This window comes from Petaurus breviceps, unplaced genomic scaffold, assembly GCF_028583685.1.
Source record: "Petaurus breviceps papuanus isolate PSGF00001 unplaced genomic scaffold, PetGlider_PUasm1.0 91133, whole genome shotgun sequence".
NCBI lineage: Eukaryota > Metazoa > Chordata > Mammalia > Diprotodontia > Petauridae > Petaurus > Petaurus breviceps.
The window spans coordinates 2,410,077-2,482,165 of record NW_027187419.1 but is presented as its reverse complement, the minus strand read 5'-3'; the positions used below and the strand labels follow the sequence as shown (position 1 = coordinate 2,482,165).

General features: G+C 41.6%; 2 long non-coding RNA genes across 4 annotated transcripts in view; one reads left to right on the top strand and one right to left on the bottom strand.

Moving 5' to 3' along the window:
- Nucleotides 1-17,722: 17,722 nt before the first annotated feature.
- Nucleotides 17,723-48,163, bottom strand: LOC138155016 (uncharacterized). Of its 3 annotated transcripts, none has more exons than XR_011166739.1 (5): nucleotides 47,903-48,163; nucleotides 31,283-31,368; nucleotides 23,590-23,734; nucleotides 21,422-21,636; nucleotides 17,723-17,946 (listed from the first exon to the last, which is right to left on the bottom strand). It is a non-coding gene; the product is annotated as an uncharacterized lncRNA (long non-coding RNA). The 3 variants fall into 3 exon arrangements; XR_011166738.1 differs by lacking the exon at nucleotides 17,723-17,946 and adding an exon at nucleotides 17,995-20,087 and having other exon boundaries at nucleotides 47,903-48,162; XR_011166737.1 differs by lacking the exon at nucleotides 17,723-17,946 and having other exon boundaries at nucleotides 17,995-21,636; nucleotides 47,903-48,156.
- Nucleotides 48,164-63,092: 14,929 nt separating this feature from the next.
- LOC138155092 (uncharacterized) overlaps nucleotides 63,093-72,089 on the top strand; it is an 18,185-nt gene continuing 9,188 nt past the window's right edge. The window contains exon 1 of the long non-coding RNA XR_011166759.1: nucleotides 63,093-63,536. This is a non-coding gene — a long non-coding RNA (uncharacterized lncRNA). The remainder of the gene's footprint in view (nucleotides 63,537-72,089) is intronic.

Genomic DNA, 72,089 nt, shown 5'->3' with positions numbered 1-72,089 from the left:
GTACAGAGGGTAGTCTGACTGCAAATGCAGTCACACTGGGGAGGGGTGGCTCATTCCTTAGGGAGTCTGATCCTTACTGCTATGGTGAGTAGAAAAGGCAAAAAAACAGACCACAGGAAAAGGGGAACCATAGCAACAGGACCTTGGAGTGGCTGCCTGGGGCAGTTATATTGCATGGTGATGTGGGTTGGTTCAGCACCAAGACTAGCAGTCACCAGTGGAAGTAGTGTATCCTGAGACAAAGCCCCACTCACTCTGTACTAGTTAAGGCAGTGGTAGAAACAAACCACATGCAGTTAGTTGAACAGAAAGTAGTTGTTCCTTTACTCAGCCCAAGTAGGATTGGGAAGGAAGAGGTCTGAGGTTGGATAAGAGTTGGAAAAAAGGCTTCTGATCATGGTCAGCGTGGCCCTTTGGGTCACATAGGTTCCATTATCAGGCTCTGAGGAAAGTTGAACCTCTTTTCAATTTAGGGCCATTTCTGGGACATCTCTCCTAGGACAGAAGGGGAAGGGGCCCACTTTCACACTTATGGTGTTGCCCCTCCTTAGTCACAAATAACTCGCTTGACCAGAGTTTGACCCTTCAGGGTCCTGGGGTCATGGGGTAGGGGGTGATTGAGGAAGAGCATTTGTTTGCCTGGTTTTAATTAACCTCTCAGTGGGATTAAAGGAGGCTCACAGAGTCAGGGTAGAGGACCCTCAATGTGATTCAACCCTACCCCAAAGCACTTCTAGGTGTATTTGACACCCTCCCCTCCCCTCCTCTCTCCTTTGCCTCATGTCCCACTCCACTGGGTGTCTCCCTACCTGGTCCTGTAGCAGGAACCACATGTGGTTTCCATACCTCAGTTCTGGGATTCTCTAGCAGTATTAGGCCTTTCCTAGGCTACTTTTCACTTTTCCTGCATCTATCCCAGCTTCTCTAGGAGGCCAGGATACCTCTAGATGAGAGGATGCTTCATTTTTTAATGTGTTCTCCCTCCAGGAGGGTGGGAGGAGTTGTACCAGGGAGACCTGCCACTTGCAGGTCGAAGCCAAGGGCCCAGTAATTGTTGTACTATTGATCTGGAGATGGCAATTTCGCAGCAGCCACTGAAGCTCCATGGGGGATCGGTAGGGTGGTGATTATGCTGGGGAGGGACTGACTGCCAACGAGCCTCCCAAAGTCCTAAGTGGGTCTACACTCAGCAGGATCCCTTGGTGGGGAAGATAGGGTGGGGAGCTTGGCTTCAGAGACAGCTCTTGAGAAATGGGAATGATGCCTCACTCATATTTCTGACTAGTCAAGCCCTCATTTAGACTCTGTAAGGTGTGTGGGGGGTGAGGGGTGGGGGAAAGGGTAGATCGAGTTCATGGCACCTAGAAGACATGTTGGGGTACATGGATGGCCTTGGGGCAGGGAGAGAAGGCTGGGGGCCCACACCCTTTTGCTAAGCAGTGATCTTTCTTTCTCATACCTTTTCTTAGTAACTAGCAGGTCTCTTTTATGACCCAAAGGTGACACTTCAGCCTGCTGTGTCAAGCAAAGCTCATTCCCATGGGAAAATAGCTCCACATGACAAGGCTGGAAAGAATATCTGAAGTGGTGATTCATTCAGCATCTCATTTAGGGGCAGATCATTATCCATCAGCCAGTAATGATCTTTCCCATCCTCAGCCTCTCACAGCACCTTCTCTATATCTCTCTGACCCATTTATCATTTATTATTTTTTTACTACACATATTTGCTCCTGGGATCTAGAGCTGGAAGATGGTTTAGAAGTTATCTAGACCAGGGACTCTTAGTCTTCTTGCTATCATGGATCATTTTGGGAGTCTGTTGAAGCCCATAGACCTCTTCTCAGAATAATCTTTTTAAATGCATAAAATACAAAGAATAACAAAGAAAACCAATTATAGCAAAATATAGTTATCAAAACATTTTTTTAAATACATGTTCACAAACCCCAGGTCAAGAGTCCTGGATTGACCAATGTCTCCATTTTATAGAGGAAACTGAGGATCAGAAATGGCAAGGAATTGCCCAGGGTCACACAAAGCTTCTAAAGAGCAGAATAAAAAAAAAAAACTAAAAAAATTAATTACATTTTTTAATAAAAAAATAAATAGTAGAATCAGTATAGGTAGTCACATTTCAGGCATTATGCTAAACACTTTACAAATATTATTTCATTTGATTCTCACAACAACCCTTGGATTTTGTTCTTGTTGTTGACCCTTCATTCTCAAAGAGGACTAAGGAAGTCACTAGGGTGATGTCTGAACTTGTTCATCAATTGATTTCAGGGAGGCAGAGCTGCAGAAAGTCATGCGTTTCACTCTCCCCTCAAAAGTCACTAAAGTCCAGGGGCAATGCAAAAGTAAAGACAGCTGGAGATGGCCCAGTTTGCAGAGGAGGAAACTGAGTCTGAGGGAGGTCACACAGCTAGCGCGTATCTGAGGCTGCATCTGAATTCAGATTTTCCTGACTGTGGGCCCAGAGCTCCATCCCCTGCATCACCTAGGTGCCAGTGAAACAATCCCTGCCATCAAATTGCTTATGGTGGGGTTGGGGCGGGGAATACTTTATGGGGGGGGGGGTGACTAAATGCAAAATATATGCAAATAATTACAAAATAATTTTGGAGGGAATAAGCACTAACAAACAACTGAGGAGGATTAGGAAGGACCTCTTATAAGGAGGTGACACTTGAGTTGAATCCTGGAGGGCTTTAAATACTAATCAGAAGAATTTTGTAGTTTGTTCGAAAGTCAGTAGTGAGCTACTGAAGGTTTTGAGTAGGTTAGCGATGCAGTTGGATCTTCCCTTTAGGAATGTCATTTTGTGAGCTGTGTGGAGGATGGATTAAGAGGGAGGAGACTAGAGGTAGGGAGACCAGTTAGCAAGTGATTACAATAGTCCAGGTAAGATGTGGCAGGGGTCTGAACTAAGGTGGTGGCCCTAAACACATGCTTGTTGAATTCATGCAGAGAAATCAATAAAATAAATAAATAAAAAAAACATCAGTCACCATTCCTCTCAACTGACCTGGTTCCAATAACAATGATCATTCCCAAGGTGACACTTTGAACACAAAGCTAAAATGCTTCTTGCTACAGCCCCTGACTGGGACGTACAACATTAAAGCAAGGTTGGCAATAAGGAAAAAAAAAACAAACTCCACGTTATCCAGCAGGAGACCTGGGTGTCTCTTCTAACCGTTATTACTAGGTGTGTGCACTTGGATGAGTCACTGAAGGTGTGTGAACCTTCATTGCCTCTCCTGTGATAACGATGTCAGCCAACTGTCAGTCAACAAGCATTTATCAAGCGTGTCTAGGTGTCAGGCACTGCTAAATGCTGGAGATATCAAGAAAAGAAGAAAGAAAGACAGTCCCTGCCCTCAAGGAACTTACACTCCAATAGGAGAAGAAAAGCCACAAAAAGGGAGCTGAAAAGCAGGGAGAGGAGGCAGAGAGGGAGGCACTCATGTGAAGACATGGCGGTCCAGAGAATGAGGGATGGCCAGTCTGAGCTCTTCTCCAGAATGGTGGTCTAGTGTTCTAGGTGGTTCTTGAGCTCCCTCTTAGCTCTAATGGGTGACCCTGACTTGCATAGAGAACTCCTTTCACCATGGCAGATTGGTTTACTTGTGAAGTCCTAAGTAAGTTCCTGAGGCATGACCTTCAGCTTAAGTGACTCGCCTGATTCACTTAGCTGTTGTCAGAAGAGGGATTTGAACCCAGGACTTGCTGATGCCAAATTCAGCATGGGACTATGCCAGGAAGGTCACCTACTGTAAATTTTATGATTTTATGAAATAACCTAGTCCATTCTCTCCAGTCCTCTTCCATGTCTCTCTTATCCTGTTCTCCATTTCCACTCTCCCTTTCTCTGACTTCCTTCCTTCATCTCTCTGCACCTTCCCTATGCCTGCCCCCTGGGTCCCCTTCTACAGCTCTCCTTTCCTTCCTACCCTCCCTAGGACACATCTTAAGGTATCTGCATCTCCTAACAGTGGCCTTACTGAAAATTCTTTGCACAGTTTGGGGGAGGGGAAAAAAGGGGGGAAAGGGAGATTGCAAGAGAGAATCTCATGTATTTTTGGTACCAGGGATAATAAGATAATTATGCAATTAGCAGTAATTTTATCGCTCCTGTAATTTCCTTTTAACAAGAGCCTTTTTTTTTTTTTTTAGAGGGGGGGGGGGTGGGTTTGGGAGATGGTTCCTGTTGTTGTTTTGTCTGCAGTGTCTGTCATCAGGAATTTGGCCAGACACCCACGCATTCCATGGGGAACTGGAGGCAGGGAGAGAGAATGAGAGGGAGGGAGGGTTGGGGCAGCCAGCCTCAGCTCCTCTGCCTGAGCACTGATTGTCAGGAGTATAGCTTCTGTGGACTGCAGCTCTCTGGTCCCGCCTTTCCAATCGGACAGACTAGAGAATGAGGAGTGACATCCAGGAAAAATGATTTGAGAAGCTGGGAAGTTGCAGCTGGGCTCCTCCATTGGACTTCTTCATGTGGAGGGGAGAAGCTGAAGTTACAGTTGGGGGTTGGAGGTTAGGGCCCCGGAGAACCAGGGAGTGAACCTGAGTCAGTCCACCCCCAGACCCAAAACCTAGATGAGGTTTGCTCCTGCTGGCTTGTGGCACAGAACAGCCGGCCAGCCCATGGACTGATGCCAGGTAATTACTGAGCAAATTCCAGGTGACTTCCTTCTCTTCCCCACTCCCATGCCTGCTGAGCATTCCCTGATTTGGGGCCCGGCTGTGTAATCAGCACCAGGTAACCTGTGGGGACCCATAATTGCTAGAAAGTTGCCTGAGACCTTGCAAGGTAAGCATACGTGGTGATTCTCCCAGACTCTATGTGGGCACGTTGCCTTCAGCTGGGTCTTGGGGACTGGGGAAAGAGAAATCTGTAGGGAGAGTCAGGCAAACTGGGGACTGCAGGAGGGGAAGCTGAGAGAGTATCACTGTAATAACAAGACTGTACTAATGGGCCTGGAGACAGGTGGGAAAGAGATGAGGGACTAGTGGGGAATGGAAGAGAAGGAGAAACTGGATAAGAGGGGCACTACCCCACTAAATCGGGCATCTTGTCCCAGGGGGATGGGGGATATGGGATCCTCCTATCCCCTCCCTCCCATATGGAGAAGCCTCATTGATGTGCCTTGTCATCATCCTTCAAGTGTAATTTTTTTAAATTGCAAAAATCTTACAGAGCTATTAACCTCAAAAGAGCTTAACATATGGCAGACCGAGTCTCCCTCTTACCCTAATTATAAGGCTTGCAGTAATGGTGCTGTCTTTTAAGTTACAGCTGCTGTGCTTTTGGCTTTCACTAACATTACATCCTATTAAAGAGCTACATTAAATGCATGCAAATTGGCCAAGCCACTGAGCTCTCCAGACCAATGAGGAGGACGGATTGGAACCGCAGCGGCAATATCCGGGGGTCAGGCTCACCCTGCTGAGAGCACCATATGATCTATCAATCAAACTCCTCTCATTAATTAACTAATTCATTAAATATCTTTATATATGAAGGCCCGGCCAGGCGGAACATTGTGTTGACAGGAACGTCCCATCAGCACTTAGCCGAACACGCACCCCCCCCTCTGATAGATCACCAGGTGCCTTAGCGGGTCAACTTTCCAGCTTCTGCTGGGGCAACAAGAAAGTAATCAACCCTCCTTCCTTTCCCGTTCTCTATTCCCCCCAAACATGTATACTGCTCCCAGTCTTGAGAGGGTCCTTTCACTTCTGGAACAGGACATTTCTACTCTCCCTGTTTACCTCATTGGTTCCCTCCATATGGGGAAGATACACAGCTGCAAAGTTTGCAATCATGTCTTCCTCAGAAGGGATGAAGGAGAAACAGTGATGACGTTATGGGAGGTATACCAGATAAAGAACTGAAAACCTTATTTCAGATGCTTTGAAAATCCTTCATTCCATTGATCCTGATGTTCCAAGATAGATTACAATCCATCCATAACTTCTCTTTCCATAAATCCCCCATGGTGGATCTACACAGCTCATTATAGATCTTCCTTTTGTTCTTCGAATATTTCATAGGTCCCAATACTACAATGCTTTGGCAGGGGGGGGGTGTAGTTGATAGAGGGTCAGCTTCAGAGTCAGGAAGACCTGAGTTCAAGTTTTGACTCTGACACATACTGGTTGTATTACCTTGGACTAGTGCTTCAGGTTGCTCTCTATCACTCTAAGCTACTGAGCAGGTGTTGAAGCATTGGCAAGGGGAGATGCCTCCCTGGGAGTTCCCTATGCCAACAAGATTACAAGTAAGCATTGCAATCCTTTCCAAAGCAACAATTAGGTTCCAATGGTTATCCTTTGCTTTTGACACATGATGAATAACTACTTTTTCAGTTGCTCTGAAGTCCTTTGCGATTTGGCATCTAACAGCACGTATAAAAAAGAAATAGGGGAATTCCAGCAAAGATGGAGAGAATGAGCATGAAACAACATGACATTCATTTTTTGTATCATAGACTCCTTTGACAAGCTTGTCCTTTTATGTCATTTTTCATGCTAATCATTTTTAGTAATATGCTCCAGCTTACTTATATTCCACTGTAATTTTGATTCTTCTAAAATCATGGTGGTCCATAATTCACAGCCATTTTACATCACCAGAAAAAAATATTGGTGTTAAATAAATGGGTTTTTGCATCAAAGAACAATTTGGAATCATTGAGCATTGAACAATTTCAATAATACAATCCAATCTGACCCCTGACCTCTTCTTTCTCTTGTTCAATGACAGGCGCAGCTCATTATAATTCTTCAGCCCCTGTCCTGTGTATATTTGTTGATAGATAACTGAAGGGATTGTCTGTCCAACTATATGTAAGAACTGAGGCAATACCCATTTCTCATCCACTTTTAATTTCTAGTTTGGATGGACAGCTGATCTTTTAAAAAATATTCAGTGACTGTAGTTTTCATCATGAAGACCCTGTAGCTCAAAGCAATAAAAGAGGAGCAACTGGAGACCCTCATTATTATTTGAGAGTTTTTTTTTTTCTATTTGGACTTGGTGTAGGAAATCCTCCATGGAACTGAAATCAATTAATGTAGAAATATAGCTTCCATTTTATGCCTCACTTGATGGTGATGCTCGGAAAATCTTTGGAAAGATTCTCTCTGGGTTGTCTCTGCCATGGAATCTTGCATATATAATAGTTATGTTTTATATGAAGTTGGGCCTTGGATGTGTTTGAGCAAGGACTATGGGTGGGCAGGATCCATGGTATGTATTGAACCCTTCCTGACTCTAGCAGCAGTTGTGGAAAAGAAACAGAGGAATTCCGGGACAAATGGATGGAGGGAGAACAGAATAACATGATGGTGTCGGACACCCCCTGATACCATGGTCTGGTTTGAAAGCCAGAGTCATGAGACAGTGTTCAAAAGAGAAGCAAGGCCAAAACCAGAGAATCACAAATCCCTGAGGAAGTTGCTGATGAGAGGTAGCCTGTAAAAGTTCAGACCTGAGAGCTAAATAAGGGGTCAAGTTAGGAAAGGAAAATTAATATAGTGGTCATACCCCCAAATTACTTAGACCCATGAAAACTTTAAGCCTGGGTGAGCATCACATAGCCTTATTCTCCCAACTTGCCCAAATCTGTCAGCTAGAAAGCTCTCCCTGCCACTGCTGCCCTTATTAGCCTCCATGGGATTTATGGGGTGGCAGGCTTGCTCACACATCCTGTCAGCTGGAGGGTCCTATAAGCTGTCCCTGCCTCCATTAACCTCTGTGGAATTTATGAGGCAGCAGGCAGTATGCGTCTAATGCATGTGTGAGAGACATCTTTATTGAGAAGAGCCTTTAAGGCAGGGGTTTTTAATTTGGGGGTTCAAGGATTGATTTCATGGGATCCAAGAACTTGGATGGGAAAACAATTACTTTTTCTTCTTCTTGTTATTTAATTTACATTAGCATTACTTTAACTGGAATTTAACAACGCCTGCAATTATTTAAAAATATCATTCTGAGAAAGGATCCAAAGCTTCTCCAGACTGTCAAAAAGGTCCACAGCACAAAAAATATTAGTGTCCCCTGCATTTTGTTGGCCTTTTTTCTTCTCTAATCTCTCTCACTTGGTAACTTCCTCACTGGTGGTGGTAGGGGTGGTGATGTGTGTGTGTGTGTGTGTGTAGAAGAATGTTAAATTGAATAAGAAGGTTACCACCCTACTTTTATTGGGTATTATGTCCATGGGTTCAATTATCACCTCTATGCAGATATCTTCCAGATCTCTATATCTAGCCCCAGTAACTCTCCTGAGTTCCAGTCACAAGTTACCAACTACCTATTAGATATTTCAAACTGGTTTTGGGGTGTTTGAGGTATCTTGAGTATCATGTCCAAAACGTGATGGGGGAGGGAGAGGGTAGATAACAAATTTATATTATCTAATTTACCCTATACCCCACAAACCCAGCCCCATTCTGAACTTTTCTATTTCTGTCCCGGGGGCCACGATTCTTGTAGTTGTTCAGAGTCAGCATTAATCTTCAATCTTTCTCACACCACATATCCATTTAGTCACCAAAATTTATTGTTTCTACCTCCACAACATATTTCATATCAAATCCTCTATTTTTACTCACACAGCTACCACCCAAATTCAGGCTCTCATCACATCTCACAAAGTATATTCTAATAGTGTTCTAATTGGCCTCCTTGCTTCAAGTCCCTCTCTTCACCAATCCATCATCTTCACAGTCAAAATGATTTTTCTAAAGTGTAGGTTTGTCCATTATGCCATGTCACTCCCCTACTCAATAAATTCCACTGTCTCCCTATTGCCTAGAGAAACAAATGTAAGCTCCTATGGCATTTTAAACCCTTAACAACTTGGCTTCAACCTACCTTTCCAACTTTATTATACATTTTCCCCCATCTTGTGCTCTATGGTCCTGACAAACTGATGTGCTTATCACTCTTTTTTTTGGAGGCAATTGGGGTTAAGTGATTTGTCCAAGGTCACACAACTAGTACGTGCCTGAGGCTGAATTTGAACTCAGGTCCTCCTGACTCCAGGGCTGGTGTTCTATCCACTGCACCTCCTAGTTGCTGCCTCCTATTATTTTTAAATTTAGTACTCTAATTTCTGACTTTACACTGGTTATCTCCTCTGCCTGTTATGCACTTCTAGGCTTACCTCTGCTTCTCAGAATCTATTTTTTCCTTCAAGAATCAGCTCAAATACTTCCATGCCAAGTACAGTTCCAGGCATATAGAAAGTTCTTAGTAAATCCTTGGTTGATTGAACAAGAATTGATACAGAGGTATTGTGCTTGGCCCTTCAGGGGCTATTCACATTTTTATTAATGACTTGAATGAAAAGATAGGTAGCATTCTTACCAAATTTGCATGGGACATAAATCTGAGAAAGGTAGGTAGAATACTGGATGACAGAATTAGGATCCTAAAAGATCTTTCCAAACAAAAGCATTGGAGTGAATCTAATAAATTGAGATTCTATAAGGGGCAAATGTAAAGTTTTACATAAATACAAAAAATCAACTTCATACATGTAAGAAGGAGGAGATGGTTTGAAAAGATCTGGGACTTTTCACAGATCGAGAACTCAATATGAATTAGCAATATGATGTGGTCGCCAAAACAGATAATATGACTCTCAGGAAGAAGGAGGTAATTAGTGCTTTTGTGCTCTGTCCCAATCAGATACCATCTGGAATATCATGTTCAGTCCTGGGCACTACAGGTTAGAAAGAACATTAATAGGGTGGAGGGAGGAGAGTGACCAGGATGGTGAAGGGCCTTGGGTCAATGACACCTTAAGGATCTATTGAAGAAACTAAGGACAAGAAAAGACTTTGAAGGGAGAATGTGATAGTTATGTACAGGTATTTGAAGAGCTGTCATGTGGAAGAAAAATCTAGCAGGGAAATTTGACTTGTTTTGTCCTCAGAGAAAAAATACCAGGAGCATTGAGTAGAAGTTATAAAGAGGCAAATTTAGGTCTGCTTTTAGGAAAAATTCCCTAACCGTTAGAGCTGTCCAAAAGTAGGGTGGCCTACTCCAGGAAGAAGTGGATTCTTCTCCATTCAAGGTCTTCAATAATAAACTGGATGACACTTTAAAAATATTTATTGTTTGTGGAATATACACACATATATTTATTGTTTGTGGAATGTACACACATATACATACATGTGTGTATTATGTATACATGTATCACATGTGCCATAATATTTCTATTACCTGTTATAGTATAATTATATTGCATATAATTGTATATATTGCCTATATTATAATTTTTATTATGTATTGTAATATATTGTAATTTGCATTCCATATATTATAGTATAATACGTACATATGTATTACATATATTTGCTTTATATACATGTCATAATGGAATTCCTTTTGAGTGATGGTTAGTCTGCTGAGTTTACTTTGAATGCTAAAATTATGTCATTCTATACCTTTAATACAGCCTTAAACTTTGAAGACATAGTCTATTTTGGATAATCTTTTGTGATAGACTATCTGATACCTGCTCACGTTTTCACCAAACATAACAATGAGTAAATAGACCATTCTCATAAAAATTTTTCAAAGATGAAAAACCATTATTTTATTAGTTATTTATTTTTGGGTGGTAGTTGTGGTAGTGGTGGTGGTTAAAATACCATTGTTGGACTTTTCCTATTTTTTTTTAAATTTTCTTCTTTAATATTTGTTGAAAATTAGTATTCGAGGGCCTCTAAAACCATTTGCCTTGAGAATTTATTTCTTGTGTGTGTGTTTGTGTCTGTGTCTGTGTCTCTGTGTGTGTACACATATATGTAGCCAGGAAGAGTCATTCCTTCTAACTTTATCTCCTGGATTGCCACTGCTACTTCCTCATGAAGTACTTTGGGTATTGAGGATCAAGGCCCAATGTACTTGTCCAAAAAAATGTTCCCCTATACATAAATAGTCAAAGAACATGAACAGGCCGTTTTCAAAGGAAGAAATGCGAGCTATCAAAAAAATATGAAAAAAATTCTACAAATTTCTAACAATTAGAGAAATGCAAATTAAAGCAACCCTAAGATTCCATTCTACACCCATCAGACTGGCAAAGATTACAAAGAAGGAAAACAGCAATTGTTGGAGCTGCTTCAGGGAAACAGGCACACTAATGCACTGTTGATAGAGCTATAAATTGGTCTAGCCATTCTGGAAAGCAGTTTGGCACTATGCCTCCAAAGTCACTAAATTGTGATTATTCTTTGACCCAGTTAGACCATAGCAGTTGTTTTTGTAGTAGAAAGAACTGGAAACTAAGAGAATGTTCATCCATTGGACAATAGCTAAATAAAGTAAAATATAGGAATGTAATGGAATATTACTGGGCCATAAGAAATAATGAAATAGATGGTTTCAGAGAACCCTGGAAGACCTGTATGAACTGATGCAAAGTAAAGTGAGCAGAACCCGGAGAACAATTTATACACTAACAACAACATTATAATGAAAAACAATTCTAAAAAATCTTGATAACCCTGATCAATACAATGATCAATCACAACTAAAGAGTCCCAATAATAAAGTTTGCTACTCACCTCTTGTCAGAGAGCTGGTAAGATGCAGAATGAGACATAAATTTTTGGACACAATGTAGGAATTTGTTTTGCCTGACTATCTGTTTGATATAAGAAGTTTGTCTTTTTCTTTCTTCCAGTTATGGGGAGGGAGATAGAAGAACAAGGAGAGATAGGAATAGGGAAGCAAAAAAAAAAGAAAGAAAGAAAGAAAAAAAGAGGCTCTCTGAGGCATCTTAAAAAAATAGAATAAAATAAAAGCCAGACAAGTAGGATAACTTTGAAAGCTACAGAGCATCCCAAAAGTCTTAGCTTAGTCAATAGCCTGAAACTGCACTAAGACTTTTGGGATACACTGTATACCTAAAGGGGTAGCTAGGTGCCACAGTGGATAGACTGCTGGGCCTGGGGTTGGGAAAACTCATCTTCTTGAGTTAAAATCCAGTCTCAGATACTTACTAGTCATGTGACCCTAGACTAGTCATTTAACCCTGTTTGCCTCAGTTTCCTCATCTGTAAAATGAGTTGGAGAAGGAAATGGCAAACCACTCCAGTATCTTTGTCAAGAAAATCCATTATGGGGAATCAGATGCAACACAAAAATGACTGAACAACAATATACTTAGAAAGTAAGCTGTACATAATAAAAACCTGAAGTTTCATGGATGATCCTCTTTTTCTGTTCTATGCTATATATGAAAATATATATATTCCATTTAGTTTTAGTTCTTTGAAATCAACTCATCGGCCATTGGACAAAGTCTGTATCAACAATTTGTATATATTCTAAGGACGGGGTGAGTTTTGGCATCCTTTGTCCCCCTTTTTGCCACTATCACTGTAGAGGTCTAGGAGTCAGTCTGTGTTTTCTTGCCTCCACAAAATCTCACTCTGACTTCTCATCATGGTATAAAGGGGATCCTAGGTTCTTGAAAGTAATTTTAGTGGAACACTAGTTCTGACAAGTTTGACTGTGATGGAAAGACTCTGAGTATGGCATAAGCAATAGACTGTGTGTGCTTTTTGAGGACTGGTCTAGCAAACAATGGAGAGCTAGGCTAGACACTTGGTGATGAGCTCTTTGACCATGAAGCCAAGAAGAAGACAAAATAACCCTAAGATACTATTGTGCACTTCTGCTAGAGGCAACTCCACCCCCCCCGCCCCCGCAAAGGACAGGGGGTACTAAGATTCAAACAATTTTTTGACTGCCTAGAAACTTTAATTTGGACATTGCTACTCTATGTGTAAGATCTTCGTCCAATTGTACTAATGGAGCAATTGAATCTTGTCACTTTTGCCACAAAATCTTTCTTCTTTCAAAATGCATTGCAAATATCACCTATGTGAAGCCATTCCTGATATCTCCAACTGCTAGTGCCTTCTTTGAGTACTTTGCATTTAACTGTCTTTTATTTATTTTACTTTATATTTATTCTATATATAATTATACAAACACTTTGTGTCTCCCATTAGAGTGTAAGCTTTGAGAGCTTAAGTCTTTGTATTTGTATCTCCCAAACATAATACTTAGCACATAATGGACAATTAATAAATGCTAGTTGATTTATCAACATTCTCATTCTCAATGAAACCAGAAGACGAAAGGCACAACTAAACAGAAGGATGGCTCACAGATTCTCCTTGGAGAGGCAAATAAAAGGGATGGCAGAGTTGGTTTTATTATGCACCAAAGGCAACAAGAAACATAATTTCATGGGAAATTTGGCTATCTCATATTGCAGCACTCATGATAAGTATTTGCAAAAAAGACCACCATGAAAATAATTGCATCTTATAGACCAACTATCAGTTGCAACAGATGAAGTGGTAAAGAAATTCTATAAAGTGCTCAATAAGACCCCCCAAATTAAATCAACATGTACTTTTGATACTTGGTGACTTCAATGCCAAGGTGGGAATAGGTGAGGATGGTGAGAAATATATTGAAAAATACAGATCATAAATGAGGAATGAGAGAGACCAAAAGATATTTAAGCCTCCTGCCTCTGTATCATGAATATTCTCTTTGAGAAAAGAATAAGTAGGTGCTGGACATGGTGAGCTCCAAATAATATTATGAAAAATGAAGTTGATTGCATTTTAACATACAGGAAGTGCCTCATTACTGATATGGGAGTCATTCCTATATCAGCTGTCTATGTACAGTCAGACCATCTACTTGTATGAGCAAAGATGAAAATTAGAACAAAGCTAGAAAAAAGAATAAAAATGAGGAAAAGATATGATATGCAATTAAAACTCAATCCTAACTGCTTCAAACAAGTGGCTGATGATGAAAAATAAGATATGGACTACAGAAAGAACACAGATACAGACTTCACACAGAGGTTTTACTGATAAAAATAAATTGCCATAACCAGGAGATCAAAAGAAACTAAAAAAACACCTTAGTCAGAAACTATGATTTACTTGCCAAAGGGAGATATAGCTGTGGAATGCAATGTTGGTCTTTAGACTACAAATTCAATTATAAAATTTTATAGAGACATACGATGGAAGATTGTGAGAAGCATCATCTCATAAAATAAGAAAGAACCAGTGGAGGGCAGATCCAGTTTAAAGGAATTCTGTAAAGATAACCAATTAAGTGAAGCTATCCCAAGGACATTTTCAGAATAGAAACACGAGAGGGACAACAAACAGGAGAAAATGGAAAAGATCTACAAAGATTTTTGTAGCAAACATTTTCAGTTTTATATAATACATTTCAATAATGAAACATCACATTCATAGAGTAATAGAGGTTCCAGCCTTGAACTCTAACATCATCCTGGAGGTGTTTGGAGAGATTGTATAAATACACTAAAAAGAACAAAGATGGGAAAAGCAGCTGAATCAGACCAAATATATGTGGAGATGTTTTGTGCTGGAGGTAAACAGCAAAGATATGGAGAGATTGAACTACTAGGTATCTAGAAGAGGGAAGATACCAGCGGCATGGCAGAAAACCAGCCCTGGACCTTCTTCTTATTAATAATAGCTGGCATTTATATAGTGCTTTAAGTTTTGGAGTTTTATATACATAAACACACATACATGTTGTTGTTAATATACATACACATATATGTTGTATCTATATTTTTATATCTATACAAAAGAAATCATTTGATCCTCATGAGAATATTTTCAGGTAGGTGTTATTATTGTCCTCATATTAAAGATGAGGAAGCTGGGGTTGAGAAAGGTAAGTGACTTGTCCAGGATCAAATGCCCGAGGGAGGACTCAAACTTGGGTCTTCCAGCACTCTGTACACTAAACCCCCAAAACATCACCTATTATTCAATATTTCTCTTTCCCTGATTATTGGAAGATCTTTAACTACAAAGGACCTATGAAGGAAGACGCTATTCACCTCCAGAGAAAGAACTGATAAATACAAGTATACATGGTTTGGTTTTACATATATATTTATCTCTTTCTATGGGGCAGTGAATAGAGCACTGAGCTTGGAATCAGGAAGACTCTATCCCATGAGTTCAAATCAGGCGTCCAACACTTACTAGCTGTGTCATCCTGGGCAAGTCACTTCTTTCCCTTCCTTTCCATACCAACAGAACACGAGTTCCATCAGGTTTCAACAAATTGCCTCAGTCTCCTCATTGTCAAATGAGCTGGAGAAGGAAATGGCAAACCACTCTAGTATCTTTGCCAAGAAAACCCCAAATGGGGTCACAGAGAGTGGGACATGTCTGAAACAACTCAACAACAACAAATATCTGTATCAAGTAGTGGCCTTCTCTAGAGCAGGTTGGGGATGGATGGAGGGAGATAGTTTGGAATTTAAAATGTAATAAAAATAAATAAAATACAATTTTAAAAAATCATATAAGACTTTTATGAGAATCATTAATACAACCATTGAGGGCATCCTCAGTAGGGATACTAGTAGAAAATAAACAAAAAAGAATTATTACAAATTTACCATTACATGATTGACTGAATGATGCAGAGAATGTAAAACCCTGTTGTGCCTGTTTGTTGATCTTTTTTAAACGTTTGATTCAGTAGCGTTAAAAGCTCTCTTTTAACAGGGTTCCTTCCATTCATACATCAAAAATTATTCAAGATCTCTTGAAAGATGTAACAATAGATATGAGCTTGTTTGAAGGTATCTGATCATAAATATTAGGAGAGGCATAAATAGGTATGACAGGCTCTTGTCAGAGTAATGTCGCCAATGTCACAGGGTAGATCCCTCGCAGAGTTCAAGTTGAAGAGGGATTCTCTGTGGATGGCGAACTTCTTTCATATGCTCCAGTTTGCAGAAGTCCTAAAGCTGGCTACATCAGACCCCAGATACTTCAAAGGCTCCTAGAAGAAATCTGTAAGGACTGACATATTGTTGTTCAGTGGTCTTCAGCCATTTCCAGTTCTCTGGGATTCTATGTGGGATTTTCTTGGCAAAAATATTGGAGTGGTTTGCCATGTTCTTCTCCAGGTCATTTGACAGATGAGGAAACTGAGGCAAACAGGGTTAAGTGACTCGCCCAGGGTCACATAGATAGTAAGTGTCTGGGGCCATGAACTCAGGAAGATGAGTCTTCTTGACTCTAGGTCTGGCACTCTACCCACTGTGTCACCTAGCTGCCCAAAGGACTCAAATTAGTTTGGAATAATTATCCAAACAAGAAAAATCAAGTGAATGAATAATAATAATACATAGCTACACATAATAATGTACAGTTAAATGAACAACCCATTTTTATCCTTCAGTATATGTGATGGAAATTCAGATTTGTATCTATCTCTCTATCTGGGCATATAGTATAAAAGGATGAGTTGGGCCCAGAATTATACAGAAGAAAAAGTGGGCTACATTGCCGTTAGGAAATCTCAGAATCCTTTTGCTGATTCCAAAGCTCTCCCAGAAACTAAGGCCTATCTTTTTAGTGTCAGCACTCATTCTACTAGTGTTGTGTGATTGTGAGTCATGAAACACTACAGCCACCAAAATGGAAACTCAGTGTCACACAGAATTCAGTGGAAAGGTGTACTGAGTAGTTTGTAGCAGCTAGGTGACGTAGTTGATAGGGAGCTGGGCCTGAAGTTGGGAACATCTAAGTTCAAATCTGGTTTTATACACTCTGTGTCTATGTAAACAAGTGCATAGGAAGTAGTAGGTGATGGCACATAGTAGGTGCCATGTAAATACCCATTCCCTTCACCTGTGACATACTACAAAGAGGAACTAAAGTAAAAGGTGGTGTCAGAGAAATGTGTGGTTGGAAATTAAGACAGGCTTTTCCCAAGGCAAGAATGAGGAATAACATATGTACAGCCCTTGTGCTCTGCTAGTATCCAGTCACTGTCAGAAGAAGGCAAGGAAAGCTTCTAGCACATTGGCTGGAATCCCTGAGGCAAACTTATGAGGCAAAAACAGCAGGAGTTGTATAGGTTAGGCTGCAATCTCGGTCATTAAAGGGAAATTCATTACCAAGTGGCCAATGTTCTGGTGATGAACTCCTTTGTGTTCCACTATTCCTTGCAAAGAAGACACAATCTGGTATGAATACTGTTGCAAAAAGGCTTTTTAATTTAGTGGAACCTGATGGAACTTGTGTTCCATTGGTATCGAAAGGAAGGAAAGAAGGAAGGGAAAAAAGGGAAGGAAAGAAGGAAGGGAAGGAAAGGAAAGGAAAGGAAAGGAAAGGAAAGGAAAGGAAAGGAAAGGAAAGGAAAGGAAAGGAAAGGAAAGGAAAGGAAAGGAAAGGAAAGGAAAGGAAAGGAAAGGGAAAAGAAAGGGAAAGGAAAGGGAAAAGAAAAAGGAAAGAAGGAAAGGAAGGAAGGAAAGGAAAGGAAAGGAAGGAAAGGAAAGGAAAGAAAGGGAAAAGAAAGAGGAAAGAAGGAAAGGAGGGAAGGAAAAAAGAAAGGAAAAAAAGGAAGGAAACATTTATTAAGCACCTAAAATATGCCAGGAGCTGGGCTAAGATTTACAAATATTGTTTCATTTGGTCCTAACAGTAACCTTGGGAGGTAGGTGCTATTGTTGTCCCCATTTCATAAATGAGGAAACTAGGGCAGAGAGAGATTGTGACTTGTCCATAGACACATACCTAGTATCTGAGGTCAAATTTGAACTCAGGTTTTCCTGAGTCCAGGCCCAGCATTCTATCCACAGTACTGCCCTGCTGCCTCATAAAGAATAGACTTCATGAACCCCCTATATCACCACTGTGTCATGATGAAACATCAGAGGAGGTCTTTTGCAGTCCAATGTTCCTTGTAGTTCTAAAGTCCAATTATTCCTATAATAATTATGATAGAATAATAATAATAATGCTAAGACTTTTTTTTTTTTTTGCAGGGTTCCTGGTGGGTTACAAAGATGGAGGTATGAGATTCTGGACCTGGGAAAAAAGGTGGAGAAGAAGTTTCTCAGGATCGACTCATGCCAGTTATAAAGGACCCATCTCTCACCCTTCTTTGTCATGAACCCTTTAAAATGATTAAGCTGTGAAAAGGGTTGGTTTTGTCAATCTTTTTTGTTTTTACCACTGATGTCAGTCAAAATCGTTCCCCTCTTCTCTGCCATTCTAGGCTGCCACTCTCCTTTCTTCCCACAATCACTTTCTCCCTCTCACACCCCTTCCCCCCACTGCCCTCCCCCTTTTCTTTCTTAGCTGCAGCAGCTGCCCTGATCTATGCAACCAGTTCGATAGAGGAAGTTAGAGGCAGGCAGCCTGGTAACCAGGGCTACCAGACCCCTGCCTCAGGAGCTGAGGAGTAATTTTCTATATAGGGGTCCTGGAGCTGATGAAATTGGCTGCCCCTTAGCCCTAGGCCTTCAGAGAATTGAACCTTCTGCTGGCTTGGGCTATGGTGCATGAGACAGGCTTGGCAGATTGCCACACCAGCTCCTGGAGGACGCTTCTTGACCCCAGGTCTGTTCAGTATGGGTCATGAAATGGGCCACCCAGGTTAAGGGTTGCAGTCCAGAATGAGGAGAGTTTCTGCAGACCACAGCCTCTGCTGTCCATCGAATACAAAACTCCCAAGCTACACAATTTAAGCAATGTATGTGGGCAAACTTCCAAAAACTAGGAATTTCTTGGAAAACAAACCCCATGTCCTCCATGCATTTACTACCTCCCTATCCCTCTTTTTCCTTCCTCTCTCTCTTCCTTTCTCCATCTCACTCATTCTGTGCTCTTCCTGAGACATGGGGCTAATGGACTTTGACTGTTAGCACTGCTAAAGTTTAGGTACTGGTCTCACCCTGGGTCTATACAGCTTCCCCAGGCCCTCTCAGCTCCCCAGAACAGTTTTGGAAAGGGCGTGCTGTGTTAATGGGGGTTAATGGTAACCTCGGAATCAATTTTCCCTCCCAGAAGAAAATTCTCCCGGCTTAGGCTGCACAGACTGTAATACTGAAAATGGCTCTAGATTTGAAAAATTGGCACGTTGTAGTCCAACAAGGCAATCTTTGAATTGCTCAGTGCAGCTGGGCTGCTCTGGACGCCATGTGGTTCGCATTCTAAGCCGTGGGATAGAGAGCACTTTCCTGGCCAAAACCAGCTATGGGATTTTCCCCTCCTCCTCCCTCCATTCCTCCCCACTAATTTCTCTTTTTGTTCAGCTGCCCACATCTCGTTGAGCTCAGGCATCCTCAGCCACAGACCAGGCTATTGGGTGAGGCAAACACGCAGAGGTTTTCAGGATGGCTATATTGGGGCTGCCTCAGGGGCCTCTCTGGGGCAAAGGCCCACAGGACTGAGGCGCTCCAGGAAGCCAAGGATCTGAGCACAGGGTCTGAGAAAGAGGATCTCAGCGGCTCTGCCATACACCCTTAGCACCGGTTCTTTTATTCAATTCCAAACTAGCTTTTGTTGGTCAGAGTTGAGATTGGAGGGTTAGAAAGGCCCAGAGACCTCATTGAATAAAGAAAAGCAGAGCCACAAGGGAGCAATTTCTATAATCACAAAACCAACCATTGTACAGTGTGTTATATACGCTTTATGTCACAGAGCCCCTCAAAGTTCAACCTACTTCCTCATTTTGTAGATGAGGAAAGTGAAGCTGACAATGGCTAAGGCACTTGTTCAAGGCCTCACAGAAAATGTGTGATAGGTAGAGCAGGGACTAGAATACAAGTTTCTTTGTTATGACTTTCTAATCAGTGATCTCATTTGAGTCTTCCGGCATTTAGAGAGGTGGGTATTATGTCCCCAATTTGACAGATGAGGAAACTGAAATACAAAAAAGTGACTTGCGACAGGTCAGTCAACCCAGAATTATCACTATTAAGTATATACTCCAAGATTGTCAAAGGTGAAGATTGTCTGTAAGAATTATATATAATATTTATAGTAAATCATATCATAGCATTATATTATTCATCATTATTATTAATATTGAAGGCAGCTAGGAAGTACAGTAGATAGAGCGTTGGGCTTGGAGTCAGGAAGATCCGAATTCAAATTCTGCTTTAGACAGTTTCTGGCTGTGTGATCTTGGGTAATTTAACTTCTCTCAGCCTCACTTTCTTTATCTGTAAAATGGGAATAATAATAGCACCTATCTCACAGGGTCGCTTTGAATATCAATGGAGACAGCATACGTAAAGTACTTTGCAAACCTCAAATGGTTGTATAAATGCTATTATTATAACATTACCTATAACAGTAGGCAATATTTATTTAGCTCTTTAAGACTGATAAAGGTTTAGTGCTTTAAGATAAGATTATCTTTGTTTTGGTATGGGTAGCTCAGTGTGGCAGTGGATAGAATGTTGGGTCTAAAGTCAGGAAGACTCATTTTCCTGAGTTCAAATCTGGCTTCAGACACTAGCTAGCTATGTGACTCTGGGCAAGTTACTTAAACCTGTTTGCCTCAGCTTTTCATCTGTAAAAAATGAGCTGGAGAAGGAAATGGCAAACCATTCCAGTATCTTTGCCAAGAAAACCCCAAATAGGGTCATGAAAAGTCAGACGTGGCAGAAATGACTGAAATTTATACAGTGCTTTAAGATTTATAAAGTACATGTGATAAAATATTGATGGCAATACTTTGCGGGGAGATACCAAAATACTAGAAACAACTTGGATACCTATAGGTTGTAAAAGTATAGTAAATGTAAAGGAATATCATTGTATTATAAAAAAATGGTGAATTCAAGGAATGGAGAGACACTTGGGCACATACATATGTAGGACAAAGTAGGCAGAACTAAGAGAACAATATAGAGGGTGGCCACAACCATATCAAGGAAGTTAACACTAAGCCTCAGCAAGACTCAGATCAGTCCAATGGTCAATCCTGCCCCCAGAGGACTGATTAGGAATCCTAACTCTCTCCTCGGGCTGAGGTGGTGGACTACAGGTGCAGGATGAGGCAAGTGCTATCAGAAATGATAAATGTGTGAGTTTGTTTTTCTCAGCTGGATGTCTTTGTTATAAGAGACAGTTTAATGGGAAGTCGGGGGGAGGTACGGTTATCCTTTCCACATCATGACTTCCCTCATTGAAGGTTTCGAAACATTGTAAGTGGGCATAACAAATTAAATGGGAATTTGGGGGAGTTTTGTGGAAGCTGAAGACAACAAAGACCAGTAGACAACACAGAGCCTATGACTGAATACTCAACCCAAATTTTACAATAAGGTACCATAAATAACCCATTAAAAAAAAACAAAGAAAAAATTCAGATTTCTTCTCTGGCACAAAGGGAGGATGAAAAAAATTTTGTGTAGTGCAGGGGCACTGAGCCCTTAAATCCTACAATGTGTAAGGGATAACTGTACTGGGAAATGTTAGCCAAATATTAAAAAGGACATTACTAAGAATTTTTTTTTTTGGTCACACTAAGGACTGGGGCCTTGATCACCTGATTCCAGTCTGAGGGTCTCTTTTTCCCATATCACACTGCATATTGTGGGAGTCTCAGCTTCTGCTTTTCGGGCACCATCTCCCTTTCTTCTCAGTTCCTTTCTTCTCTGATGCTGTAGGGGAGAAAGCCGGCCACAAATTCTCCTCTTTGGTGGATCCCGTCAGAGCTTTCTCTTGTTCCCTCATGAAGGAACAAGCTGGAGATCCCAAAGCCTGGAATCGAGAGAAAGAGCAGGATTTGGCCCCGATGTCGGCGGGGTGGGAGGCCCCGGTGAGTCAGAGGCTGGGCAGACAAAGAGGGTCAGCTTAGTAGTACGAGGGCAGGAGAAGATGGCTACGGCGGAGAGCCTGGGAAGGGCAGCAGGTTGCTCTCCTGGGCTGCTGTCAAGCCGCAGAGCCCAGAAGCCCACTGTGAGCTGAGTCATTAGCGCTGGTCTCCCCGCGTAACCTCCAGCATTGTCTGATTCAAGTGTAATAGCTTGTTTGGTGGATTTTGCCTTCTATAGAAGTCCCCCCAAGAGTGAAGTGCTGCATTCAGCCTAGAGAGCACAGGGCCTTTGTGTGGCTGATGGCCCAGCATCAGCTGAATGTGTTTGGAGTTGGTTATCAAAGGGGAGGATAAATTAGAGCACAGGGCTGAAAAGAGAGGAAGAGGGGGACCTTTCATGAGCAAGGCTGAGCACTTAGGCAGCTGACTCAGTCTGCTGGGAAGCCCCAGGGGCTGCTCTCTCGCCTTTTGGCAAGGGGCTAGAGCCGTGCTCCAGGCCTGGCTGCAGCCTGGCAGAACCGAACCCGAAGGTTTCTGAGGCTAGCACAGCCCAGCACCGGGGAGAGGAGCAGGTTCGGAGGAGAATCTGACCAAACGCCAGCAATGTGCGTACACCAGGCAGAACAGCATGCAAACCGACAAATGTGTTATTTTTGAGTTAACACTGTAGCTATTGTTTGGGTAATAGGACTGTAACCCTGGGAAAGGGCATCACAAAGGGACCAGTGGGTGGAATGGGCGGAATGATTTCATTTTCTCCCAGAGCCCGATATCGAGGTTTGTATAGAATACCATAACATCTCCCACCCCCATCCCACAGCCCTGCCAGATTTTCAGATCTGTGAAGTAATAGAATCTCGAGAGTTGGGCGGCACCACGGTGCCTTGGAAAGTGCAGGCATTGGGGTCAGATCCACTTATCAATCCTGACTCTGTCTCTCACTCTCAACACCTCTGGGTCCCAATCGTCTTATATATGACACGAGGATTGGAGTTGGGAGGGGGGAGGGGGTGGCTACTGGATGATCTCCAAAGTTCCTTCTAAATACTAGAGTCCTTCGAAGGGACCTACGGGGGGCACAGCAGGTTGCTTGTCTTTGCTGCTCTTGTTGCCCTAAAACTGGGGGATTTTCCTTTATAGGATCATAGATTTAAAGGCTGAAGAGACCTTTGAGGTCACTGAGCCTGCCCCCCTCATTTTATAGAGAGGGGATCTGAGATACAGAGTGTTAGGTGACTTGCCCAGGGGTCACACAGCATGTTAAGTGTATGTATCAGAATATGAACCGGGGCTAGATCCAGTGCCTTATTATGTGTATACACACACACATACACACATGCACACACACAATACACATACATACATACCTCAAGTGTAAAGAGGCTTATGTGTATGAGGAGAGGTTTATCATTGTGTGACTCAAAGGGAGCCAGAATAGACAAGTCTAGCTTCTCCGCCCGCCCCCCCCCCCCATCCTTCTCCAAGGGAGACATATTCCTTCCAGGAAAGGAAGCAGGAAGTTGGGGCCAGAGTACTTTGCTTTCCTCAGACAGTGGGGGTACCAGATTAGAATCATATTTATCTGTTTCCTTAAATATTATTAGTTTAGGGGATATGACTTAGAAGTTCAATCTAACCTCTAATCATTTTTATCATCATTATTGAGAGGAGGGGGAATCCTAAGCTTTACATACAAGGCTTGACCCCTTCCCTATCTAATAGCAATCCCATAATGAACATACAAATCAAATAGTAAAGAAACCCATTTATCCAAATCATAGCAAAATAGGAATCAGAGAAAGTATACATAGGAGAATATATACTGGATAATGTAGAGGGAAGGAACTGTCCCATTGGGAGCAATGTAACTGTTCAATTAAGAAAGTACTAGATCTTACCCAAGTGGGAACTCCCAAAGTCTCTAGTGTAGCGAGCTGGGGATATGGACATGATCGAGAATGCTGGCTCCTCTCATGTCTTCCCAGAGTCTGTTCCTTCTGCAACCTGAAGTGGGACTGGTCTCTTCCATTTTCTCCCTAGAAACTTGAAACCAGAAATACCCAAAATGATTCATTGCTTAAAGAATCCTGAAGAGACTTGAAGCTTGAAGAGTCCCAAAGGAGGGTTCTGGGCTTGAGGAGTCCCAAAGGGGACTGAAGAAGGCTGGAGCTCTCCAACTTGCTTCCAACTCCTACCCTCACCAAGGGCAGGACACGGCATTCATCTGTACCAATGAGGAGAGTCCCAGGCCAATGGATTTTGGATTAGGGGCTGTACTTTGCCCCTGGTGGCTACTGTCTCAGGAAGAACACCTTTGCTTTTCCTCCGTACAGGACTCCTTTTAGAAAGAGTGTGATGTAGTGCAGTCGTTCCTATTTAGTGGCTGGTGAACCCCTAAGGGTATGTGGTCCAAGACAATAGTCTAAGGAGTTAGCACTAAAATGTCTTTAATGGCACCTTAAGCAGTAAATAATTGCAGAATATTATGAGTAATATATTAAATTACCCTGTGGGTTCATAATACATTTTTTTGGTTCTTGTTGAAACAGACTTGTGGAATGATCCCCACAAGAAAACAAAAACAAAAACATTAGGCCCTGGAAGTGGATAGAGAGGGTCTAAAAATTAGGTTCAAATTGACCTCTGGCACATAATTGGTTTTGTGAGCTTGGGCAAGTATGTAATCTCTCAGTGCCTCAGGCAATTATATAAAAATTTTAATTATACTCTATGTTTATGGAGTTTCCTCATCAAAGTTTCCCTAAATCAATAAAATTATGAGTTCAATCTAAAAAAAAAACTTATTTAGATTTAGATAATAGATTACTATAATATCTATATATATAGCATAATAACATAATATAATATATTTTTGATAATAGACTGTGACATACTCTCCCCTTCAACAAAGCTTGGTCCCAAAAATAAACAATTATCCCACCTTTATCCTCAGAGAACTTGAGTTTAAATTCCAGGTCTGCCAATTTATCTTTGTGATCCTGGACAAATTAATTATCTCACCTCTCTGAACCTCAGTTTCTCCATCTATAAAACAGAGGGGTTAGAGTAGATGTTCTCTGGGTTTCCTTCCAGTTTTAAATCTGTGCTCCAGTTATCCCATTCACTGCACCCCATGGATGGCTTTGCTTCTACTCCTGGCTCCATTAGTTGCTCTCAATCTAGGTGGAGCTCCAGGTCAGACTTCTAGCTGACCCCAGAAGGTACCTCAGTGATGATTTTCTTCAGTTTTTATTGCACTGATCTCCTTTGTTTCTTTTTCTCTCTTCATTACAAAGGAGGGTAGGTAGAAGGAAAGGAGAATGTTTTAGCCTGGAGATGAAAAGATTTAAGGCAGACATGATAGCTGCGTCCAAGCATTTGAGAAGTCATATTTTGCTTGGCCAAGAAGACAGAACCAGAAGCGGTGGGAGAAGGTGGAGCGAGACATTACAGTTTCCCTGCACTGGGCAAATAATTTTATTCCTTAGTGCTCTAGGGAACACTCTAAGACTATAAAGCAGAGAAGGTGCTGATCTCTGTTGGTGAGAGGGAGTTTCTCACCTGAAGCCCTCTCACCAATGAAATCACAGTGCTAGTGAAAGAACATAAAGAAAAATAAAGACAAATTCCCCAAGAGTTAAAGCTATTCCAAAGTGAATTTGACTGCCCAAGAGGTAAGTTTTAAGCAGAGGATATCTGACCCATACATCCATTTATTCAATTCATCAAATATAGATTAAGTCTTTACTAATTACAAGATATGAAGGCAGCTTGGGTAGGGGTTAGCATACTGGGTTCAGAAGACATAGGTTCGAATCTCTCTTCTGACACTCACTGGGAAGTCGCTTCATCTTTATATGTTTTAGACAACTCTCTAGGGTTAGCTAGGATTCATCTAGTAAGTCATAAATCAATTAACAAGCATTTATTAATCACTTAATATGTACCAGGCACTGTGCACAGATGCACTGTGATCTGTATTGGTGGGTAAAATTTCCATACTGAGAGTTCCCTATGATGACTGAATCACAGATATTTTACATATTACAAACACAGGTATTGTTCAGTTGTTTTTCAGTCCTGTCTTACTCTTTGTGACCTCATTTGAGGATTTCTTGGCAAAGATACTGGAATAATTTGCCATTTCCTTCTCTAGCACTCAGTTTACACATGAAGAAACTGAGGCAAAAAGTTGGTTAAGTGACTTGCCCAAGGTCACACAGCTAGTAAGTGTCTGAGACTGGATTTGAATTCAGGAAGATGAGACTTCCTGACTTTATCGAAGTCTAGTGCTCTATCCACTTCACCACCCAGCTGCCTCTATTAAGCATTACAGGCAAGATTCCTTGCTAAGTGTTGTGGGAATTAAAAAAGATAAAAATGAAACAGTCCCTCTCTTCAGGGAACTTATATTCTATTGAACATCAGGTTTGTTGTAGAGGGGATTTCTATCACTTAATGAGTTAGATTAAATTACCTTGTGGCAACCTGGTAACTAGCTATTTTTTCCCTGAGTTAAAAAAAAAAGATGAAATTGTTCTCCATCTCTCCCCCAGTGGTGTGCTTGAGATATTCTTTGTGGGTTTCACCCCTGGGCTGTGCTCTGAGGCTCATTTTACATGCAAGATTCTTTGGTTTCTCTACTGTCTCAATCCTGAATTGGTCTTTGATTGCTATTGGTACCCAGATAGATACTGGCTCCCCTAGAGTATCCTGAGACATTAATACATATTGTGAGTTACTAGGCTAATCAATAGAAAGGTTATTCATGGGGGGAGGAGGGGACAGTGAGTCTGCCTTTTTGCTCACTATGTTTTAAAAAAAAAAAGCTTTTCTTATTTTTTCACCCCTTCCTTGAAGTGTAGTTTGTTGAGATTAACTCAACATTTGATAGTGAGGATCACAGAAGGTAAAATGGACAATTTTAATTAGATAAAATTTAGAAGATTTTGTGAAAACAAATCCAAAATAGCTAAGATTAGAAGGAAAGCAGTTAACTGGGGGATAAAACTCTTTGCAGCAAGTATCTCTGATAAAGGTCACTCCAAGATACATAAGGAAGTTATCTAAGTTTATAGGAATAAAAGCTATTCCCCAATTGATAAATGGTATAGGGATATAAAGAGGCAGTTCTTGAGAGAAGAAACCCCAAATCCTTCATAGCCATTTGAAAAAATGTCCCAAATTACCAATAATTGGAAAAATGCAAATTAAAGCAACTTTGATGCTGTACTTTACACCCATAAGATTGATAAAATTGATGGAAAAAAATAAATGATAAGTGGTGATGTGGGGGGCTTTGGGAAAGCAGGTACATTGGGGGATTGTTGGTAGAGTTGTGGATTGGTATAGCCATTCTAGGAAGCAATTTGAAACAATACTCCAAAGTTTACTAACCAGTACACACCCTTTAACCCAGCAATACCACCAGACCAATAACTCAAAGAAATCAAAGAAAAAGGAAAAGGCTCGACACATGCAGAAATATTTATAGCAACTCTTTTTGTGGTGGCAAAGAATTAGACAGTAAGAGGATGCCCAACAATTGGCAGGAGACTGAAAAAATGATTGTATACAAATGCAGTGGAATACTATTATGTTATAAGAAATGAAGAGGCAGTTTCAGAGAAACCAGGGAAGACTTGCATGAACTGATGTAGGATGAAACAAGGAGAACCATTGAAACAATTTATACTATATTAGTATTCTAAAAGTGAACATGTCTGAAAGACTTAAGAATTCTGATCAACTTAATAATCAACCAGGATTCCAGAGGACTGATGAAGAAAAATGCTGATCACCTCATGACAGAGATAATGGACTAATATGAAGAATAAAAAAATCATTTTTGGATGTGGCCAATGTGGGAATTGTTTTATTTGAATATGCTTAAATGATATGAATCCTTCCTTCCTTCCTTCCTTCCTTCCTTCCTTCCTTCCTTCCTTCCTTCCTTCCTTCCTTCCTTCCTTCCTTCCTTCCTTCCTTTCTTCCTTCCTTCCTTCCTTCCTCTCTTTCTCTGTCTCTCCTTTTTCTTTTGTGTTCAGGGAAATAAGAGGAAGAAAAAAATAAATGCTTGGTAATTGAAAAATAATTATTTAAAAAATTGAGAAAACCCTTATGGGGAAGGCATCCCTTTGACTCCATGTACTTCTGTTAATTTAGGAAAATCAATAAAAAGATTTCTATAAATAAAAAGCACAGAGGTCTTACATAGCAAAGCAGGTTTCCCTTTTCATGTGGTCACCCCCAGGGGAGATTTTGTATCTGAAATTCAAACAATATTTGGGTAGAAGGAATTTCTCATTATATGGTCAGAAGGGACAGCCAAATGAGAAGAAAGCTGAAGGAATGATTGAGTGACATTTCCATTTGTTGTTTTGACTTTCTTATCAGCAAACTCCACTTTGGGCAGGCTAGAGAACCCTGACTTCCAGGTTTTCACTGGAAATGCCATTCCACTGGAGGAGAAGGAGGCTACTCATCCAAGTTTCTCTGACCCTGGTCTGATCAGACTGGTAGGAATAAGAACAAGATGAAAATAATTCTTTGGTTCTTTGGGGAGTTTGACCTCGATAGTAGTCACTTGATAAGTTTTCCTAGGATTTACACTTGGAAGGGATCTTAGAAACCATTCAGTGTAATTCCCTCTTTACAAATTGGGAAACTGAGTCTCAGAGCAAAGAAGCAATGCTGGGACCACACAAATAATAATCATGACTGACATTTATCTAGCTGCCTGACATTTGTAGAGACAGTGTGGCATTTTGGATAGAGAGCAGACCTCAGAGTTGATAAGGCCTGGGTACAAAGTCTGTCTTGGACTCAGGTACTGGCTATTTGACCCTGACGAGGTCACTTTATATCTCATTGCCCCAGGCAGCTCTCTAAATGCAGAACAGTTGCAAGATCTGCACTAAGAGAGGGAGTTTGCTCCCTGTGAATTTCCTATACCAAAAAGAAAGAAAGAAAAGGCACAGGTTGCAGATCAAATGCACTAATGAAATAATTATGAATCGATATGTAAACATACACATAAGCATATACACACATGTGTGCATATGATATGCATGCACATATGTGTATGCACACACATATACAAACATATTGTGATTGTTAAATTGTTTTCATTGTATCCGACTCTTTGTAACCACATTTGGGGTTTTCTTGTCAGAGACACCAGAGTGGTTGGCCATTTCCTTCCACTCCTCATTTTATAGATGAGGAAACTGAGGCAAACAGAGTGAATTGACTTGCCCAGCCAGGGTCACACAGCCAGTAATTGTCTGAGGCCAGGTTTGAAGTCAGGTCTTCCTGGTACTCTACTGTGCCATTTAGGGGAGATACATACACACACATATACCTTTCTATTTGTATATGTAGACACAAAAATATGCATACATATATACACATACATACATATCATCTAGGTGGCAGAGTGAATAGAGTGCTAGGCCTGGAGTCAGGAAGATTTGAGTAAGTGTGTATGATACATACACATACATGTATGCATGCACACATGCATACACATGCATGCATACATACATACAATCAGAGTAGTGGATACAGAGCTGACTGTGAAGTCAAGAAGACCAGAATGCAAATCTTACTTCTGACACTGGCTATATGATCCCCTCAGTGCTCTGGGAAACTCTCTGAGGCAGACCTGCACAGCTTGGCAGTAGGTAGGGGCCCAAATTGAAATAGGCTAAACTTCTTCAAGCCACAGATAGGTTTTTAGCAGCTCACTTTCCAAGTAAAAGTATGATTAAACGTTTGCTACTAAACCATATTAAAAAAGGGAAATATCAATTAATTACACATTATTTAAGATTTTTATTTATCATGAAATTGCTCCTTTCAGACTAGAGGCAGACGTGACCAACACGTGACCAACAAGAGTGAGCAGAAGCGACCCACCTGCCAAGTTACAGAATGGGCACACAGTGACCGGTGGAAGGAGGATTATAGGGAGCGCAGACAAAGCACTCATGATATCTTTGCTTCCTTTTACGTCTTCTCTATTTTTCGCAGGCCACCCAATGTCCTTTGTCAGGTGGCAAGTGACCTACGGGCTGTATGTTGTGCCGACCTGCTCTAAGATATTGTTATAAAGCAATTGCCAACCCGAATTTGCAGAAGGAGTTTCTTCACCTGGTAGTTTCCTTTATCCACCAAGTAATAGCTTCTGTGTGTAGTGTATATATGTGTATACATGTGTACATATACATACTTATGCATGCATACACACAAATAAACCTGTGTACATATAAAATGAATGCACACATTTCACACACACATATATACAATACACATTTACATATACATACATGTATATATACAGACATATTTGTATGTCTTATATAACTATATATACATATATATGCACGTATCTCTGGGTATATACACATCTGTGTGTCTATGTGCACACACATTTTTTAATATAATGTGTGTGGATATATTATACATGCATATGTATATTTATCTCACTTATATGCCTGTGATGGTGTTAGGTGGAGAAAATTGGAAAACAAGCCTTTTGGGGTTTTGTGACTGAGTAGACCCAGGACGGGGAGTTTTCCTGGAGATTTCCCTAGGTGAGCATTGCTCAACGTGTGGTCCCTCCCCATGGAAGCCTTCAGATCTGTCTTAGACATTTAGGTTACACAAAGTAGCATGCCCTAGTGTGCCTGAAGGAATCCCTTGGGGATAGAGGGAGCCCAGTGTACCCGACAGCCAGCCAGAACTTGGAGAAGGCCTTGCCCCTGGGCCTGGAGGCTCAGCCAGGACTAAAGCCTCAGGCTCTCAGGACTGCAGTCTTCCTTGGCCTTCCCCTTGGGCTGCCCCTGCTTCTGCAGAAGCCTCTCTGCACACCATCAGGCAGCAAACTGAGCTTGTGCATCGTGGATTCAGACAAAAGGAGGCTTGCAGCTGAGGGGGCGAGTCTTATAACAAAATTACCAGCCTGCTGTAAACCAAGCACTCTGCCTCCGCAGAGAGGACTCCAGACAGTCTGCCGAGTGTCAGGCCTAGGCCTGCCTGGGCTCAGCAGGGGGTACTGTGGGCAGACAGAGTCAATTACCCAGAAAAGTTCCACTTAACCTCCCCTGCTGCTCACAGACCCTGCCTGGGCCCCAGCAGCCCAGACTGCCCTCTGCCAATGCTCTGCAGGCTTGAGCGGTGGCTGGCTGCCTGCCAACCTTGTCCTAGGTCACACTCAGCACTGTACATGTCAGGGGGTCCGGGCTTCTGCACCAGGCAACTGATGGACTTCTTGTTTTTGCCTTTGCGCAGTGGTCTTCCATCTCTCAATCTGTTAAGCTCACGGGGTCCTAAGGAGCAGATCTCAAAGGACTGCCTTAGCCATTCCACCCGCTGGTCCTCCAAGACAGATGGGCATCCCCTGAATTCTTCATGTGTCCTTTATCACCTCTTCCACTATTTAACAATCCTTATTATTAAGAAATTTGTTTTCATTAAAACAAACAATGACCAATTCCTTCCTGTTATACATAGACTGCAGTACCCTATGTGGAACCATCGGTTACACTAAATAGAGAAATATTGAAAGCTGTGCATAAGTTCACTTACCTTGGTGGTATACTTTCCAGGGAGGCACACCTAGATGATGAGGTCAATGCACGCATTGCCAGAGCCAGCTCAGGGTCTGGGAGGCTCTGAAAGAATGTGTGGGAGAGAAGTCGTATTAGGCTGCCTACCAAACTGAAGGTCTACAGTCAGCTGTTGTACTGACTTCCTTGTTGTATGCCAGTGAAACCTGGACAGTGCACCAGTGTCATGTCAGAAAATTAAACCACTCCCATTTGAATTGTCTGAGGAAGATTCTTAAGATTATCTGGCAAGGTAAGGTATTGGACGAGGTCCTCTCTTGAGCTGAACTGCCAAGCATTCAAACTCTACTGCAGAGAACACAACTCCAATGGTCTGGTCATATTGTTCGAATGCCAAAGTATGAAAGTGCTCATGTGGAGGTCAGAAGAAATAATATAAATAGCAATAAATAAATAACTACAAAATAAATAAATAAATAAAAATTAAATTAAATTTAAATTAAATGAAAAATAAAAATAAATAAATAAAAATTAAAACACTCTCAATGTCTCTCTGAAGAACTTTAGTATTGGTTGGGAGACACTGGTACAGAACCACCCAGCATGGCATGCCCACATTAAAGAGTTCTACAAGCCAACCAGAATTGTAGTAGTACAAAGGAAATGTGAGATGTGCAAATTTAGAGACATCTCCCTCCCAAATGTTCAAGTGGACTATTCATGTCTAACCTGTGGTAGAGTCTTCTGAGTTCATATTGGTCTGATCAACCACAATCAGACACACTGTACCTTGACCCCAACATCATGATGTCATTGGTCCTCTTTGAGTACTAAGGATGAACTACATAGGAACCAGATTAGGAGTGTGGAAGCCAGGGTTCTGAAGGTCTATGCTCTGCCATTTAATGAAAGTATTATTAATGAAAGGGGATACAATTCCACAATGCCAAAATGAGACAAGAGTGTATAATACCAATCTCTGATTGGTTAACTTAGTGGGTAAGAACATCAGCTTAATGGGTGAGTTCAATCTCAATAGACCATGTAGCTTCCAAAGATTTTTAACCCTGAATCAGATATCCATAAATGATTGCCAATGGTCACAACATCAACTAGCCAAGAGATGTGGATGGCTCCATATCAAACTGGGGGAAGAGTTTCGTGAACATATCCTACAGATGATGATTCAGTGCTGCCATTATCATATAGGACAGGCAGCACGATCTTATCAGATGGAAGACAGATCTCTGCTGACAGAAGCTTGAGAATTAGGTCCTTCACTGAGATTCTCTCATCTCAGCTTATGGACAACTTGCAGCATGGATCCACAGAAGGTTAGAGAAGAGATCTTAGAAATTGTCTTATCTAATCTCTTCATTTTAAAGCTAAGGAAACTGAGACCCCAGGGCGGCTAGGTGGCACAGTGGATAGGACATCAGGTCTGGAATCAGGAGTACCTGAGTTTAAATCTGGCCTCAGACACTTACTACTATGGGACTCTGGGCAGGTCACTTAATTCTGTTTGTCTTAGTTTTATCATTTGTCCAATGAGCTGGAGAGAGAAATGGCAAACCACTCTAGTATCTTTGCCAAGAAAACCCTAAATGGGGTCACAGAGAGTCAGACATGACTGAAACAACTCCTCAACAGCACCAATAAACTGAGACCTAGAAGGGGGAATAACTGTGACAGCGTCTCATAGGTAATAACTGCAGAGGTAGCACTTGAACTCAGGCCTCCTTGGTGACCCTGAGGTCAATGCTCTCTATTTTGTTATACTACCATTCCTACTTAGGAGAACCCAGACTTCTTAGGTCCCTTTCATCTCTGAGATTCTTGGATTTTAGCAATACTCATGGGACTGGCTACATGCTAGCAGCAAGGTTCCAGTTATGAGCCCTTAACAAAAGCTATTATCCCAGACCTGATACATGAAGGAAATAGCACCTGCTGGGGATGATGCCACATGAAGGAAAGATCTGTCCATGCCTGTTCCCTTTGGTTTCCTCTGAGGTTTTGGGTGATGCCCTGCCAGCCCATCTCCCTTTTCATGGGGGTGGTTTGGTGAGGTGGGACTGATTGATACTATGAACAGTGACTTCGCCCCAGCAATGTGCTAATTGTGCTAGACAGAGCTGTTTAAATACCACCAGACAGAATATTACTCAAATTAAAATGAGGCCTTAAATGTCATTATTTGTGTCATTATTAATAGCCCCTAATTGTGTTCTCTAATCATCATGAAATTATGTTAGTATTAATATTCACGTCAAAGCTGCCTAGGGAACTTGGAGGATTAAAAAAAAATTATACCATATGTCAATTCCCATGAATGTGAAACGAAATACTGGGTCTTAGTGCTTAACAGCTCTGGCTAGAGATGGAAAGAGAGCTTACAAATGTGGGTCAGTGCCCTGTCCATTCCTGCTGCTCCTTAAGATTCATTTGGCTGGCAGGGCCCTCCACAGGCCACCTTCCTATCCCCACTATCGTCTTCATGCTCAAAAGCCTGTTTGACTTGCTATCAGTGAAGGCAAGTCACATCTGCTCAGCTGCAGGCCCTGCTTGAGAAAACTTTGACATCTCTTCTCTTCTGTCTTCCAACTCTCAGAGATTTGTTCTGGTTAAGATGATCGGAAACAAGACAGAAATGCTATCTGCCCTCCCATGACATCTGCTCATAGCCTTGGAAGTTCACAACTGATGGTATAAATTCTTCCCCAAAACTTTATGAATTGTAAGGAGAAATGGTGGTCCATATAAGAAATGGGCCCTACTTCGTGGTAGACTGGAGACAGCTCAAACTATGTATAAGAGAGCCAGTTGTTAAATTTTGAATAAAGTGCATTTACATCTCAGAAAGTGGCTAATGCAACACAATGAGGGTTTGATTTATTGTTTTGTTGATTGTCTAGATTTAAGAAAGTGATGGAGAAAAATTTTAATAATGCATATTAAACTTAAAAGTGTGGTGGGTACATTTCCCCCCTTGGAGAGCTAGTTATTAAACATTTATCAGCACACCCTTGGCCCTACTCCACTGAAAACTGGTTTATCTTGCAATTAGGAAAGGACAAACAGTCCTTTTGGAAAATTTTCTTGAGGCCTAGAATTTAAAATTACATTACTTCTCATCTACTCCCAGTGTGTTGGAACAGAAAGAGTGCTGGACTTCAAATCAGAGGCCCTGGGTTTGAGTTATGGGTCTATTAATAGTGATAAGATATAAGGCATGTTTTCCCCCACATTTCTGTACCTCAGTTTTGTAATCTATATGTATAGGGTGATGGACTAGATGGTCTCTAGGTTCTCTTTCAATTCTAATATTCTGTAATTTGATGTTGTGTTTGCTGTAGGAAGAGACTTTTTAGGTAAATATTGCTTGGGTGGGGCGGTTTGGGGAGTAGCTGTACTTATATTAAGGGTTAAAGTCAAGGATTTGGCTCCTTTTCAGTCAAGAAGAAAAAATGTAATCCTCAGACTACATGGCTTTCCATTTCTGAGTCCTTCTTAGGTTGAATCTAGGGCTAAGAGGTAGAATTATGATGTCCCAAGCCATACAGTCAATAGGAGATCCACTCTTTCTGAGATGAATGGGGAATATGCCATCTGAATTGAGGAAGCACAGGATTTCTGCAGATACCACATCTACTTCTCCTGGCTGCTTTCTACATATTCCTTTGGGCTACACCCTTAATGCCTCAGTCATCTTCTAATGGAGGTCACATGAGCAGGATGTGTCAGACAAATCAGGGGCAACTGCCTCACACCCACTTCCTGGAGCCCCTGGAATTCTCTGGAACAGAGAATATTCAAATGTCTTCCTTGGTGAAACAGCACTCTTCCAACCTCCTAAATATTATGACTTGAGTTAAATATAACCCAGAACATGAAAATAACTGCACAACACAGGAAGGGGAAACCAGAGAGAGGAGGGGTGGGGGAGGAGAGGGGAAAAGGAGAGAGACAGACAGACAGAGAGGAGAGAAAGGGAAAGAGATAGAAGGGAGAGAAAGGGAGAGAAAGAGAGAGGAGAGAAAGGGAGAGAGAGAGAGAAGGGAGAGAAAGGGGGGGGGAGAGAGAGAGAGAGAGAGAGAGAGAGAGAGAGAGAGAGTCCTGAAAGTAGATCCATGATGTCATGCTGGATGCTCCAGTGAAATCAAACCCAAAGCTGTGGGGAATAAAAAACACCCCTCACCCCAATTCTCCTTCTTACTCTTTTCAATGTATGCTGGGTTGATGGATCCCTCCTGCAAGCTGAGTCAGGCAGGGCTGAACTGAGCTCAGGATGTATAGAGTCTGAGCTTATTTGCTTTTGTCTTGGGGGTAGGAGAGAAAGAATAAGGATTTCTTGGTTAACCAAGGACGTAGTTTCCTTATTTGTTTTACTTTTTTTATTGCTAAAGAAGGACAATGGGTAGGAACAGGAACAGAATGAAACCAACAGGCCTGTTTGTCCTGTGCCTGGGCCAACAAGCCAACACTGCCCCCAAACCTGAAAACTGATCATATTAGTCTTCAGCTTAACTAGAAACTCAGCCTACTTTTCAGTAGAGTTCAATGGGAGAAGGTAGAAGGTGGAAGTTGGAAGTTTGTATTTATGAACTTACAGTGGCACTGTTGGCAAGACTTTGTTGTCTCTGTACTTCAGTCTCCCCTTTGCAAAAACAGGATGATGAATCCTCAGTGTACAATCTTGTGGTTAAACACTCCATGGACAATAGTTGAGTGGGAAAGAAACAACCTCCTGAAATCTGGTTCTCTCTGAATTCTAAAACTGGTGATAACAATTATCACTGGCCCAGGGCTGGATTTGAACCAGTGAATCTATAATAGAAAGGCTGAAACAAGCCCCTTCCTCTAGTTACTTGATCTCCAAGTTACCCAGCAACACACCCACACAACATCTCTTCTCCCCTACCATTTAGGCAAATTAACAGATAGCACAGTCTTCTTCCAAAAGAAGTGGTATATTGGTGTTTTCCTGCCATTAACTAACTAGCTTTGTAACCCCAGTAATTCACTTGATTTCTCTGGGCTTCAGTACCTCTACACTGAAGAAGCTAGATCAGATAATCTCAAAGCTACTTTGCAGTGCTAAAATTCTATGATAATACCACTGTACATATTAGAGAGTTCCTGATCATTTTCAAATCACTTTCACAGCATTATCTCATTTGATCCCTATAAACCCATCTATGAGGAAGGCAGGGCAGTTTATACTGTCCCCATTTTACAGATCTGGGAGACTGAGTCTCAGAGAATTTAAGTTGATATATAACTAATAGATGGTCATCCCAGGACTAGAATATTCATTCTTTTGAGGCCCTTGTTTGCACAGGACTCTTCATATATAATATTCTGGATTCTACCCCTATATCTTAGTTCAGAGGCACTTTGGGACTTTGGAGGAAAAGTCAGGTGATTTCTGTCTGTATCCCATAAAACAGTAACTGACGCATTGATATGCAGAATTATCATGAAGAACAAAACCTTCCCTTCTTCCTAGTCTTATTCCAAATGAGTCAGGGACAGGAGTGAGTTGTGTGGGTGGAAGGGGGGTGGCTAATGGGACTTGTATGTGAGTGTGTTCTGTGTATGTGTGCGGAGAGTATAAAAACAAGAGCAGATAGTCATTACTTGTGTTTGACATGGGTTCCTTCTCAAGTATGTTAGCAGCTTGATACAATAGGGACAGTACTGACTTTAGACCAGATGACCTGGGTTTAAATTCCATCTCTGATGCTTAGTGTGTGAGCATGGGCAAATCACTTAACCACCTGGGTTCTTCATCTGCAAAGTGAGGAACTTGGGACTAGACTGTCTCTGAGGTTCCTTCTAATTTTTGATCTATGATCTTAAAAAGATTTATAAGTAGGTGGCTACCCCACCCCCAACATGAAAATGCATCACAATAGGTCCGACCAACTCACCTCCATGTCCCTAGCCAAGGGAGTGTCCAGGTTGGTAGGGAAGAGTAGGGATGCTATTCAGGTGAAGGACAAAGGGCTCCATTTGTATTTCCTGAGACTGCTAGGGCTAGCATCATATGAAATGGTAAGGCCAGTCCTTGAGTGCAAGCCACCCTCATTCTGCATCTGAAGATGCCTTTGCCTCCCCCCCATATGAGGAACAGACCCACGGGAAGAACTCAGAAACATTCTCCCCCATTTCTGTCTCATTTCCATCATCCAACTTCTCCACAATCTGCCTCCTCCTCCCTTCCCAGTCCCTCCCCCCCCCCAAAGCCCTATCTCTGAGATGACAGAGCTGAATGGTTGTTTAATGTGCTACAGGTGTTGTTGCTAGGCAACCACCCCCACTCTGTCGCACAGACTCAGTCAGCCCAGATCACACCCCCTGTAGCACTTAACCCCGTAGCTGCTTAACACAAACACTAATTACCCAGGCACCAACTAGCACATTTATAAGCCATAATTGAGGAACGGGGAGGGTAGATTCTTAGCACCTCAGATCCCTTAACTCACACTTCTCAGTATGAGTCCTGGGCCAGACTCTGCGAGCAACAATGCACAGACACAGTGTTTGACAGAAAAGACCTCCTTCTCTCCTCTTGGTGAACACCTCTCTGGAACATGGACTGGCAGGAAATCTCTGTAGGTCATCCCAGCCTTCCCACTGTCTCTGGGCAAGAGATCTCAAGCAAGTCACAAGCAGAAGGGCTGGCTGCTTTGGGCCTCCAGGGAGGGAGACTGCAGAACCTGCCTCAATGTTTAATCACATTCACAGTCAGTGCATCTCGCCTAAAGCCTTTCAGTTACAGTTTAAACCCATTTTCTGACCCAAGGTCTCTCTTCTGCGGAAATTTAACAAACCCAATTCAACAAACATTTATTAAACGGTTAAAGTAGCTTGCATGTGTACTCTGCTCATCGTTGGGGAAGATACAACGTTTAGGTAAGACTTGGACCATTTGCCCTCATGAAACTTAGAGTCTAGAATATGAGACTGCCCAATGATACATTATAAACACAGTAGAGAGACTAAGTATTTATTAAGTAACTACTGCTGGATCAGGTACTGTTAAATCTAAGGATACAAAAACAAAATCAAGAACAATCCCCCAAATCAAGAACTGCCCTCAGGAGGTTTACATTCTTGGGAAAACAGCACTGGGAAGGCAAGGTGGTGCAGTACAACAGCTGTTCACCATCTTCCTTGTGACAGTTTTTGGAAGGCACCTGTTTATTCTCTTCTTTAGCTTTCTTTTCTGCAGACTTTGTATCTTCACTTATTTTTTTCTCGAGTAGGAATTATGCAATATGACAATTCCTGGCTTTATCTCTGTCTCTCTCTGTCTTTCTCCTTTTCTCCCCTCCTCCATTTCTTTCTTCTTTCCCTTATTATCTATCTATCCTCTATTTATCTATCCATTCATCTATCATCTACATAGTTATCCAATTATTATTTATCTGTCCATCCATTCATCATCTATTAATTCAACTATCATCTTATCCTCTATCCTCTATCTATCCATCCATAAGTCCATCATCAATCTATTTATCCATTTATCATCATATCTATCTATCCTCTATCATGCATTTCTCTCTCTCTCTCTCTCTCTCTCTCTCTCTCTCTCTCTCTCTCTCTCTCTCTCTCTCTCTCTCTCTCTCTCTCTCAGTTAACACAGGATGGAAAAAGTAGCAGGGATAGCTTCCCTTGCCTTTCTTCTACCCAGATTATTCCTCCCTATCAGGAATCTTAATTACCCATGAGAATCTTCTTTTTGGTGGACAACTTATGGCGTCATCACAGTTTTAGACTTTCTAAGGATTTGGGTCACTACTGTATCCTCCCTCATTTGGGAAATTACAGGTCACCTCACAGGTCACTGAATAAAGGTCCAATTGACCTCTAAGATCATTGACCTACCTCCAAACATCCTGGGAATTCATTCTTGGAGGAAAGTTTCCCAGGGGTCCAACATAAAAAGAATAGGTTCCCATGAGTATCAGGAACAAATGTATTTTGCTATGAGTATCCCTCAGAGGACCTTTGCTATTGACCACCTTTCTGAGACAGACAGACAGAGAGAGAGAGAGAGAGAGAGAGAGAGAGAGAGAGAGACTCCCAGCTCCTTCCTGGACGCCAAATTAGTAATGGTTTAACTTACAGCAAAGATACTAATATACTAATATTGCCCAGCAAAACAAAAATAGAGATCTGGGGATAGTCAAATGGTTGTCTTAGTTTCCTGGGAAAAGGCTGAGAGGAGCACAATAGTCCAGGGTCCCTTTCACAGAGAACCCATGGCCCATTCAGGGCACTGACTGGGGTAGCTAAATTGGTATAAGGAGAAGCTATGTCTTAGGGGCCTCTGTAGGGGTGGGTGAAGGGCATGCCCCATAAGTTTAACACTTTCATGCAAGTGGTTTCTCCATAAAGTATTAATAACGTTCTCATAATTGATACTTCAGGGCAATAACCTCTGACAAAATGGCCCTGATTAGGAGATAATTGAGTGTGTTGGATTGTGTCCTGAGAGAGCTGAATGCCAAGCAAGGCCCATTAGCCCATCATAACGGCCCCTTTTGTCAGGTATTAGTGTCATTAAGAGCCTGCTCTCTGAAATCAGTCCCTTTATTTAACTCTTTTTCCTAATTATATGGATCATTTTACAAATCAAAGCAAATGTTTGCATACAGCCCTGGGTCATGCAAGAGAATGAGGCTAAGGGGGAATCTTTCCTGGACCTGCTCGATGGAAAAAGTTCATGTCTAAGAGGGTACTTTTACTCACTTTTTCCCCCTCCCTAGCTGGAGAGTGAAGATTGCCAACATCTAGCCTGCCTTCCAATCCATCCAACCTGCAGACTGTTGTTCCAGTGGTAGGCTAGGCTTGAGGGGACACATTGTAGGCCTGCATCCAACATCTAGATTGATATTTGTAGACAGTATCTGCATTCACCTAGCACCACCTCCCCCATTCCCCTTCCTGTGTTCAGAATATCATGTCACATCTGACCAAGCCCCATGATGGTACCTGAGTTGAACAAGTTGGTATTTGGATTGAACCACTGTGCTCCCAGGAGACACAAGCTACCTTAGCCTACTGGATTCCCTGGCATCCTTCAAGGATTAGCTAAAATGTCACCTCTGCAAGAGGTCTTTTCCAGGTCTTTCAGCGGCTCTGAAATCACCTACCATTTATTCTGTATATATTGTGTTTGCACAAAGCTATTTGCATGCAGTTTTACCAATTATAATGTGAGCATCTTTAGGGAAGTGATCAATTTGTAGGGTTTTTCTTGGTATCTGCAGGCCTTAGCATAGGGCCTGGCACATAGTAAACACTTAATAAAAGCTTATTGATCGAGCTCATCACTGGGGTCAAGTCCTTGATAAAGCCTGCATTCCTGTTTGGAAACAAGTGCCTCAAGGAGAGTCCAGGGAAGCTGAGTCACACCTCCATCCCTCAGGTCAGGGCACTCTTGGTCTCATCAGCCACAGGCCCAAGCTCAGCACTTTTGGCAAGGTGAGTAGCCAGCTCCTACTCTGGGAGTTTTCAGAAGTGGGAGTCTGATCAGTCCCTAGGCCACACACACATACACACACACACGCAAACCCAAGGGACATAGGGAGCAGCTCTTTCTGTGTGTGTCTCTTCCCAGCCCCTTCTGTCTCATTAAAAAGTGTAAACTGGTTGCCTTTTATTAGAATTCACTTCTTGCCTGACTCCTTCCCCCTGCCTTCCCTAGCAACTCTAGGAAGCTTTTATGCCAGGGCAGGTTCGGTATGGGTGAATCAGAAAGCAGGCTCAGCCTCCAGCATGAATCCCTCAGAGATGAGGGACTGATATCTTGTTGGCAGCTAAGAAGGGTGTATTTTTACACATACCAAAGAGGAAGCTGGAAGGATATCATCTATTACAGAAGGAGAGACTGGGAGGTTTAGGAAGTTGAAATTTATTTATTATTTATTTATGTGCTTATTTATTGGCAAGATCCATAGAAAATGTCCCTAAGGAGAACAAGGGAGGTGTCCTTCGCCCATGTTCCCCTGTCACTGCTATCCTACTTATACGAAGGTGGACATTTTGAGCATTTATGATTTGAGTGAGGCCTGGTAAATTTCCCAAGATTGGCCTTGGATGGAGAGCTGCCAGGCGTGCAGAGGAAAATTTTTTTTTCTTTTTTTTTTTGCCTAACAGGCAGAATTTTGGTAGTGAAGTGTGACATTCTTCTATGGGAAATAATACCTTTCATTTAAGGTAGAAGAGGAGGTTTGACGTCCCATGAAAATATAATTTCAGCCCTGTTCTGCCTGGGGCAGATGTTTTCTATAGGATCTAGGTGCTCAACTGAGGAACAAGACTCTCACATCCTAAGAACCTGAGTGTTGAGAGAGACCATTGGAGTGAGACCACAGAGGGTGTGTAAGGGAGACTGTCCTCTATTGTGAGGAAGCTTAGGAATCCTGATGCCCAACAGTCCCCAGCAGATGATCCAGGGGGCATGACCAACACTGCTCACAAGAGGATTGCCAGTCAGTGACCTTGGAGTACACACACTAAGAAACTAAACAAAGAAGACGCAAGTTATCTATGTTACTAAACACATATTTATTCTAACTGATTAACAAAGATTATACACTGAAGCAAAAACTAGAATACCTTCTAAATCATGGAGTCTAAGAGCATGGAGGGCTTCCTAGAGGCTGTCTAGTACAGCTCCCAGAATGATAGATATAGCATCATTTGGTCATTGTTGGAACAAATCCAAGGGTAGGGAGCTCACTCTCTTGAGGGAGTCTATTCCATTTTTGTTATTTATTTGCTTTTTACTTTTTTTTTTTTTTGCAGGGGAGAGGGGAAGGCAGGGCAATTGGGGTTAAGTGATTTGCCCAAGGTCACATGGCTAGTAAGTGTTAAGTGTCTGAGGCTGGATTAGAACTCAGGTCCTCCTGACTCCAGGGCTGGTTGTCTATTAACTGCTCCACCTAGCCATTCCTCCATTTTTAGATCGCCATTTCTCCAATCTAATCCAACAAGCATTTTTGATGTACCCATTGAGTGCTAGGTCTTAGGCCCTGTGCTATAAAAGCAAAAAAAAAAAAAAAAAAGCCCCGATCCTCAGGAAGCTTGAATTTGATGGGTATAAAAGAGGGGAGGGAAAAGGGTGTCATCTTGGGAAGTAGCACGTGAGCTGAGCTTTGAAGAAAGCTTCAGAATAAACTCAATATCTTGCTCTTTGACCTTTTTTACACTCTACTAAAAACTTAGTAGGAAGTACCAACTCAGCAATTCATATGGACTTTATTTTCATTTTTTGGACTTATTATACATAGAGTGTTCTGTCTATTGTTCTCTGATCACTAATTCTCTGTTACCTTGGATAAGTCACTTCCTCTTTCTGGGCTCAGTTTCCTTATTTGTAAAATGAAAGGTTTGTACTCAAGGACCTGTAATATTCCATCAACTCTAACAGCCTGTAACAAAAGCCTATGATGAAACTTTAATTTTTAGGAAACTTTACCTTCCATTGATGAGGAACTTCCTCATGGGGTGGAATATCCCAACAAAATTTAGCACACCCTTTATCTCTCTCCTTTCCTAGGCTAAGGATCATCAGTTCTTGTAACCATTCCTCCTACAACAGGGTTTGTAATACTTTTACTATGTGGTTGCTCTCCCTAGGACAATCTATTTTAAATACACATCCAAATGTTAATGCTCAACAATAGATCTTACACTTATTGAGTCTTTCTCCATAATTCCCCCAGCATCTTTGGCAGTTACTTAGAGACTAAAGAAGCTTTAAGGTGAAAGATTCAGCATCTGAATGTGGCTGTCAGACCAGGAGCTGATCCTGGGTCAATCAACTCCAGGCCAAATGGCTAAGCATGTTTATTTATCCATTTGTTCAACGTTCAGTGCCCACACACATCCCTCTACAAGGTACAAAGCACTGACCTTAAAACCATGAGTAATAGAAAAACATGATGGGGGTGCTGGATTTGGAGTCAGAGAAACTGGATTCAGGTCTCTCTGCCACTTACTTTGTGACCTTGGGCAAACTACCTAACCTTTCCAGGCCTCAGTTTCCTCAATTATAAAATAAGGAGGTTAGATTAGATGAACTTAAAGGTCAATTTCAACTCTTAATCTAAGAAGAAAGGATATATACAATTTGTCTTCATAGATCTTACAGTATATTGTAGGGGGCGGCGAGGTGGCACAGTGAATAGAGCACCGGCCCTGGAGTCAGGAGGACCTGAGTTCAAATCTGGCTTCAGACACTTAACACAAAAACTAGCCATGTGATCTTGGGCAAGTCACTTAACCCCAATTGCCCTCCCCAAAAAGCAAAAAACAACCCCCCCCAATACAATATATTTTATGGTATATGCTATATACTATGATAGTGTGTAGTATACTATTACATAGAATATATACTGTGTAAAATATATGAGGGGAGATAAGAAGTATCTACCAATATCTCTCAAAATTATTATAAAATTATACACACAAATAAAGGATTTTGCAAACCTTAAAGTGTTATACAAATGTTAACTATAATAATAATAAATAATACAAGGTATGCTATGAACGGCCAATAAAGGAGATGGAATAAGTTATCCTAGTAAAGAAGAGAAAGAGAGAGCTCACATACCAGTAGGGGAATCAGAGAAGATTTCATGGAGCAGGTTATTTATGTGCTGGGCTTCAAAGAATGAGTAGGAACCTGATAAGTAGAATTTAGAGAGAGGTTCTTGGGGCTCCAGGCAGAAGGAACATTCTTCTTCAGAGAAAAAAGAAGCAGGAAGAACTTTCCAAGGGGAAGATGGTAAATCAACCAGTCTTCATTCTTCAATGAATCTATGATCACTTAAGTATCGCTGCCCCCTCCAAGGGTGCTGCTCACCACCCCGTCATACTTTCTCATCCTGTGTTACACCTTTCCAAATTTCTCTATAAATCCCTAGGAGAGAATCTCTCCAATATGCTGGAGGCCTTCCTTTGAGTACCACAAATTATTAAAAGAACCAGAAACTCATAAAACCCAAGCACAGTATATATAAATTTACCAATATATTTAAGATGTATTTTGGGAATGAGGAGGTAGGAGAAGAGGGAAGGAAGATTGTTTAATTAAATAAATATGAAGATCCTATAAAAAGGATGTTCTGGGAAGATGGTGGAGCAGGTCAGAAATTTCCAGGCTCTCCAGATTTTCTCCACAGACAGAAAATTGCCATGAAATGAATGTAGAGCAGCAAAAATAAAGGGGTAAAGACTTCAGAGGCCACCTGTTCTAACACCCCAATTTTACAGATGAGGAAACAGACTCAGAGAAATTAAATGATTTGCCTAACATCACATAGTATCAGAAGTCACATTTAAACCAGGTCTTCCAGACTTCCAAGTTTAGCACTCTTGTCTACATACAGGCAAATAAATAAACAAAAAATCTACAAAGTAAAAACAGAGTAATTTCAGGAGAGAGAAAGTACTAACAATGGGGTAGGGGGATGGATAAATGCCTTGTGTAGGAGACAACACCTGGTTGTGGCCTTGAAGGAAGCCAGGCATTTTAAGGGAGAGAGGGAATGAATACCTTTGCAAAGCATGAATACAGGAGATGGAATGTAAAGAATGGGGAAAAACTAGTAAGGAGAAGGGAGGGAGAGTTTTGGAATATGTTTCATAAGCAATTACTAAAAAGGTAGTTTTAGACTCAAGTGCTGAGCTCTGCAAAGACTAAGATTGGGGTGATTGAGAGACCTTCTATTTCTAAAAGCCAAGATGGCAGCAAGGAGAACAGGATGGTGGAGATGGGAACTAAATCTTAGAAGGTGTATGCCTGGAGACCGTCCCTTCTATAAGTGCGTGGTTGCAGCAATCCTGTTGCTCAGCTGAACCCTGACCAAGGATCCGTCCCACTTTTCCCCAGAGTATCCATTTAGGAGTAACCTGAAACTATTTCTCAACAAGAAATATCCTGATAACAACTGGGGAAACCATTCAAGTCAACTGCAACCCAAGCTCAGTCACCTCCCAAGAAAACCCAGGAAATTGCTTTCACATGGGAGGCAATGTAAGGTAAAATTCAACAACTAAATCCAAGAAGCATTCACAAAGTGCTCATGGCATATAGAACAGGGTACTATGTGGGTTCAAATTCTGCCTTGGAATTTACTAGCTGTGTGATTGTGTCAGGTTACTTAAATTCTTTGTGCCTTAGTTTCTTCATCTGTAAAATATGAAGGGGTAAGACTCAATGGATTCTAAGCTTCCTTCCAGCTCTACATTTATGGTCCTTGAATCCTATGGTCCTACCATGTGTAAGTCACTGTGTTAGATAAAAAAAAAATGAAAACAAAATAGTCCCTGCCCTCAAGAAGTTTATATTCTGTTGGGGGTGGGGTTAAGAAATAATTTGCATACAGATTAATAAGTACATATATACACATACACACAGATCACACACACATACATTCAAACACATATAGCTAGGCATTCAGGAATCTCTATAATCTGGCACCAAATCAGTCTTTCCAGATTTATCTTCTGCTTTTTCACATGCACCTTCCCCTCCAAGTTGGTCTACTCACTATCTCTTTAATCTCAACCTGTTGCATTCTCACATAGAGTTCACATTTCCAGATAACCTGAATTTTACCATTCAAAGCCCAGATTAAGTCTCACCTCTCCCAGAAAGCTTTCAAAGCTGTATAAACCCCCAACCAATGAGTTTTCCCTTCATAAAATTGAAATAGCTCTTAGAGCCTTGGTCACTCATTTAGCCAAGAGGAAGCTTGACACAGAGCAGTGGTGTTCAATTTAAATAAAAAGATCCCTTCAATCCCATATTGATTTAGAAAACCACAAATTAACATTATCTAGATTATATTGTATTTTTGCATATTTTGTTAAACACTTCCCAATTTATATTTTAATCTGATTTGGACCACCCTTGGGAATGACCTTGAGTTTGGCACCTCTGGTATAGAGAACACTGGTGGTTGGATTTAGGAAACCTGGATGCAAATCCTGCTTCTTGGTAGTTATGTGTCCTGGGGGAATCTCTTTAGGTGCCAGAGTTTTGGTTTCCTCTGCTACAAAAGTGGTAATGATAATTGTGTTTTCTAAATTCCAGTCTTATTGTGAAGAAGCAGTGTTCAGTGGAGAGAGTGCTGATACTGGAGTCATGTTCTGGTTTAAACCCCACTTCTGACTTTTAGTACCCCAAGGTCTCAATTTCCTTATCTGAAAATTGATAGAGTTGGACAATTTGGTCTATTTCAGCTCTCAACCTAGGATCCTAACAAAGGGATAGAGATTAGACCTGTTATTTCATTATTTTGGGGAACATTCTTTTAGGGAAAAACTCTCCACTGAAGTGGGTCAGTATATTCTCTGCAATATATAGTCTTTGTTGTTTGGTTGTTTCAGTCATGTCCAACTCTTCCTGACCCCATTGGAGGTTTTCTTGGCAAAGTTGCTGGAGTGGTTTGCCATTTCCTTCTCCAGCTCATTTCACAGATGAGGAAACTAGGCAAAGTTAAGTGACTTGCCTAGGGTCACACAGCTAGTAAGAATCTGAGGTCAGATTTGCACTCAGGGAGAGGAGCCTTCCTGATTTCAAGTCCAATGCTCTATCACCTCTATGCCCTTGAAAGCGTTTTAAGAGTTGTCTAAAGTGTTAAGAGGTCAACTCAGCTCTTGTCTCCAAGTCCATCTTTCCATTTACTACCCTAATGGTATCAATCTCAAATAGAAACCAGGGTTCCTGATCCCTATATAAGAATGCCTGCAGTCACATATTGGCTTAATTCTAATATATAATATTACCTATGGTTTAATGCATTTTATTTATTTTGTTAAATATTTCCCACTTACATTTTAAACTGGTTTAGCTGACACTGGGAGGGTTGTAGGCAGCATGCTGCTGGCAGTCTCCCTGTCTGACACTTTTGCTTGACAGTACACTGCTTCTCTAGAAGAGCCCTTTCTTAAAGCCCTACAGAGCTATGAGTTGTTATTATTTTAGTATGCCACTTTGTAATTTTAGGGTTTTTTTCAGTCAGTGTTATTTCCTTAACTAGACTACAAACTCTTTGAGAGCAAGGAGTGTGTCTTATACTTCTCCATAAACTCACAGGGTCCTGCACATAGTTGGTGTTCAAAGAAATCTTTTTCTTTCTTTCTTTCTTTCTTTCTTTCTTTCTTTCTTTCTTTCTTTCTTTCTTTCTTTCTTTCTTTCTAAATATCTACCTATAGATATTTAGGTATATATATATACACATACACACATACATACACACATATACATACACACATATACATATATACATTTATGTATGTATACATATATACATGTATACACACATATATATCTATATATGTATATATACCCATATCTATCTATCTACACACACACACACACACACATACACACACATACATACTGAATACCTTGATTTGACTGGTCTGAGAAAAACTCAAATTCAGGAGATCTGAGTTCCAACCTCTAGTTGGCTGCATTGACTGTCCTTAACCCCTCTGGGTCTCATTTCTGGTGGCTATAAAGTTGCCTCCAGACACCCTTCCCCCCCTTCAAACCCCCCCCCCCCGCCAAAAAAAAAAAGGGTGAGACAAATGCATGAATTCTGTCTACCTGATACACTCTGAACTTTGGCAGGGAGGCCCTGGAAAAATCCAAATTGTTATCAGGACTAATGAAGTCCTAGGCGGGCTCAGCACGCTCTTTAATTGCAGCTGAAGAACAATGAAGTCGCTGGGCTGTGGGCAGAAGTCTCAGAGGGAGGAGGAGAAACATGTTTGTGCAGAGTCAAGAGAGAGATGTGGGTCCCCTCAGCTGTCAGGCTGAAATCCTTGCCTCTCTCTTCTGGCGCTCCCCTTCCTAGACACTCCGCTGTGTGGGCGTGAGGTTTAAAATAACATTGAGCTTCTTGGCTTGGAATGCAGCGCCCTGGAGACATGGAATGACTGGGGCCCCTCCAGTGACTGCCTCTTGCCTGGAGAAAGGTAACTGGGAAGGAGGGGCTGCAGCAACATCTGGAGGGTGGTGGTGGCCTCTATCCTGTTCTCCTGGTGCTAAGTATTTGTCTTTTACCCCTGGGAATCCCTGCTGTTTGACAGCACAGAGAAATGAGCTTTAAGATCACAAGATGGCCACCTGAGTCTGGAAATGAGGGGCTTCATGGTAGAGCAGACCTAGCATTGGACTGGGGGTAAGAACACCTGGGCTGGAATCCTGACTTCATCATTTATTGGATGTGTGACCTTGGGCAAAAGGTGGCGTTTTCGTCATCTGTTAAAGAAGGATGATACACGATGGGCTTTTAAACCTTAAAGGTCTGCAGAATTGTGAGCTGCTGTTGTTCCCATCAGAGAAATGCAGACACATAGTAGGTGCTAAATAAATGCCTATTGATTTCACTTGGAAGAATTTGAATGGAGGCAAAAACATTATCAAAAAACAGCTAAGAATTTGGATGAAAGGGAAAAGGTCCATCCCCATTCTCTTCCTCACCCCACCATAGTCCTAGCATTGTCCTTTTGACTTTAGAAGTTCACATTCAGGGTCGAGTAGGTGGCATAGTGAATAGTGCACTGGCCCTGGAGTCAGGAGGACCTGAGTTCAAATCTAGCCTCAGCCACTTAATACTTACTATCTGTGTGACTTTGGGCAAGTCACTTAATCCCAATTGCCTTACCTTCCTCCCTCCAAAAAGAAAAAAAAAAGTTCACATTCCTCACCTGTAGGGGCCGCTACGTGGTCCAGTGGCTAGAAACCAGGGACCTGGAGTCAGGAAGACCTGAGTTCAAATGCAGCCTCAGACAATTACTAGCTGTGTGACCCTAAGCACGTCACTTAACTTTTATCTGCTTTAGTTTTCTCAACTATAAAGTGGCACCTACCTCATAGGTGGTTGTGAGGATCAAGTGAGATATTTGTAAAGTGTTTGGCATGTTGTAGGCACTTAATAAATATTTGTTCCCTTCCTTTTTTTAAAAAAAGCAACTGGGGTTAAGTAACTTGCTCAAGGTTACACGGCCAGTTATTTTTTGTGTGGGTGCTGAGTATCTGAGGCTGGAACTGATCCTGGGTCTTCTGAGGCCAGGGCTGGCGGTCTTGCTCACTGTGCCACCTGGCTGCCCCGTTCCCTTCCTTTTTTCCTTTCTGCTTTTAAATTAGAGGAAACAGTCAATCAACAAACATTTACTAAGTACTTACTACATGCCAAGCACACTAGGATGGGTGGACTGGATATTGTATAAGTAAGCAGGGAAGGAGGTGGGACCTTGGTGGGAAAATGATGTTAGGCAGAAAGCAAGTGCTAGAAAAATATATGTAAAATGAGTTGGATGGGAGGTGTAAAGGAGAGACCAGCCTAGAGATGCCATGGCTTCTTACTTCAGCACCAGAAAGCCTTAGGTCAGAGTTAGAACTATCCAGTGGTAAATGGAGCTTTCACCTGAGGAAGCTGACATCTGTGGGGATGGGGACGTGGGGCAGGGTGCACTTCCTCCTTATGGGAGCCCTGTCCCCATGCCTCACCCCAGAGCCCTTCTTGCATAGCATAACTGTTTACAAACCAACTGTGGATGCAGTCACACCAGGAAAGGGGCCTTTTGGCCCTTTTCCTTTCTCCATGCTATGAGTGATAGGAGAAATCAGAGGCCTGCCTCCAGGGTCCAGTTGCCCTGGTGTCTTCTCCCAGGGTGCACCTTTCCCTCAACCCCTATGGGACAAAGCCTAGACTGGCTCATCTCTTGCCGTGACTCCACCTGTGGTTGGTCTATCCTCTGTACTTCCCTAACTTCAAGTTGTTGTTTTCTTTAGGTGAAAGGAATTCCAAGTTATGACTCTGGCCTAGGATGTCTAGGCCAGGTCCAGGCTGTCACTGAGACATGTTGCCTGAAATCAGAGACCTGCTTGTCAGTGGATACCATCTCCTCTCTCTGGAAGAGATCTTTGAGAAAAGAGAATGAAGAATAATTGAAAACAAGCCAGGAATGAAGAAACCATCTAACTGGCCCTCTGGCAAATAGATTGTCTTTCCCTAACTCGGAACAAGATTTTTCAAGGTTACTCATGTTGTCCTTTCCTCGAACTCTCCCTGGCTTCACCTCCTCCCTCCCTTCAGACCATCCCTTTACCACATTTTCCCTCCTCCTCCTGTTAATAGACCATCTTTTCCATTTTCCTTCGTTTAGGTTAACATCATTGGGAAAGCAGGAAAACACAAGTTCCTAGTCTAGGCAGAATTCTGGTTCCCCTCCTTTCCCCCTTGGATACACACAGACCTACTTCTGGCTTCCTTAGCTTCAGACTCCCTAAGTTGTCCATGAGGGTTGGAGGATGTGGAGAGAGCTCGTGTCTAATGCGACTGGTCTCACCTCTCCTTTGGTGAGCTTTGAAAACCAGCCCAGCTCTGAGTGGCAGTAAACAGGAGAGGACACGGGACGGCCAGGTAGCACAGCAAGTAAGAGCACTGGCTCCAGTGTTGAGAAGACCTGGAGATCGAATCCCGGCTCGGACACTTAGCACCCACCCAGAAACACCTGGCCGTGTAACCTTGAGCAAGTTACTTAACCCCGATTGCTTTAAAAAAAAAAAAACAGGAGAGGACACCACAAAAGAAGAAATTGCAGGTGGCTAAAGTCCAGCCCCTCATCCAGGGCCCAGGTAAACTGAAGGTTAGGATGCTGGTCTACCCTAATGAGTCAACCTCAATTAAGTGGCATAAACACCTAGGAGTATGAAGATTGCAACCTACCCAAAAAACAGGCCTCTGAGGTGGTGATACAGAACCTTTGTGGGGAATTGCCAGATCAATGCCGTGTCATGGAAAGGGTATAGGATTTAGAAATAGAGGCCCTTGATTCAAATCTTACCTTATTACCTGTGTGACCTCAGGAAAGTCACCTGTCCCTTATGTCTCAGGTTTATATCTTGTAAAATTAGGGGGTTAGATTAAATAAATAACCTTCAAAGGGGGCTGGACTTTTCCCTAGGAAGTTGGGAACTGCATCCAGGGGATGGGTGATCAAGCAATTGGAGGATGGGAACATTCCACCCTCCATTTGATAACCAATCAATACAACCACACCTATCATTAGACTAAACACTCCTCCATATTCTCCCTGCCCTCACTTTGTGAAGTTTCCATTGTCAGTTGACTTGTCCAGGTTTTCAGGCACTCAGAGGAGGGACTTCCAGGGACTACTGGGAAAATTCCACTCACACTCCTGGTTCCCCAACCACCCACAGTGGCAGCAGCTCCCTCAGAGGGGGTGATGATCAATGAGGAAGGATTCTGCCTCTCCCCTTTCCATTTTGGAGAGGACAGAGTGAGTCAAATAGGCTGGGAAGACACAAATGGGCTATGATCTGTGTCACCATATCTTTACATCATCTTTCCCCCTAAATCCACCCCTTTTTCAAACTTCCAAATTACTGTTGATACAGCTTCACTGTCTTCTTTGATTCTCAACCATCTGCCATGTATTCTATCCAATCAGTTGCCAAATCTTATTGTTTCTATCTTCATATCTCTCATATCTTCCCTTTCTCTCTATTCAAAATGGCCACTAGCCAAGTGCAGCAGTCATCATGTCTTACCTGAACTGATGCAACACTCTTCTCTTTTGTCCCTCTGCCATAAATCTCTCCCCTCTCCAATCTCCACATGTCTGCCAAAGTCACGTTTCTAAAATACAGGTATGACCGTGTCATTCTCCTGCTCAGTAAACTCCAATGGCTACCTACTAACTATAGGATCAAATATCATTTCATCTTTATCTCATCCTTTTTAAAATGTCTAGTTTTGTGTTAGTTTTTATAATGTATATAATTAACAGAGTGGTACTTGTAGATAATTTATAAATCAATAACTATATATGGGATACAAAATTATATATGTTTTTCTGATAAGGGATATACATTAAAAAAATGTGCAGACCATTGGACTAGCTGTCCTCTCAGTTCCCTTCCATGTCTAAATCTATGATCTTGTGATCTGTTTATTCTGTGATGTTGCAGCCCCATATTCTCTTGCTGCTGCCATTTTCAGATTTGGAAAGGTATGTTAGCAATGAGAAAAAGACATTGGATTCTGTCTGGAGGGAGCAATTGATAGGCATCCAGATATCCCTCCTAGCCTTTGACTAGCAGGGAAAATGGAGCATTGGGTAGTTGGGGTCTAGTGGGAAGAACATTTGAATAGGAGGTAGGAAGTCTGTGTTCTTGTTCTGGCTGTGTCATTAACCAGCCATCTGAGGCTGGAAATAATCACTTTCCCTCTTTGGGTCTGTGTTTCCTCATTAAAAAATAAGAGGATTGAACTAAATGGCCTCTAAGGTTTCTTCTGGATACAGTGTTCTATGTCTCTAGGTAGTACAGTGGATAGAGCTCTGGGCTTAGAGGCAGGAAGAACTGAGTTCAAAGCCAGTCTCAGCTAATTACTAGCCATGTGACCCTGGGCAAGTCACTTAACCTCTGTTTGCTTCAGTTTTCCCATTTATAAAATGAGGATACTAATACCACCTACCTTGAAAGGTTATTGTGGATATCAAATGAGATAATTATTAATAATAATAAATATTGATAATAATGATGAGGTTATAATAAAAACACTTAATACAGTACCTGGCACATATTAAACATTATATAAATGTTAGCTAGTAGTAGTAGTAGCAGTAGTAGTTACTAGGTAGTAGTAGTTACTAGGTAGTAGTAGTAGTAGTAGTAGTAGTAGTAGTAGTAGTAGTAGTAGTAGTAGTAGTAGTAGTGGTAGTATCCTAGGAGAAGAGCCTGTGGTTGGGGTAAGTTGGCACTGAAGCTTCTGCCTTCCCCTCCATTAATAACCTCATATTTTATGGACATTTCCATAAATTTAGCTGATGTCAGTCATCACGTGCAACAGGGAGAAACAACCAGATCAATGTTCTCTAAAGTACCTGGGAGAGAGAGTCTGCTGGAGTGGAATAAGAGGGTGGAGCAGCTGTACTCCCACTGGCCATGGAACACGTGCATGGCATCAAATCCCCATTAACTTCTGCCACCATTGCCAATCTCAGCTTCTTGGTCCATGCTAGCAACATGACCTGAACTTCTGAATACCAGGGGAAAGTGACCTCTCCTTTCATCAAGGGGATCCACCAGATGTCTCCTGCCTGCTAGGGCCTTTCTGAAGACTAAAGGGAGGCAGAAGAGCATTCCCTGTCAATGGAGGTGGAAAGCAGGAGAAGTGGGAAGGGCTTTTTTCAGAGCTTGCCTCCACTTCTCCCCAGGACAGCTTCTCTTGTCCGGCTATGTCTTGTCTCTTCCACATCTTGATGTCTCTAAGAGTGACCCCATTGAACAATAGATGGAAGAAATTGTCAGTTTCACACACAGTGCCCAGTGCTTAGCAGAGTGCCTGACAGAGGAGGCGCATAATACATGGTCATTGATTGATTGATATGCCCATCACAGGAAGAAAATCCTAAAAGTATCAAGGCCATTTGTGCCAGAGGTCAGGGGTGGTGCACCAGAGCTAGCCCTTTCTGGTTAAGGCTGCCCCCTCAAAAGATGAAAAGGATCTGTGATTTCCAGCATGGAAACTCCCTCCACTGAGACAATTGTTTATGATAGAGTAGGTTCAATTTGATTCAACAAACTATATGCCAGATGTTAACTATGTTAGCTAATGGGGATACAAAGACAAAAAGGAAAGATTCCCTGCTCTCGAGGAGTTTCTATTTAGACTGTAGAAAACATGTAGAGATAAATAGATATTCTATATGGAGTACACATATACTATACACACATATGCATACTATGTGTGTGTGTATATACATATATAAATAAATATCACATAATATTTATAATAAAGTCATATATTATATATAAATTACCCATATTATATACAAATTATACATATATAAATTTCATATACATGAGAGTAAATAATTTTTCAGGATGAGAGGCTGGGGATAGTAACAGTTGGGGGGGCGGCATTTAGAAAGGACCTCATTTAGGAGGGGGCACCATAGCTGAGCCATGAAAGAATCTAGGGATTCAAGGTGAAGCAGGCGAAGAGAAGAACCATTTCAAGCATGAGGCATGTACAAAGGCGGGGAGGGAGGAGATGTTATGCGGCCTAGGATAAATCCTAGGTTGTGGATTGAGCCATGTGGGCAGTGACTTGCCTTGCCCAGGGTCTCAGAGTTAGAAAACTGCAGATTTGAATCCTGGCCTTTTATGACTCAGCCCAGCATTCTATCCACCAGCCATGTTGCCTCTCCAGTCAATACATATGTCTATGTATTGACTATGGGTTGTTAGAGCTTTGTGCAGTGAAATTTGCTCCCCCATCATTACCACCTTTAATTTTTTTTGAGGGTCCTTGAATTTGCCTTTATGATTCTAATGTCTAGAGGTTTACAGATATGAGCATTTGGGTTCTAGTCCAGGGCTTTTCCGGTTTGCTGTGTGAAAACAGGACAAGTCACGTCATCCTTCTACTGTAACATGGGCCTCAGTTACCCCATATGGGGAGAATTCCTCCTTTTAGATGGGGGTGATATGAGAACAAATAAGATTCTACTTCTGCCAAGATTTTGGAGATAAGCTATTACCTCCATAGGAACATATACAGGTATGGTTATCTGTGTTTCATACAAGGTCCTCAAGTGCCTGGGGTTAGTTTCCTTCTTTGTTTCCCATCTGCCTCGCATTTAATTTCTTGAAAGTCCTGAAGAAGCTATAGTTTCTTTCTGTTCTTTGCCTTTTCTTTCCTGACTCCCCCTCCCCCCTACCTCATCCCCCAGTCCTTTTAGGTTGCACAGCTCCAGCCTACCTCTTGTCATATTTCCTCATGGATTGGGTGTTTAATTAAAATCATAATTAAAATTGATCTCCTCATTAGCATGCACCTGCTCTGCCTCTCACATCCCTGCGTTCCATTATCCACTGAAGATGTCAAGACTGACAGGCGAGAGCCAGACCTCAGGCCAGCTCCCCCTGACAGGACTCCCTCTCTCTGATGGCAGCATCTGGACCAAGAGGATGTTGGTGGAGAAACTACATCCGTTCACAGAGCAACAAACAATTAGCACCAGGTGGGCTCCCTGGGGAGAGGGACAGGCTGTGCAGTGACCTTTGGTTAACTGGCCAGATCTCATAGTTTGGTCTGATGCACACATTCCCCGTTCCATTGTCCCTAGGGCTCACACCAACGCCACCTCCCCAATGTGGAGCCCCTTCAGCAACGAAGCAACATTGCAACAAACTCCTTGGATGAAAGAATTTCTGGGGTGAGAGAGGATTGCAGCTTTGATTTCAGTGAGATGATATTAACCAGGAGGAATGCCAGGCTCTGTTCTCAAGGGGCCAAGAGTATCAAGCATCCACCTCTATTCTCTGGAGGCCAAGAGTGTCAAGCACCCACCTCTGCTCTCTAGGGGCCAAGAGTGTCAAGCATCTACCTCTGTTCTCTGGGGGCCACAAGTGTCAAACATCCACCTTTGTTCTCTGGGGCAGCACCAGGCAGATCAGGGAAAGAGGAAAAGGTAACTAGAGAAAGGAATCAGCCTATAATTTGCCCTTTCCAGTTTGTGGAAGGAGATATGCTTTCTGGCTTCTAGGTAAGGGACTTAGTATACTGGTTCTGTGGGAAGAGCACTGGTTCTGAAGTCATGGGACTCAGTTTCAAATCTTATCTCCTAACACTTACTTCCTGTGTGACTTTCAGCTGGTTTTTTAATCTCTCTGGTCCTCAAACTTTCATCTTCTGTAAAAATTAAGGGATTAGACTAGATGGTCTTGGAGGTTTCCTCTAGAACTAGATCTAACATCCTGTGACTTCAGGGATGTCCCAGGTTTAGAGATGGGGAAAGATGGGGAATGTTGGTGGTGGATGAACATCTTTGGTGTGTGTGTGTGTGTGTGTGTGTATGTGTGTGTGTGTGTGTGTGCGTGCGCGCGCGCTCCTCCTGGGGGTTTGTGAGAGTAAGAAGTGTTTTGATTTAGAAAAGGGACAAAAACAAAGTATGCAATGCAGTGAGGTTGAGATAATAGGATCACAGACCTGGGATTGGAAGGGATCTCAGAAGTCTCCTTCAGTTCTCTCATTTTATAGTTAAGGAAACTGTAGAGTGTTTAAGTGACTGGCCTAAGGTTATACAGGTATTAAGTAGGAGGCATAGAATGAAATGGAGGCCTTCCAAAAGGGGAAAACATACTGGCATTGTCCCTTACCTCATCATAGCTCAAGCCTTGCCCCCCTTTCAGAAGCCTGGGTTGGATCGATCTCAAAACTCATTATAAAGTGTAAAGTGCTAACCAACGTAAGATATTGCAATTTCACATTGTCCAAATCACTTTCTTTTTCATGGCACTCCAGAACAGTCCACTTGGCCAAAATCAAGCAAGTAATTTAGATATGATGAAACTATAAACACCTTATATTCGTATAGCACTTGACATTTTTCGTGTATATTATCTTCCCAACCAGATTTCAGAGACCTGTAGACAACAAACATACAAATAATTAGCAGTATAAGGCTGACTCTAAGTGTTGTACTGTTTGAAGGGAAGAAACAAGTAAGTGCTATAAAAGTCACATCTAGGTGGGAGTTGGTAAGGAAAGGCTTGTGCAGAAGGGACAGTTTGAGATGGGCATTGAGAGACAGGTAGGAGTTTGAAAGCTAGGAAGGAGAAAGTATTTATGAGGAGCTGGAGATTGGATGGAGGAAAGGATAGAGGAAAAGGATGGCCAAATTCCTGATAACCTTGAATACCAAGCTAATGAGTTGGACCTGATCTTGTGGGTAATGGGTAACTATTGAGGAGGGGAATAACTTTTGTTTGTTGTTATATTCTAAAAAATTAGTATTTTTTGTTTTTATGTCAACTGCATTTTCTTATGTATCTCTCTCTCTCCTTAGAGAGAAATGCTTTAGAACAAAGAACAAAAAACTGCAAAACTAGCCAACACATCTAGCTAAGTCTGACATTACATTCACACTCATTGCTAATGAAAGGAGGGATGGAAGCCCCTTTTCATATATCTTCTTTGGGGCAAAGCTTGGTCATTATAGTTGCACAGCATTGAGTTTGTTTTACTCTTTCCATTCATATTGTTGTGCTTACTCTGTGTATCATTTCCCTGGTTCTGCTTGCTTTCACTTTGAATCAGTTCACATCAGTCTCCCCATGTTTTTCCATGTTCACCATGTTCATTGTTACTACAGTAATAATAAATTGCACTTGTTTACAACAACTTGTTTAGACATGGTGTGTGTGTGTGTGTGTCTTCTTAAAAGGTTAATCTGGTTATATTTAACCTACTTCAGATAAATGTGAGCCTCCTTTGCTTTCTATTAGACAACATCCGAGGAAAGTTATGACCTAGAATAGATCATCTACACTGTGACTAAGTTCCTCCTTTGTGGTAGCTTGAATCCTTTCCACTGTAATTTAGACCCTCTTTCTCTTGTTAAGTCTTAGGGAAGGAAAGAAAAAACTAATCACCAGAACTAGGATGGTTCTGTGGAAAGTACACAGGATTTGAAGTGAATGGATGAACTGAATCTTGGAATTGTATGTGTGAGTGTGATCCTGGGGCAAATAATTTCAAATCTGGCCTCAGTTGGTAAAATGAAGGTTTTTATTGTTGTTTAGTTGTGTCTGAATCTTTGTGATCCCATTTCAGGTTTCATTAGCAAGGATACTGGGCTGTTTTGCCATTTCCTTCTCTAGCTCACTTGACAGATGAGAAAACTGAGGAAAACAGGGTTAAGTGACTTGCCCAGGGTCACACATGCTACTAAGTATCTGAGGCTACATTTGAACTCAGGAAGATGAGTCCCTCTGACTCTAGGTCTGTGCCATCTAGCTCCCAATGAGGGGGGTTGGATAATTTAATATTTATCGTCCCTCCAAATTCTAAATCCCATGATCCTTCATTTATGGGAAGATTGCTCTGAGGATTCAAATCTCATTTCAAACACTTACTAACTGTGTGATCCTGGAAAAATCACTTAACCTCTTTGTGCCTCAGTCTCTTCACCTGTAAAATAAAGAGAACCTATTTTGATAGCATTTAAGATCCCTTTTGGCTCAAAGCCTCTGATCCTATAAGGCAGCCTTTACTTTTCTTAGTTAAATAGCACCTCCACATTTCTTTCTCCATCTCATTTCTAAGCCTTTATTTTCTTTTCCTCTGAATGTTGTCTAAAAGGACTTAACCCACACTAACTGTTGCAGGGCTGCAGCTTCCCATTTCTCCAAAATCTCCCTCCTCCCTCCCCTTAGTCCTTCTCCTTGAGGGACTAGGGCAGAGGTCACCCTCCTGGGGGAGACAGTCCTCCATACTTCACCCAAGTGGGCTCACCTCTGCTCTCCCTTTAGGAGTCGCCAGCAGGCAGGCTGGAAGCTCTGGGAAGCCAGGTCAGGCTCAGAAGTCAAGAGCATGGAACCGAGAGGAGCGGGTGACCACTGGGGAGGTGATTAGCTCCGAGGCTCTTCTAATAATAATCTTTAAGGATAACAAACAAAGTGGTGGAGGATGGAGAGCAGCTGCTTGGGCTCAGGCTTGTCCCTGTTCTTATTAAGACTGGAGGAGGGGGGAGACCTTGTTAATTGCAAACTGATCATTAATAGCATCAGCTCCCAGCCAGGTCCTGGGCAGCAGGCAAAAATCTAAAGATTAGGAAGGAAGCCTGGAGTTGCTGAGTGCACGTGGGATAGAGTTTCTTTCCACCAGGCACTGGGAAGGGGGCAACTTGTGAGAAAGTGCTTATATTCAAAGATGCAGTTCATGTATTGATTGGTATTGACTGGCCACAGTGTGCCCTACCAAACATATGAAGGAGTGCCAGATTACATTCAGGAGACAAGAGAGAAGCCAACAAAGATCAGTCCCTTTACCAGTGGCTTCTCCTCCCCTATCCCCCATACACAAATGCACACAGCCATACTCCATCTCTGATTTTCGGAATTTCCTTTCCCTGAGGGGGTAAAGAAGGCTAAGGACCAGGGCTATGTTGGCTACAGTTAAGGCTGCAACTCCTAATTATCTGTCATTCAATGGAGAATAGCTACCTAGAAGTCTACAAGAGAGAGCTACTGGGGCAAGGGCGGGGTGAACAGACTGGGCTTGTGCTGTAACTTTAGAGACCCCCACTGGCACTGGCTGGCTAAACCCCCAGAGGGCAGCTACTGCTTCTCCCCTCAGAGTTCTAGGGGAATGTTTTCCCTAGGGGATGTAACTCATGAGACCCTAGCGACATACTTCCCCTATTGATTATCAATTGATAACAATTAGCTAGGAGGACTTAATTAGCTTTTAGAAGCTGATTTTTACTAAAGTGGTATCATAAGAGCACTTGGTCTACAGCATCCCACGAGTACATACAGAGCCCAGGGGAAAGTGGGATCAGCTTTAGAGGACACGATATTACAACAGTGAGTTTTGTAGTTTCTGGAAGTGCCTCTCTCCCCTATGTAGGGTCCGCATAAAGTTCCCTTTAGGTATAGTTCAGATTTCTGTTGGAATTCTTGTGCTATCCTGGCGCTGCCTCTCCTTAATGTATCTGATTTGTATTTAGCTGCCAATGCAGATACTACCACCAGCTGTTCCAGGGACACTGCTAGCATGACCGTGGGAAATCCAAAATCTTCTGACCTTCAAAGCTCAGTGGGCCATTCTAAGGGCAAAGAGGATGGGGCAAGACAGATGCTCTCCTCCTCCTCTCTCTCAAGTGACTCCCTCCCTAAGGCCTGGCTAGGCTGCTTTCTTCTTTAAGTTGGTCAGACATTTGAATCCCCTATTCTAAAACAGCTTGTCATTTTTACATAAACTCTATGGAGTGTGACTATGTCTCATCGAGTGCCAGGTCTGAAGTCAGGAAGACTCATCTTCCTGAATTCAAATCTGTCCTCAGACACTTACTAGCTGTATGACCTTGGACAAGTCACTTAACCCCACCTGCCTCAATTTCCTTATCTGAAAAATGAACTGGAAAAGGAAATGGCAAACCATTCCAGTATCTGTGCCAAGAAAACCCCAAATGGAGTCATGAAGAGACAGACATGACTGAAACAACAAAAACAATAATAGTCCCCAAAGTGCTGGACTTGTGTTGGAATCCATATCTCTGTCCCTTACAAGCTCTTTGACTGCCTGCAATTTGTCATAGACTCTCTACCCCTCAGTTTCTTCCTTTGTAAACTGTGGGCAGTAATATTTGTAGTGCCCACCTCCGTGTATTGTGAGGATTAAATGGGATAATGTACAGTAGTCCGTGAGGCGTCGTGTTCATGTTAGCTATTGTTGAACTTCTTTGAGTCCCCGACAGTGCCCAGCATGGTATATTAAAAAATGTTTTTATTGATGCTTCTTATTATAATGTTTACACTGACGACATTTCCCAGTAATATTCCCCTTCCCCAGCATGGTGTCTGTCCTATGGCAGCTGCTTAATAGCTATACTTGACTGATTGAATCATTTTCCTGAAGCTTCACTGACTTCCATAGCCTCCTGATATTCTGGGACTTGGAGGATGAAAAATGGGAACAGAAATCTGTGAATGGAGACCTCTTTCCTACTACTCAGCCTTGGGCTTTGTTGTAGCAGATAGGGTGCTAGACATGGTGCCAGGTTCAAGCCCCCTTAGACACTTTACTAGTTGTGTGATCCTGAGCAATTCACTTCATGGTGCCTCAGTTTCCCCAGCTGTAAAATGAAAGGATTGGACTTTTGTTTCTTGACTCAGTATTTCTAGCAACAGGCTCAGTGCATTGCACAGATCAAAGTTTTGAGAAGTGCTTGTTGGATTGCATTGTAGGTTAATTCTGGGCTTTGTCAACTTTACCTGTGTGACCTTGGGTGAGTCAATTTCTTTCATTGCTTCAGTTTTCTTATCTGTAATATGAACAGGTTAGATCAGATGACCTTTGAAGTCCTTTTCAATGCCACATATATGACTTTAGAGTGAGCCTGTCTTCTACAACAACCTCAATTCAGCATTGATTCTAGGACTATTCTCTCCTTCCCCTCATCCCTCTCTTCTTCAGGGGCATGACATTGAGCATTGAAATCAGCCTTCGTTTATGCAGATACAGTCATCACCAGAGCCATCACTCTAATAATACATCCATAGCATTTATATAGTGCTTGAAACAGTGTGAGAGACAATCCCGAGGGCTAATTGCTCTTAATATTTAAGGAAAAAAGAAGAAAACAAGCATTTATTGTGTGCTTCCTAGGTGCCAGAAACTGTGCAGAGTGCTTTAGAAATATTGTCTCACTTTAGGACTTCTTATGGAATGGAAGCCATCAAAAGCCTGCTGAAGAGACTTTTCTTCAACAGGAGATGAAGCCAGTCATAATTGCACAGGAAATTAGAAGGAGATTTGACTCCTACACCCAGTGCCACCCACAGGGGAGACTTTTGGATATAGTCAGGTTGGGTGAGCCCTGACAAGATTTTGCTTTCCTTCCTCAGGGGAGGAACAGGAGGTATGAAATGGTTCCACCTGCAGTTACCTGCCCAGGTAAGGCCACCCACCATCATCCCCACCAAGGGCGAATGAGGAACTAAGGGGGCTGGAAGTGGGGAGGGAGGAGGGTAGGCTGGGGGAGGAGAAGATCTTGTGTACTGAACTGGGAGCACTTAGGAAAAGAAAGGATCTATTTTTTCCATTTGTTCTCAGCAAACATTTGTCATTTAATTTCTTTCTAATTACACAATTACGTAATTATGTAGTATTAGTAAAATAAAGCCTAAAGACGTTTGAGTAAAGAATTACTTAAGTAAATAATGTCTGACTGGAGTAATTATTTCCTGGGTTTTCTTTTTAAAAGTAGAATTGGATGGAATTAGTTCAGGCGTGGCTGCTGCATGGAGGAGAAAGAAGGTAGGGGAAATGCATGGCCAGGGGCCAGAGCAAAACTTCCCATAATTCCCCTGGGGTTGGACTCAGGTTATCTTAGAACCTATAAGTTAGAATGCACTCTCTGTGACCATGGTTCTGGGCTCCAGGTCCTTATCTACTTACTCCTGGCTGTTTGAATTTGGGCAGGTCAGTAATCTTTAAGAATCACACTTTCCCAGGGAGGATCACCTCTACCTCCCAGGTGTGTGGTAAGGATGAAGGAAAATGTGTCAGCAAAGCTACTGGAAAAGGAGGCCTGAGTAAAAACCCTGTTGCCATAACAATGCTCTTTGTCAGGGCCTGGTTGGGATCACAGAGATGATACAGGATTTTAGAGGAAGCTTTAAGACCCCCAAAGAAGTCACATACTGAGAAATCATGGATCTGACTAGAGCTGGTAAACATCAGATACTTGGAGAAGAGAACCACTGGGCAGGGGAGAGTGAATTTGGACCTGAAGGGTCCTGCAGGGCAGCCTGGGCTAAGAGCCTAAGTCATAGTATATATGACCCAGCTAAGTGGCACAGTGAATAGAGCCTTGGAGTCAGGAGGACTGGAGTTCAAATGGGGTCTCAGACACTTACTAGTTGTGTGACCCTCTTCAAGTCACTTCACCCTGTTTGCCTCAATTTCCTCATCTGCAAAATGAACTGAAGAAGGAAATGACAAACTGCTTCAGTGTCTTTGACAAGAAAACCCCAAATGGGGTCACAAAAAGTCAGACAGCACTGAAAGAACTCAACAACAAAATTATAGTCCTAGGCAGAAGTGTGTGCATATGGGTGAAATTTTAGACCTGAGCTGTGTATTTCCAGCCCAGATAAAGATATCCCACCCTTCTCCTCCTACCCATACCCTTCCCCCCCCCTTCCCTTTTCTCCACCCCCAGTTCTGGAAAAATAAAGCAGAAAGCTGTGAGTCGTGAAAGGGGAAGCAGCCATACCTCTTTGGAAAGGGAAGGCTGGGCTAGAGTTTAGCATACTAGGAGGTCACCTCCAACATCTTCTCTGAGATGCTGTCAGGGTAGGAGGGATATGATCCTGCTGACAAACTGTCTATTCGTTACCCCCAAGTAGAAAGAAAAAAGAGGTCTTTCAAAAAAAAAAAAGAAAGAAAAAGAAAGACCTTAACAAACAGAAGTCTAGAGCTTAGACCAAGGAGTCAGTTAGAAAGGAAAGGATTCTTAAGAGGCCCTGACTTGCAGCACGAAACCAAAGAATGGATTGGGGTTTTAAGCTGTCTCTAGTCCAAACTCCTGGTTCACCTTCTACTAAAACAGTTCAGGAAGCTGAGCTTTGTTTCTAAAGGACTCTGGAAATTGGTAACCTGTCCCAGCGACTGATTCTCTTATTGCTGGTAAGTTCTTTCTAATTTCTAACCTAAACCTCTCCAGTTAAAGTTGAACCCTTTCTCTCTTTTCAGGGGAGATGGAGAACAATTAGTAACCCTTGAGACCATGTGGAAATTAGGTTTCTCCTTTACCCCACACCACCTGTCATTTCAGAAAGGAAGTGTTGTTTATTGGGGGGTAAGCTTAGTGTCCAGTGCCTCTGCTTGCCCATTACACATCCATAAGTCATCAGGACCAGCTTGCATGAGGCAACTAAACAGTCATCTGCAATAATGTGATGTGAGGCTTTTCCCCTCAAATCTCTTCTTCCTCTTACCCCTATACCTTCATTTCTTCTTCCCCACCTCTCATTTCTGTTGAGAGGCACCTAGGTAACACAGTGGATGGAGGACTGGGTCTTGAGTCACAAAGACCTGAGTTCAAATCTATCCCCACATATTTACTAGCTGTGTGACCCTGGACAAATCACTTAAGCTCAGTTTATCCTCATCCTATAAAATGGCAATAATAAGCACCTACCTTACAGGGTTGTTGTGAGGATCAAATGAGACCATGTTTGTAAAGTGCTTGGCTTCTCCAGCTCATTTATAGATGAGGAAACCGAGGCAAACAGGGTTAAGTGACTTGCCCAGGGTCAAACAGCTAATAAGCATCTGAGGCCGGATTTGAACTCAGGAAGATAAGTTTTCCCCGACTTCAGGCCCAGCACTCTAACCACTGAACTACCTAAGTGCCCCTGGCACATTTTTTGTTGTTTAATTATTTTTGTGTCTGTCTTCATGAGCCCATTTGGGGTTTTCTTGGCAAAGATAATGAAATGGTTTGCCATTTCTTTTTTCAGCTCATTTGACAGCAGAAGAAACTGAGGCAAAGAGGGTTAAGTGACTTGGCCAGGGTCAACCCAGATAACAAGTGTCTAAGGCCAGATTTTAATTTAGGTCTTCCTGGTTCCAGGCCCAGCACTCTGTCCATTGCCTCACCTACCTGCCCCTGGCACACAGTAGGCACTATATAAATTCTTATCCCTTTCCCACCCTCCCTGTTAGTGTCTCTGACTCTGGGCCTTGGATCTTTATCACCTTGTCCATTCAATCAGTTGGCAAGTCCTCTGGTTTTTATTTCTGTCAAATTTGTCCCATGAAGCCCCCTTTTCTCCTCTCATAATGTACCCACCTCAGTGCTGGCCTTCACCTCTTCTTGCTTAATTTAAGTTACCTATTCTCTCTCTAATCTATCCTCTACATTGATGCCCTACTAAATTTCCATTGCTTTACTATGAATCGTGTCACCCCTCCACTCAAAGCCTTCAGTGGCTCCCCATTGCTTATGGAAGGAAGTCAACATGCCTGACCCAAGGTCTTCTATAACCAACCCGTATTTCCTGCTTTTCTCCTTTATGGATATTTTATTCTACACATAGCACATAGTAGGCTTTTAATAAATGTTTTATCAGAATCTTAGATGAGGAAGTATGGAAGATTGGAGCCTTCTATAGAAGTGAAGCTAAAGCCTTGATCCAGGGATGCCCTGAAAACAGCAGTTAAGGTTGCAGGGCTTTTTTTTTTTTCCCCAGAGTTGAATTAGGCATTCTGGGAGGCCTGCATTTGTCACTTAATGTTTGCCTATGCAAGGAGCTAAATATTCATTGAGTAATTAGCTAGTTCAGATTAGTGGTATGAAAAGACAATTCCTTCTAATTATAGGGATGTCACTTAGAAGATGCCACACCAGGCTGCCATTCACTTCCAGGAGAGTCTCAATAAAACTCTTTCATGTGATTCAGATGCAGAAAAGGTTTTTTTTTTTTAAAGGCTTCATTACTTTTGATAATTAAATATTTATCTGAGCTGAGAAAATAAGTCACACTTACTGTTTCAGGGTAATCAAAAGTTTTTTGTCTTAAATGCAATTTTTATGGCTATCACAGCTTTGCGGATAAGGCTAACGCCTCTTCCCGAAAGCTTTCCTTGATTAGCTCCAAAATAAAGTTAAAAGGTAGAGAGAAATAGATAAATCACTCACCTGGGTTGAGTTTATTGCTGCAGTGAGGCAGTTTTAGTTCTGTGCTTCCTGGCAGCTCAAGGGGAAAAGGAAGCCATTTGGGTTATACAGTTCTCACTGTCTTACCAAAGAAAACACACACATTTGTTATAGAGAGACCAATTTTCCCTGGCACTGAATTCTAAAAAGAATTCATCCCTGTGGTTCCAAGATGGCATCTTACAGCCAATACTTACTGGTTGTGCAGGAGAACCGACCCCTTTGACTAATTTTATCCAGGGTGTGTGGAGAGTACCTAGCTATGGTAATACGTATGTAAGGCTATTCTCGTACTGATGCACCTCTGAATAGCACACATGGCTTACTTTAGATTCTAAATCTGGGTCATCCAGGCATTCTGCTTTGCTTTGGAACCTAAAATTTTGTCACAAACTCCAGGGTGTGTGGTATTCTTGCTTCTACTTTTTTTTTGAAGGGAGTGGGGAATGAAGACTGGCATGATTTTTCTTGGCCCTCTCCATTCAGGAGCCCTGGGGTGAGGCCTCAAGCTTCAGTGACTCAAACTGAAGTCTTCTTCTCTGCCTGGGCTTCTGAGTTAGGACACTTGCTGGCTGCCCTGGGAGATGTCAGAGAGCTTGCTACCTTCTCTTTCCTCAGGCAGCAGGGAGGAAGAGGATTAGCATAAGGAAATTTTTCTTTGAAATTCATGTAGGTGGGGGCATTGGGAGTGAACTTCCTTTTGAACTCCATGAGTTCAAATTGCATGAGCAATTGTCTTAGAGATTGGGGAAGCCAAGGAATCCTGCTGACTAAGGATATCCCTAGGGGCGCATTTGTGGGGGATGCTTTGGTATGTATTCATGACTGGCAAACTCAACAGCTCTGTGGTTATGGAGACTCATCCTAGACATGCCAAGTGCCAAGAAACTTACAAAGACAGGTGTATATCTAATTGTTGGACACATGAGAATATTTCACATTGAGTCAACCACTGGGTGTAAAACCCCTGGTATTAGCATTTAAAAATGGTAAAACTGAGCCGTTGGTAAAGGCAATAGTAAAAAACTTGCTGTTTAAAAATGTTTCATACATTTTGTTTTGACCCCATGAAATATTCCCAACATGCATCCAAACAAACCTCTTTGCAAGTATGTTCTCTAGCAAGAGGGAGGGAGGAAGGGGGAGAAAGAGAGAGACAGACAGAGAGACAGAGACAGAGAGACAGGCAAAGAGACAGAGAGATGCTGTTAACAGGAAGAGCTATATATAATAACTTTAACTTTAATCATACGGTTCAAACATTGGCCATCATGATTGATCAGTTTAGTTGCCTCTCCATATTGACTTATTTCCATCATTTCAGTCATTGTGTATTTTTTTATTCTACCATCCTTATTCTGCATTCCATGTTTTTCTTTTTTTTCACAGTCTCAGTTTCTTGCTTCAGTATTTTGATGGCTCTGCAATCTCAGAACTGTGGGTGCTTCCTCCATTGATGCAGGTTACATCCAGTTCACATCTTTTTCTCATCCTGTGCCACTATTGTCTATATTCTACCATAAATCATTCATGGTTTCCACATTACAGGGGGGAGGGGCTTCCTTCTTAACTCTTGGCATTGTGTGGATAGCAGTGGAGCAACTAAACTGTCTGTCAGTTCCTTTCTATTCTCAGTGGATGATAGAACTCCTTTTTTTGGCCATTTATCTTCTGCAATTATCTTTTCTAGCATTTATCCCGAGTAATTCTTTGCTGCTGATATATTCCAGCCTGCTCCCACCCACGATGCACCCCTCCAGAGCTATAATATTCCATTTCATTCATATACCATAATCTATTTAGCCAGTGCTCAGTCAATGGGCACTTATTTTGTTTCCAGTTTTTTGTTATCACAAATAATGCTGCTATGAATATTGTTGTGCATATGAGTCTTTTTGTAAGTGATGATAATGACCTTGAAAGACAGTCTCTGTAACCTAATCTCTAGGTGAGAGGGTCTGAACCATTTAATAACTTTTCTTGCATAATTCTATTTTGTAGCTTTTCTTCCATAACTCCAAATTATTTTCCAGAATGGTTGAACTGATTTAGGGCTCATAATTTCCTACAACAATGAGTGTTTCCATCTTTTAGCATCTTTGTTAGTATGAAGGGTGTGAGGTGATATCTCAGGGTTGTTTGAATTTGAATTTAAATTTTGTGAGCTTGCTAATACTGATGCAAAAAGCCCCATCTCCATGAATCAGGAAAGTGCCAACTCTTACAATAGTTGCCTGATTTGGAAGTGTGGGAATAGTGGAGCTAAATGGTGATGTTTTCCACCTTTCTGCCCCTATTCAATTCAAGCCAAATATTTATTGAATGTCTGTTATGTGCTTAGCGCTGTGAGGTACGGTAGACAGGACTATCCCTAACTCAGCCAAACAAATGAAAATGTAGCTTCCCTTAAGTCAACTATGATGTAGTGGAAAGGACAATCAATTTAATATCAAAAGACCTGAATTAGAATCCTGGCTCTGTTGTATCTTTGTCACCCTGGGTAAGCCACTCAACTTCCTTAACTATTAAAAAAAAAAAAGACAGGACAGGACAGAGGGGGGTAGGAGCTGAGAAAGGAGGGCAAACTAGATGATTTTTGAAGTCCCTTCTATTTTCAAAGCCTGCACATTATCTCCAAAGGAAGAAATACTAAACCTCCTTAGACACCAAAAGTTCTTTCTATTTAAAAAAAATCACTATTATTTTATTTTCAGTTCTGAAATCTCTCCTTACTTCACCCTCTAGAAGTTCTTTCTAATATCTGTCTAAAATCCTTTCCACTGCAATATTAGTCCTTTTATTGCCCACTGGAGCAAGGAATTTCACCATCTTACCAAGAAGTATTACTTTATACAGACTGTTCATTCATGAATTATTTTTATGAAAAGCCTATTGTGTCAATTTAACAACTTAAATTTATATAATGCTTTATGGCTTGCAAAGAATATTTTATCATTTGATCCTCATAACAATCCTGTGGAGTAAGTATTATATTATCCCCATTTTACAGATGAAGAAATTTATTCTCAAAAAGGGTTGTGACTTGCCCGTGCCACTGAAAAGTATCATTGGCAAGATTCAAACCTTGTACTTCCTAACTTCAATTCTAGTCATTCAGTAAGGTGGCTTCTAGGCATTGTGGAATATAAAGAGACAGATACAGAGACAGATAATATGCAGTACCTGTCCTTAAGAAGCCTGCCAGGTAGTGTTAAATAATAATATAGGACAGCAATATGAGATAAAATAAGGAATAATAAGACCATGTACCAAATGAATTCAGTATTACAGGAAGGAGAAATTATTGGAGGCTATTGTGGTGAGCAGAAGCTTTAGGGAAAAGGGGCAACTTGAGTTGGATGTTGAAGTTTGGATGATATCTGGATAGGCAGAGAGAAGACCAAATTCTAAGATATTCTAGATCTAAATGCACTTGATAAATAGACTAGTCTGGCAAGAGTGGAAGATTTATATAGGAGAAAAATCAGAAGTTAGAAGTTAGTTTCTTCCTTATCTACTGTTATTCCCGCAATAACTCTTTCCTGTCTTATTGCTATAACTAGCATTTCTTTGTTCTTGTTCCATTGTTTTTAGTCATGCCTGACTCTTTGTGACACCATTTGGGGTTTTCTTGGAAAAAATACTAGAGAGGTTTGCCCTTTCCTTCTCCAGCCCATTTTACAGATGAGGAAACTGAGGCAAACAAGATTAAGTGCTTGCTCAGTCACACAGCTAGTTAGGTGTCTGAGACCAAATCTGAACTCAGGAAGATGAATCTTCCTGACTCCAGGCTCAGCGCTCTATCCACTGAGTCACTTTCTATCACTATGTTAAAGGGAAGTGGTGAAAATGAAGATCCTTGAAGATGGTGAATAAAAGGCAGCAACTAGACTGAGTGCTCCCCCAAACCCCTCTGAATGTTTTAAATAATGCCATAAAATAATTCCTGGAGTGGCAGAACCTGCAAAAGGATGGGATATAATAATTTTCAGTCAAAGACAACTTAGAAGCCAATAAAAAGGATCTGTTGCACTTGGGTGGGAGTGGAGTATGGTCCAGCACAGGCTGCACCAGCTCAGACCCAGACCCAGCAAACCAGGAGCAAACCTTGGGAGACACTGAATCAGCAGTGACAACAGCTTCTTCCAGAGCTCTCAGCCCAAGGACAGTAAAAGGGTTGAACAAATGGTCAAAAGGAGATTACAGGGGTCTCTTTGCTGGCACCAGGAGACGGACTCTGTTGCTTTGCCCATATTCAGATCTAAGTTGCAGTCCTATGTGGCAGTCATAGGGTGAAGAGGAGGACAAGCATAACAGAGCTTACAACCACAGTGGAGCAGGGACCCTCATCACAGTTCCAGGGCAGAAAAGAGGGCTTGTGGTCACTCACAGACCAGAAGAGTAGTAAATACACCTCTCCTGAGATCATACCACCTTGGAAGAACTGAAAACTTACAGTACCTAGAAGTATCCCTAAAAACACTTGCACAAAATCCTTGAAGTTTGGCATGGTGAGCCCTCCACTAGGAAGCAGAGCCCTACTTTAACAAACAGTTAAAAGTCAAGAAATAGGCTGGGGAAATGAGCAAACAGCAGAAAAAATTCTGACCACAGAAAGTTACTATGGTAAGATCAAAACACACTCAGAAGAGGACAAAGTTCAAACTCCTACCTCCAAAGCCTCCAAGAAAAATAGGAATTGGTCTCAGGTCATGGAAGAGCTCAAAAAGGATTTTGGAAAGCAAGTAGGAGAGGTAGAGGAAAAATTGGGAGGAGAAATGTGAGTGATGTAAGAAAATCATGAAAAACGAATCAACAGCTTGGTAAAAGGAGATACACACACATACACACACAATACTGAAGACAATAACACCTTAAAAACAGGCTAGGCCAAATGGTAAAAGAGGTACAAAAAAACCAATAAGGAGAAGAATGCCTTAAAAAAAATCAGAAATGGCCAAATGGAAAAAGAAATACAAAAGCTCACTGAAGAAAAGAATTCCTTAAAAATTAGAATTGAGTCAATGGAAGCTAATGATTTTATGAGAAATCAAGAAACAATAAAACAAAACCAAAAGAATAAAAAATAATAGAGGACCATGTGAAATACCTCACTGGAAGAGCAACTGACCTGGAAAATAGATCCAAGAAAGATGATTTTAAAATTATTGGACTACCTGAAAGCCATGATAAAAACAAGAGCCTAGACATCATCTATCAAGAAATTATCAAGAAAAACTACCCTGATACTCTAGAATCAGAGGTTAAAAGAGAAGTGGAAAGAATATGCTGATCACCTCCTGAAAGATATCCCAAAATGAAAACTCCCAGGTATATTACAGGCAAATTCCAGAGCTCTCAGGTCAAGGAGAAAATATTGCAAGTAGCCAGAAAGAAACAATTCATGTTTCATAGAGTCACAGTCAGGATGACACAAGATTTATCAGCTTATACATTAAAGGATTGGAGGAGTTAGAGTATGATATTCTGGAAGGCAATGAAATACTACTATGCTATAAGAAATGATGAGCAGGATGCTCTCAGTAAAACCTGGGAAGACTTATGTGAGCAGTGAAATGTATTGTGTGTAATGTTAAAACAATCTTGTAAGATGATTAGTTGTGAATGACTTAGATATTCTGAGCAATACAGTGATCCAAGACAACTCTGAAGGACTTATGTTAAAAAAATGCTATCCATCTACAGAGAAAGAACTGATGTCATCTGAATACAGATTGAGGCATACTTTTAAAACTTTATTTTTCTTGAGATTTTTTTTTGGTTTCTGTTCTCTTTCACAAAATGACTAATATGGAAATATGTTTTGCATGACTATACATGTATAACCTATATTGAATTGTTTGACTTCTCAGTGAGGGAGTTGGGAGGGAGAAAGAAAGAGAATTTGGAACTCAAAGTTTTAGAAATGAATGTTAAAATACAAATACTAAATAAATTTTAAAAGAGAAAATGAAGATATTTGCTTCATCCTTGATCTTATTGGAAATGACTCTAGTTTATCCCTATTATATATAATGTTGACTCTTGTTTTTTAGATAAATACTATTTGTCATGTTAAGGAAGGAAAAAAAAACCCAACACGTTTATTCCTATGTTTTCTAGTGTTTTTATTTTTCTTCCAGAAATGGTTGAATTTTGTCAAAGGTTCTTGTCTGCATCAGTTGAAATCACTATTTGATTTTTGTTGTTGTTCTTATTATTGAGTTAAATTATATTTGTAGTTTTCCAAATATTAAACCAACCTTGAATTCCTAGTACAAACATAGGAGAAGTTTGGTAGTAGCTCTTAATTTCTATTTTCATTTATTTATTTTTTGTTTTCAACATTCACTTTTATAAGATTTTGAGTTCCAAATTTTCTGCCCTTTCTTCCCCCTTCCCCAAGATAGCATGCAATCTGATATAGGATATACATGTACAATCATATTCACCATATTTCATATTAAACATTAGTCATGTTGTGAAAGAAGAATCAGGACAAAAGGGACAAAAATCAT